At 41.8% G+C, this 72,089-nt stretch overlaps 1 protein-coding gene across 1 annotated transcript; it reads right to left on the bottom strand.

Moving 5' to 3' along the window:
• Window positions 1-19,733: 19,733 nt before the first annotated feature.
• Window positions 19,734-46,305, bottom strand: EGLN3 (egl-9 family hypoxia inducible factor 3). The gene is made up of 5 exons (XM_004055066.5): window positions 45,895-46,305; window positions 26,579-26,698; window positions 24,556-24,692; window positions 22,463-22,536; window positions 19,734-21,425 (listed from the first exon to the last, which is right to left on the bottom strand). The coding sequence occupies exons 1-5, from the start codon at window positions 46,249-46,251 to the stop codon at window positions 21,394-21,396; spliced, it is 720 nt and encodes a 239-aa protein (XP_004055114.1). The 5' UTR covers window positions 46,252-46,305; the 3' UTR covers window positions 19,734-21,393.
• Between the last annotated feature and the right edge of the window lie 25,784 nt (window positions 46,306-72,089).

Below are 72,089 nucleotides of genomic sequence, written 5' to 3'. Positions count from 1 at the left end.
CTTTTGAACCACGTTAATGTTTTACGTATTTTAAAAAAATACATTGAAAACAAGAATGGGGAAACGCTAAAATCAAATGCAAACAGAAACTAAAGAACATAGCTACATATCACATTGATACATAATTACACAGAAGGAAAAATTAATCCAAATAACTTCTGAACATAGTACTCTGACAATACACCCTCAGTGAAATACAGTTTAGTCTAAGGACAAAAAGAAAACTGCAAAGAAATCTTAAATTTGACGAGTGAGTTTGTTGTTGATGAAGCAATTATGAAATATTTTGAATTTCTTGCAGGACTGATCAAATGTATTCTTGAGAACCCAGGTTTTCATTGTGGGAGAAGAGAGGTAGAAATGTCAAATGTGAGGATGAAAGAAAAGAAACACTGTAGTTTTAGAATGGAATTGAGGCATCATTAGTATGAATCAAGATTATTATTTCTTAGTTCTTGCCACAGAAAAGACCTAGAAGCAATTAAATCTCTGTACAAACAGCACAACTACTACACCTACTATCCAGATTTCAGTTTCTGAATACCATTCTCCACTACTCAAGAGAAGTGAACTGATTACAGGGCAGAGACAGGCAAGATAAAAAGGAAGATCTTATACCAGAGAGTAAAGAAGTGTTCAAAAACTGGTGGGTACTATCAAAAGGACACAAGATCCCTTGACACAGGAGCTTCAAAGAGCTCTCATGGCCAAGTATAGTATCATTTAAATCTTAAAATGAATTATGATCGGAATAGATTATAACACTGGATAAACAAAATCATTCATGAACCCATGCTGATACTAGACATTTATTTTTAAAAAGATGAGGCAAAGGAGAAAGAAGGGGAAAGCTCTTTCTTAGAGTAGGCTGCCAACTAACAAGCATAGAAGCAATGATAGCAACAGATTCCTTTACAGCCAGAAAAAAAAAATCACCAATGGATGATAAAATATTGGGTAAGTGACTGTTGGGAAGCAGAATGTGGAGAAATCTTACAGACACCCACCATAACCAATTGACCAAACTTAATATTACTACCAGTAAGGCCAACTGTGTCACACACACCCCTATTATACCACACTGATAAGGACAGAACATTACCTATCTGTGTAGTACTCCTGCCAATAATATACACCTAGACCTAATCATGAAAGGGGAAAGCATCAGACAAATCCAAATAGAAGGATATCTATAAAACTGAGATGGATTTTAAAACACACACACACACACACACACACACACACACACACACACACAGAGAGACAGAGACAGAGAGAGAAACAGAAAAAGAGTGAATGCCATGAAAAACTTTAAAAAAAGAATAACAAATGAAAAGGGGCTGGGGACCTGTCCCACATTACAGGAGACTAAAAGTAAATGAAATGTAGTTCATGACCTTTGGTTGGAGCCTGGGTAGCACGGATATTGATAAAAATCCTTAATGGGACAATTGGGGAAATCTGAATATGGACTGTATATTAGATGATAATATCATGTCAATATTAAAATGTTGGAGTGGACAGTTCTATTGTTGTAAGAAAAATGTTCCTGATAGTCAACCCTCATATAATTCATAAAACTACATATATATATATATTTATGAATTTTATGTATATCTAAATATGCATTTATGTACACACATATTTATATAGAGAGAATGGGGTAAAATGTTAATAACTGGCAAATCTAATTGGTGCTTACTATACTTGCAAATTTTCTGTAGATTTAAATTTTTCAAAATATAACTTTTATAAAAAATAAAATTTAACTGAAAAGTAATTTAACTGAAACATTTATCCATTTAAAAAACAAAGTTTATTATTTGAAAAAATCCAACTATATGCAGTTAAGAGCCACTTTTAAGCCTAAGGATGCTAAAAGATTGACAATAAAGATGATTTTTTTAAAAAGAATGCTGAAGTGGCTCTATCAATGTCAAACGAGAGATTTTTAAACAAAAAGCATCACCAGAGAAAGAGGATCATCTCAATGATTTTCCAAAAACTTCAAATCACCAAGAAGATATAAAAAGCTCTATAATTATATAGGTTTAATAAAATGTTTGTTTTTCAATAGATAAAGCAAAATTAACACAACTACATGAAGAAATAGAAAAACCTACATTCGTAGTAAGAGATTTCAGCCTAAATCTCAGTTAATGATAGACCAAGCAGCCAAAGGAGCATTCAGAGGAGAGGAGGAAAATCCAGACATGCAAAGACCTGAAGTTTAGCATCCATGGATACTTTCTGAAATACTGTTATAGGGTGTTTTCTTGCTAAAGAAAAAGAATGAATACAAAAGGAATACATGGAATATAAAAACAATGGCAATCTAGAAGGTAGTAAAAATTCTCTAGAAATTCTTTATTACAGAAAAAAAAACCAGAACTAATATCTAAGATTATCTTAACATGAGGTGGATGAAATACAGAAACAAAACATGCAAAACATTTTATGCAAGAGGAAGCTATACATTCTGATTAGAAGATAGAAAAATGTGAAATACATGTCAAAAATTTAAGGTTAACTACTAGAAAAAATGTCATGTATTGTTTCTGAACCACTAGAGTAAAAAACAGGAACAACAATAAAAGTAAGCAAACAAAAAACTGATCAAAGACAAAAAGGAACAAAACAAACAGGCAAACAAACAGGGTAAAATGCAGCATGTCAATCTAACACGCAGTGCCTGTAACAGTTGGCTCATGTGAGGGGAAGTAAAGCTATGGACTATTTATAAGAGATACCCCTAAAATAAAATATTACCTAAAAGTTCAAAATAGATTGACGAAACAAAACAGAAAAAAATTCTACCCAGAAGATGAGCATAATAATATTAATAGTTGCTTGAACTCTATTTTGTCTGCTATCACCAAAGGAAAAAAGAGGGGATTTTTAAAACTTATAATCCACAAAAATCGTAATAGTCACAAAGATTGTGCTTTTTCTCCAGGACTTCAAAGAACGTAAAGCAAAAAGCCTTGTAAAAATATAAGGAGGAGAAAATCCATAACCACAGTAGGTAACACCTTCAGAATCCACTCCCATACTTATTCTCCAGGTTTCTTTTGATAGATAATATTAGCAAAGTCTTGCAATTCACTTAGGGTCTGAGTTTCTTCTCCCCCAATCCTAGTATATACCTGTCTTTGGAGCATGCTGAGAATTTACCTTAGTTATAGGGCTAATGGAACAAGGGATGGTCCCGGTGGGTCTTAAGAATGAACATCCCCTTCCAAGGCATCTGCCCCAAATGAGGTTATAAAGGTTTTCAAGCTAAAGAAGGCTAGTCTATTCAGACAATGAAGGGCAAGGGACTTTCACTGGCCAAGGAAGCTCAGCATGACTTGGGGTTTCAGGATTGTCAGTTTTATCTGAATCCAATCAGATATTCCAGGTTTCAGAATCCCATTCTTTCCCAGTCAATGCCGTAAATTTTAACACAAGAAATTTTGCAACACTGTGAATTTATCCTAATTCAACAACCCATGGAATTAAATTTTATGTCTTATTTTCAGAAGTAGCAGCTCTGTGGTAATAAGAAACAGCAATTATTTTAGGGCTAAAATAGAAGCTCTCTGGTTCTCAGACTGTCACTTGAGCTGAAAGACATTAAAGGACCTGATTCCATCACTTTCTCTCTGTAAATATTCTAGTAAAGTCAGGAAAATCCACTCCACATCACAGCCCATGTAGTCATCACTACTGCTGGAACAGTCAGGTCAAGCAATTGCTTGGGATTCCAAGGAAATTGCTTCCTTTGACATTTTCATTGCAATTAAACACAAGGGCTTAATTGTATTGCCACTGCATGCAATAGATTATTCATGTCTCATTTCCAATTGGCAAGTAGCTGAGCACTGCACTTAGGCCCAAAGAAAGCCTTCAAAAACCGCGTACGGACGTATGTGCGCGCGCGCACTTTCAGAAGGAATAGGAGGGATCTCCCGATACCAATTCTGTATCAGTCAGGGTCCAGGCAGGAGACAGAAACTAAGTAATTTGAACAGAGAAAGTTTAACATGAGGAAGTATGTATAGGGAGTATATGTTGATACATAAAACATGTCCTAGGGCTGAAGAGGAGCAGCTGAGGGAGGAACACACTTGGAAGGGCAGCCCCTTCACAAGGCTGGGCTGCAGCCCACTGAATGGTGGGCTGGAGCTGATCCAAACTCTGGGAGCTGAGGCTGGGTGGTGGTCAGGAAGCCTCCCACTGGGTGCCACGAGCCGAGCACGCGGGCTGGGGACTAGCGCTAAAACTTGCTAAAGGGAAGTGCCACCTGGTGTCCTGCAGTATATGCTACCGCAAACCATGGAGCAAACCGAACTAAGCACACTGAGAACAGGAAGAGAGGTCCCTTCCTCCTGCGACATCCCTCCAGCACCCTCTACTGACAAAGTTTAACATTGCGCGAGAAGGCAAGGGAGAAATTTTTCCAGGGCCTAGCTTCATCATCGAGGTAATGAAGGGTGGATATGGAGTCCACTGGTAACTGTTTAACTGTTGCACTTTTCAATGGTTAAACATTTGTTTAACTATTACACTTCCCCTTCAACCAGCTCCACAGCTGTTCAGGGCTCTTTTCTTGGAAGAGTAACCCAAACCCTCGTTCTCAATGGGGCTGAACTCCGTGAAGTGCTGCCTGAGGAATGTTGCTAGATCTGTCTCTTAACCTTTACGGGGCACGTTAGTCCAGGGAGGGAACCCAGGGTAAGCTTTGATATCTTCCATCCCGTTTCTCTGAATCTTCTTTGGGCAACAGTGACTTTTGCTTGCCCTTAGTAGTTTCATCGAATACTCCAGCCAACACTGGTTTTTGTTGTTCATGTTTGCCTACTTACCTAGTAGTAATTCCTGAAGCCGTAAACGGCCAGGTGGTGCTTTTAATATCCAAATTCAACAGAAGTATCACTGTACCTCCTGGTGGAAGTGTACGTCCTTTGGGCACTAAAGCCTCTAAGCCAGCAGAGCCCAGATTCTTGGGGACAATAAACATTTTGTAAGTTATTATGTAACCATTGAGAGTGGAGGCAAGGTGACAGAGGAGGAAGCTGAGGGATCTAGAGGTTAAATAACATACACAGCTTGCACAATTATAAACAGCTGAACTGGAGTTTAAAACCAAGTTTGACTCCAAAGTCCATGTTGTTTCCAATACATGTTTCTGACTCTCTGCCAAGCTACTATGAAGTATTGGTAATTAATTAACACAATTTCATACCCCAGACATCCAGTACTGTCTCTCAACGCCTAAGAGGACCACCTACATGTCACACACACAACGCTGATGGTTGTGCTTAGCTTCCTGCAGCATTCCCTGCCCTTTTGTGTGTTTATCATCCAAAAAGCAGCACCGTATACCCAAAGATGTCAAAATTGAGTGTCCTTACCTTATCCCAGAGCTGAGACTTTTCCAGGCTCGAACATACTGTAGCAAGGACTACTTCACGGGTCCAGAACTTTGGTAGTTGTGTGACCACACACTTCCAACCATGTGGGCAGTGGACCCTGCACTAGTCTGGCTTAAGTATGGTTTTGCAGAAGGAAGTCACAGCTGGTAATAAGAAGGGGCAGTCAGGCATCTGATGGAGGAACGAGCTGACCTCTAAAGACCCCTCCAGTCTCGGGCTCAGCAGTTTGTTCAGTAAAGCAGCAGCAGCTGTGGAGGAGCTCAGACCTTATATAGGATTAAAGGTCATCAATGCCCCTTCTTCACAATCTTGGGATATCTTTGTTCTACAATGATCTCTACCTCCGTAGAAACACATGGCTGGGGTTTGGGGAAAACATTATGCATCTGATAGCAATAATTTAAGCATACCCTTAGAATGACCCTGTATGGCAGATGCACCTGAATGTGTGTTTCGAGCTAGGGAATCCAGGCACCCAACCCGGAGATTTGTTCCTTGCCTATGGTAAGACCATTAACATTTAACTACAGTAAATGCAGAGTCCTTCTTTTTATTTTTTATTAAGAGGCAGCTGGCCATAATTTAATAGGGAAAGAAATGGCCATGATGTAATTATTCTCCTTGAAGACAAAACTTCATAATAACATTACTTTCATTTGTACAGGTCATCGCGAAGACCAGGCTCCTACGTGGGTTTCAGAGACGTGATTGAATTTGTGTAGCTATAAGTGCTCGCACAGGGTCAAGTATTACTCATCTACTCATTCCATTTTACCAATGAGTCAAGTGAAGTATAGAGGCAGAACGCACCTTGGGAAATGCGAAATGAGAAAAAGTGCCTTCAGCTGCTGCCCCACGGCAAGGTGCCTCCCATTCCTCCACCCTTCCATCCAAGCTCCCTAAGCCAAGGTCTTATTCGGCTCTGCTTGGCACTGTCTGAAACCCCTATTTCCTGCTTCTCTTGCTCTCCGAGTCCAGGTGTCAAATGGCGAATCTGTTTTGCAAGTCAGTGCGCATACAAGAAGGCAAATAGGTAGCTTTCCATTATTTAAATCTTCAGAGATAAGACACTAACTTCTTCTACCAGGGCAGTAGTTATCACAGTGTCTGTATTTATTAAACAAGCATGAATATGCTGGTCATCGTGTGGCAGTCACTGTTGTAACCACTTCACAAATATTCACTCATTAAGCCTCATAAAAGCCAACAGGAAATATGTTCTATTATGAGCCCCATTTTATAGACAAGGAAGCTGAGGCACAGAGAGGGTAAGGAATTTACCTAAGGTCACACAGCTAGTAAGCTTAAGGCCAGTTTCAAAGTTTCAATACTTTCACCTATACATGGTAGGGTTAACACACCTGATAGTAATAATTTAAGCATACTCTTAGAATGGACCCTGTATGGCAGATGCCACCTGAATGTGTGTTTTGAGCTAGGGAATCCAGGCATGCCCAACCTGGAGATTTATTATTTGCCTATGGTAAATATCTGAGCCCTGGGTCCATCCCATGGAATATGGGCTGTAAAGGGCATTGAGGCCCTTAGTGTTGGGTTAAATGAAGGTTGCTAGGTAGAGGTTGTTGAGGGGAGGGTGTTAAGTGAAAATGCTACATAAACAGCACGATGTTTGCAGGTGGTAACAGTTCTCCTGGCCAGCCCACTGCCACTGGACTCTCTCTCCTGTAAATAAGCACCTAATAAAACCCCATGTCTCATTTATTGGTGCTGGGGTTCTTCTTTGGCCTCTTAAACTTGGTGCCTTCTCTTATTGAGGTTCATGGGGGTTCGAAACAACTTACCCACAAATACAAGTTTGGCTTTTACCATTCTAAATCCTCAGAACGGCAAGTCCACTCTCCACTTAAAATTAGAGGAGAGGTCCCTATTGCAGTCTCAAGAGATATGAAAGAGGTGTTTGGGCAGAACCCAAATAAGGATGTATCGTTTCCTTAGAAGCTAGGTCAGTCTTAGGCCTTTCTGTTCTGTTTGTTCCAAACAAGCAGTGACAGCAATCTCAAACTTCCCCTGTCATCTGAAGTCAGCCAGTATGCCATGTCACCATCTCCCCTTGCTTGCTAGTAATAACCAACATGGAACTGATAATAACTAAGACTGTTACCTTTCCAGTTTAACATAAACTAGAAACCTGGCCCTGCTGGGGATTGGCAGATACAGTCCATGGGATGAGACTGGTAAGAGCTGTAGGGTCAGGGAGTGTGCATCTGCCCTGGTCCCTCAGTCAGAACCCCAGTCCCCGGCTCCTTTCCTCTGTGTGTTCTGCAGCCACAGTCCAGGCAGCTGTGGAGGCAGCAGAGCCCAGTGAGAAGAACGGAGGGAAATTCAGGGACACTGACCCTCAGCTGAGACCTCCACAAGCTAATGTAACAGACCTGTCTTCACCAAAATGTTTAACACTCCTGGAAGGATGAAAAAGTATACTTTTAGCAAATTGTAACTGTTCACCTCTTAAGTGACAAGTGATTTGAATTGCTTCACTTCTGGTTTTTTTAATATAGTCAAATTTATTAATTATGTTTCTGAATTTTCAGTTATATTTAGAAAGCCTTTATGTACATCAAGGTTAATGAGGAAATCACCCATTGCTTACATGCTATCACTTTTTACATTAAAATTTCAAACTCATTTGGAGATTTTTCTTGCATGTGGTGCGAAATATGGGTCTGATTTTATTTTATTTTCCTTTTATTTTTAGTCAGCATGTAATAATTGTGCCTATTTATGGGATACAGAGTGATTTTCCATACATGTATACAATGTGTAATAATGAAATCAGGGTAATTAGTATATTCATCACCTCGAACATTTATCACTTTTTTTGTGTGCTATGAACATTCAAAATCCTCTCTTCTAGCTTTCTGAAAATATACACTGAATTGTTGCTAGCTATATTCACCCACAGTGCTACAAAACACTGGAACTTGTTCTCCCATCAGCTGTCACTTTGTGTCTGTTGACCAGTCTCTCCTCCCCTCCCCTCCTCTCCCCTCCCCACCAGCCTTCCTAGTCTCTAATAACCACAGTTCTCCCCTTTACTTCTATGAGCTCAATGGTTTTCTTAGCGCTACGTATGAAAATGAACATTTGGTATTTTTCTGAGCCTAATTTCACTTAAAATGAGGTCCTCCAGGCTCATTCATGTTGCCACGAATGACAGGATTTCATTCTTTTTTGAGGCTGAGTAGTATTCCATTGTTTCTGTATACACCACATTTTCTTTATCAGTTCTTCCACTGATGGACATAGGTTGCCTCCATATTTCTGCTATTGTGAATAGAGCTGCAATAAACATGGGGGTGCAGGTATCTCTTTCATAAACTGATTTACTTTCCTTTGGATAAACCCACCCAGTATTCATTTCTGTTTTTTTGTTTTGTTTTGTTTTGTTTTGAGATGGAGTCTCGCTCTGTCACCCAGGCTGGAGTGCAGTGGCGGGATCTCGGCTCACTGCAACCTCCACCTCCCAGATTCAAGCGATTCTCCTGCCTCAGCCTCCCAAGTAAGTGGGACTACAGGCACCCGCCACCATGCCTGGCTAATTTTTGTATTTTTAGTAGAGACGGGGTTTCACTGTGTTGGCCAGGCTGGTCTCGAACTCCTGACCTTGTGATCTGCCCGCCTTGGCCTCCCAAAGTGCTGGGATTACAGGTGTGAGCCACTGCACCCAGCCTCATTTCTGTTTTTGACAGACCAAAAGAGGGAAAGGGCTCCTATGTGATCTGGAGGGGATGGAATAGGTTCCTATACCTGAACCTAACCCCGGTGCTGAATGACTCTAGAGTCGATGAATAAATATACTAGCCCTTCAGTGAATAATAACAGAAATTCAAGTCAGGTACTGCCTTCAGGTCCTGCAGGATACTTTAGGGGCAGACAGGATTCTTGAAACTTCTTATACTATGCCAGGCAAAGCACATCGGCTCTACTGCTTATATTCCTAGAAAAGGAATGCCTGCCATTGCCTGCTCTGCCCACATCCCCTTCTGAGAGAAACAGCTCTAAACAGCCATATAGGATAGGATACCCCATGATTTTACCCCATCCCCTCCATCTACAGCACTTGTGAACATGTGGCCAGAGGTCAGGCAGTCCATCCAGACTTCTGGTCTGGCTCATAAAGATGAACTTTGTATGGCTGGGTGCAGTGGCTCACACCTGTAATCCCAGCACGTTGGGAGGCCGAAGCAGGTGGATCATGAGGTCAGGAGTTCAAGACCAGCCTGGCCAACATGGTGAAACCCCGTCTCTACATAAATACAAAAAAAAAGTTAGCTGGGCATGGTGGCACGTGCCTGTAATCCCAGCTACTCAGGAGGCTGAGGCAGGAGAATTGCTTGAACTGGGACCCGGGACGCAGAGGTTGCAGTGAGCCAAGATCACGCCACTGCACTCCAGCCTGGGCTACAGAGCGAGACTCTGTCTCAAAAAAAAAAGATGAACTTTGTAAATCATATTTTTTTCTTGAGAATTGGAAAACTGAAGGCAGCTGGAATAGCTAGAAAGTCACATGGGGCCCCAGGGTCCAAAAGAAACTGAGCAGCTGAGAAGAGGGGGGCAGCAGAGAGAGGCAGATGGCTGCCCTGAGAGTTTCCTCAGTCCTAACTGTTCTCTTGGCTTCCAGTTCTAGTCCAGTGTGGCTTTGGTCCCTGTTCTAGATGTCCATGACATTTCCTCTTGAACCCAGACACTAGGAGAGCACCACCAGAGGACAAGCATGGTGGCCCACCAAGTAACAGCAGAACATGGAATAAAACTTTGACCTCCAAACCAAAACTGATGTGTCTGTCCCAAAAACCAGGTGTGATCATGAATATACTTAACAACTAGGTGGCACAGGCCCCACTGATCAGAATGGAGGTCTGCCCTGTTGCAGGCCGGTAGTGAAAGTGCAGGTGCATCCTGGCTGCCTGCTCAAGTCAGGAACATCATGGCACTTGGAGGAAGGCCATTGAGAACAGCTTCATGTCCATCTCTGAATGAGACAATGCTGCAAACACTCACCATAAATTATCAAGTGCAATACAATCTTCAAATTGTTCCCACCCAGGCTTGGCTCCTCAAACCTCACTCCTGGTGGATGATGCCTGAAAGGAACACGACAGAGCCTTCTGAAAGACAAGGAAATGACCCTGGTCAGCCACACAAACCAAATCCTTAGGTGGAACCAAAGTAGTCACTTCAAATTGTGGTTCCTTTATATCCACCTGAGTTAGAATGGGCCAGGGTGTGGCCATCAGAGGGAGGTGGGATCTTTCTGAAGCCCTTGGAGGAGACTTTATAGGTCTTTGTAGAGAAGGAAATGCAGTGCAGATCACCATGGTGAAAAGCCCAGACATTCCCTTCTATGACTCATTCCTTCCAGCAGGCCCTGTTGAGCGGTTATGCCCTGCCAGTGATGTCCACACGTCTTAGTTTGCACATTCCCAGTGAGGTTCATACAAGCAGGTACCCACTGCATAATGTTAAGGTTGACATCTAGATTTTTCACTTTAAGCTTGAATAGCTACAAGGAATACGACTTCCAGTATATAGTAAACATCAACATTTTAAAATAAAACTGTTTCATTACTCTCTTAAATGTAAAACCTGGATAGTGAGATAGACCATGGGCGGGTGAGATGGAAGGAACATTAGGACGGAAATCCTTTTTAAGGAGCTGAGATCTAAATGGCCCATCATCATCCATGGAAAGTAGAAAAGGGAGGAACGCTTTAGGCAGAGGGAAGAAGTGCAAGCCCTGAGGCAGAAACAACCTTGACTTGTTTGAAGAAGAGGAAAATGGCAGTGTCAGGAACATAGCAAATAGGGGAAAGCCTAGTAGGAGAAAGGCTGTGAGGAGCAGGCAGGGCTGGATCATGTGAACTCTGGAGGCCATCTGTGTCGACTGTTTTCCCTTTGCCTCTCCACATTCTCTATCCTTATGGCCCTACTCTGAGCCACGGGAGCTCGACCTGCACGGGCTATGTCAACAGACTCCATTGACTGCTAACTTCTAGATGTGTTTAGCCCAGGATGTGCTCCTGCAGGTCTGAAGTGGGAAAAGGGGAAGGCCGCGGTGTTTATTCCCCTCATTCTCTTCTTGCGGGCCTCTCTGTTTCTGGTTACTGATTTCTTCCCATACCCCGCACCCTTTCCTGCCTCTGAGTGGTGGTACCACCTGCTGTCGCAGCCTAGGGCACGGCACTAGGGTTTCCCTAGACCCTCCCCACCTTGTGGTTTTCCTATACCCTCCCTACTGTGGTAAAATGTGCCTGTATTTAACTGTCCTCCAATTATCCTAACTCGTGTGTGTCTCCTGGGATCTGTTGCTACACCATGATGAGGTGTGTAATTTTGCTAGTAGTATTCTTAAGTCATTTGGTAATAATCTTTCATCCTGTGAAGCTACAACATGGATTTTTTTAAACTCTTGTTTCCAAGTGCCTAATACAATGTTATAGGAAATGCTTAGTGACTGCATACACCATGCACAACAGAGCCAAGTGTACTTGAGAGACAACTGGTCCGTTGAGAACAAAATGCATTTGGAGGCCATGAAGTTCAAGTTGAGAGCAGCATTCCCATGCACACCCCTCTCTGGGGAATGCAGCCAGTCCCTGCAAACCCCATTCCCCTCTCCAGGTTAAAAAGTTCCTCTTCACCCTGATGGTAGTTTGAAAAGTTTCAGCCATAACCATATTTAGTTATATTTAGGGAGAGGGGAGTGGTGGGCCAAACGCTTAAAAAAAACCCCAAGAATGTATATATACTTAAGTAGCTAACAGTTTACTCCTAACATACTTGTCTGGGAAAGCCTCTACTGGAGATCACGTGACAACAAAACAAAACACCCTTTCTCTTCATTTGGGTGGACAACTGGTTAGTTTGATTAAATCTCAAACCAAGAATCATCATGTAAACTCATGGCTTAGTTGTCACACCGTGGAAGCCTTAAGTAGCTACAAAACTGCTGCTGATGGGAGACTAGTCCACACTCATCACTGCAAGTCACAGCTGTCTTGTTGTTTTTTAAGCGGGTTTCCTTCATCAAGATAATATAAATTTATGATAAAATGAAATTTACAGACAGCCCAGAGGGGAAGCAGGAGGTAAGAGTGAATTGCCTGGTTAAAAACAGGAACATGTGCAGAGGAGAAAGTTTCCCTGCTCTTGGAAGCTGAGCCAGGTTCCCAGTACCCTGACCAGCTGCTCCCATTTGGAAAAACCCTGGCACAAGATACCATACCAGACGTTCTGCACATGCCTCCTGAGAAAGCCAGAGAAGGCTGAGAAGTATATGGGCCCATGAAAATAAGAAGCAAAGAGGAAAGGGTGTAGAAGTTGGTTAAAAATAAAACTTATCAGATGAGAATTAGGTCCTGAGAATGTTATCTCTCCCCACAGGAGGGTGAAAAAAAAATAGGCATGTCAAGGAGAACACAGGCCACAGGATGAATAAGCATAAAAATAGGAGGAAATGATCAAGCAAACGTGCCAAACAGCCAGAGGACGCCTCTCATCCTAGAAGTGCTGACTTTCCAGGATTGCTCGCCTTCCCTCACCTACTCCCCCAAGAGAATGAGTCAAGGCCAAAAACCCTGGCCAAGGAACTGTTTCCCGGGAAGAGAGACTTTTTTTCCTCTATACCTTTTTGGACTATTTCCATTTTTCCCCCATGTGCCTAGATTACCTTTAAAAAAAAAAAAGTAAATGTTTATGGAAATAGTTATTGGAATACTCCTACTCCCAGCATTTTATGACAAGTAGGCTAGTCCCCTAGAGAATCTGGAAACTCCAGATAGTTGGTGAACACTTAAACCCTCCCCCAGCTGCTCCCTACTGCTCCCCTTGTCCACACCCAGCCCTGGCTGCAGCCCTGAAGTGAAGAGGCTTGCTGGGAACCCCCATGCTCCATCCCTGTAGCTTTTCAGAGATCTGTGAACTTGATCTACTCCCTAAGCTCACTTCAAAACATGCACCCAGTCATAAGGGATATGCGGTTTCCCTCAAATAAAAGGCACAAAACAAAGACTACAAGCACACCTCATTTCACTGTGCTCCACTTTCTTCTGCTTCATAGATATTTTTACAAATTGAGGTTTCTAGCAACCTTGCATTAAGAAGACTATTGGAACCATTTTTCCACAGCACATGCTCACTTCGTGTCTCTGTCACATTTTTGGTAATTCTTGCAGTATTTCAAACTTTTTCATTATTATATTATCTGTTATGGTGATCTGTGACCAGTGATCTTTGATGTTACTATTGTAATTATTTCAGGGTCCCAAAAACTGTGCCCATATAAGATGATGAACTTAATTGATAAATTTGGTTTGTGTTCCAACTGCTCCACCAACTGGCTGTTGCCCTCTCTTGGCCTCCCTATTCCCTAAGACACAACAATCTTGCAATTAGGCCAATTAATAATCCTACAATGACCTCTAAGAGTTCAAGTGAAAGGAACAGTCACACATCTCCAACTTTAGGTCAAAAGTTAGTTGGTGAGGAAGGTATGTCGAAAGTTGGTGAGGAAGGTATGTCGAAAATTGGTGAGGAAAGTATGTCGAAAGCTAAGATAAGCCAAAAGCTAGGCCTCTTGCACCAGTTAGCCAACTCGTGAATGCAAAGGAAAAAGTCCTGGAAGAAAACTAAAAGTGCTACTCCTGTGAACAAATAAGCAAGTGAAAACAGCCTATGGTTGATATGGAGAAAGTTTGAGTGGGCTGGATAGAAGATCAAGCCAGCTACAACATTCCCTTTAGCCAAAGCCTAATCCAGAGCAAGCCTCTTTCAATTCTATAAAGGCAGAGAGAGGTGAGGAAGCTATAGAAGAAAAGTTGGAAGCTAATAGAGGTTGGTTCATGGGGTTTAAGGTAAGAAGCCATCTCTATAACATAAAAGTGCAAAGTGGAGCAGCAAGTGCTGATGTTGAACCTGCAGCAAGTTCTCCAGAAGATCTATCTAAGATCATTGATAAAGGTGACTACACTAAACAACAGTGTAGATCAAACAGCCTTCTGTTGGAAGAAGATGCCATGTAGGACTTTCACAGCTAGAGAAAAGTAGTCCATGCCCGATTTCAAAGCTTCAAGGGACAGGCTGACTCTCTTGTTAGGAGCTAATGCAGCTGCTGACTTTAAGTTGAAGCCAATGCTCATTTGCCATTCTGACAATCCTAATGCCTTTAAGAATGATGCTAAATCTACTCTGCCTGTGTTCTATAAATGGAACAAAGCCTGGATGACAGCACATATGTTTATATCATGGTTTATTAAATATGTTAAGCCTACAGTTGAAACCTATTTCTCAGAAAAAAAGATTTCTTTCAAAATATTACTCCTCATTGACAATGCACCTGGTCACCTAAGAGCTCTGACGGAGGTGCACAGAGATTAATGTTGTCTTCACGCCTGCTAACACAACTTCCATTCTACAGTACATGGATCAAGGAATAATTTTGACTTTCAAGTCATATTTAAGAAATACATCTCATAAGGCCATAGCCGCCATAGTGATTCTTCTGATGAATGTGAGCCAAGTAAATTGAAAACCTTCTGGAAAGAATTCACCATTCAAGATGCCATTAAAAACACTGATTTGTGGAAGGAGGTCAAAATATCAACATTAACAGGAGTTTGGAAGAAGTTGATTGCAATACTCATGGACATCGTTGAGAGGTTTAAGACTCCAGTGGAGAAGGAAGTGCAGATGCAGTGGAAACAGCAAGAGAACTCGAATCAGAAGTGGAGAATGAAGTTGAGACTGAATTGCTGCAATCTCATGATAAAACTTGAACAGATAAGTTGCTTTTCATGGATGAGCAAAGAAAGTGGTTTCTTGAGATAGAATCTGCTTCTGGTGAAGATTCTTTGCATTAGCTGCATTAGCTCCTAACAAGAGAGCCAGCCTGTCCCTTGAAGTCTTGAAATTGGGCATGGACTACTTTTCTCTAGCTGTGAAATGACAAATAAGAACTCAGAATATTATGTAAATTTATTTTATTTCTTGTAGAGACGAGGTCTTATCATCTTGCCTAGGCTAATCTTGAACCCCCGGGCTCAAGCAATCCCTCTGCTTTGGCTTACCAAAGTGCTGGGATTACAGGTGTGAACCACTGCACCCAGTCTATTATGTAATTTAGTTGATAAAGCAGCAGCAGATTTGAGAGGATTGACTCCAGTTTTGAAAGAAGTTCTACCATAAGTAAAAGGCTATCAAGGCCAGGCGCAGTGGCTCACACCTGTAATCCCAGCACTTTGGGAGGCCGAGGCGGACAGATCACGAAGTCAGGAGTTAGTGACCAGCTTGGCCAACATGGTGAAACCCCATCTCTACTAAAAATACAAAAATTAGCTAGGTGTAGTGGCACACGCCTGTAATCCCAGCTACTCAGGAGGCTGAGGCAGGAGAATTGCTTGAGCCCGGGAGACGGAGGTTGCAATGAGCTGAGATTGTGCCACTGCACTCCAGCCTGGCCAATAGACTGAGACTCTGTCTCCAAAAAAAAAAAAAAAAGGGCTATCAAATAGCATTGCATGCCACAGAGAAATCTTTCATGAGAAGACGAGTCAATTAATATGGCAAATTTCACTGTTGTCTTCTTATTTTTTAAATTGCCACAACCACCACAATCTTTAGCAACCACCACCCTGATCAGTCAGCAGCTATCCACATGGAGGAAAGACCCTCTACCAGCAAAAAGATTATGACTTGCCGAAGGCTCAGATGATCATTAGCATTTTTTAGCAATAAGGTGTTTTTAATTGAGGTATGTACATTGTTTTTTCAGGCATAATGCTATTGCATATAGATCCCATTGCATGCTGAATACACACCGTATAGTATAAACGTAACTTTTATATGTACTGGGAAACCCAAAAAAATTTTGTGACTCACTTTAGTAATTTTCGCTTTACTGTGGTGGTCTGGAACCAAACCTACAATACCTCTGGGGTATGTACCTGTTAAATTAATTTTTAATGACCCAGTGTTTAGCCACTCTTAAAATAGTGAATTTCACTCAACTGCTCTTAAATCTTCTTGCAAAATTATGACAATAAAATACAACAGCCATTGTCTGTTTCTCTCACTTTTAAAAAAGAATCACGGCTGGGCGCAGTGGCTCACGACTGTAATCCTAGCACTTAGGGAGGCTGAGGCGGGTGGATCACGAGGTCAAGAGTTTGAGACCAGCCTGATCAACATGGTGAAACCCTGTCTCTACTAAAAATACAAAAATTAGCCAGGCGTGGTAGTGCGCACCTGTAATCCTAGCTACTCAGGAGGCTGAATCGGGAAAATTGCTTGAACATGAGAAACGGAGGTTGCAGTGAGCCAAGATCGCACCACTGCATTCCAGCCTGGGCAACAGAGCGAGACTCCATCTCAAAAATAGAAAAAAAGAATCACAAAATGGCCTTTATTTTCTGAAAAATTTCAGCCCTCAGGAGCATAAGTACTTCCGGAAAAGCTGACTTTTCTATATGCTGTTTTTCAAATAAGCAAGATCCAAGAAAAAAAATGTGGTTTTTCAATACTCAGTTTTTCATGGTATTTAAGTAAGGCAAAGAGCTGTGTTTTAAAGAAATTAAAATAGCATCTTTCTACAGGCTACCATAAAAAAATAGGTAGACATGGCTCAAATGGCTTTAAGAATTAGAAATGTTTATCTCCACTTAATGTCCCTCAGAGGTGACAAAAGTAGGCCATTTAATTTATTGGATGGAGAATTGTAACAGAACTCCACTGACATCTCAGCTGTACCTTAAGTCCAAGCTGGGAAGTTATGTGTATCAAAAAGAAAGGAAATCTGTTTCCTTTCCTCCCCCCAAGTGCATCTGACACAAGGACATGAGGGCTGCGGCTTGCATATTGTCTAACTGTCCCAGTGTGCTGTGGCCTAATGGAAGGCCTCCAAATTGCACCCAGGAAATCTCAAGTTTGTTTTCTCTTCCAGATGGCCTACACTGCTTAACTCTGATACGTGAGTGAGGGCACGCTTTATACAACTCATGCTCAGCATTAGCCCAAGAGGCCAATGCTGGATGTAAAAACAAAGTTCCTCCATGATCTCTGAGGCATATGGGAAAGATCCCATTGCAAAGTCAGGAGAGAATCCAACTGATGTTTTCTGCTTGTGTAGTTTTTATGGAATAACTGACTCTTTCAGGATGGCCTGACACCCTTGTTCATAACCACAACATTCAATAAAAATATCAAGCAGCAAGCATTTAAAACTCCCCCTCTCCCAACTCCACTCATTCTTGCTCTTTTGGCAGGAAGGAGATTCCAAAGACAACAAATGCTGAGGAGCTGGAAGTCTTGTGTCAAATCCTGGTGTACTACTCCATCACTGTGTAACCTTGGACAAGCCACCTAACCATTCTGAGTACGTTTCCTCAGCTGTGAAAGAGGAAGAGCTGACTCACAGTGGTAGCAAAGAATAAATATGTGGCAGCACGTAGCACAGGGCCTGGCATATAGGTATTCTCCGAGTATTTCGAGTCATCTTACCCATTGTTCTCAGCTTCTTTACATCACAACTCTTTAACCTGTCTAGCCATGGCCTTGCAAATGTAAAGGTGGTAAACCATGGTAAATCCTGACCTATCAACACAACAAGAAAACAGCATACTAAAAACCGTATTGGGATGAGAGTAGATTGGGTCTGAAAGTAGACTGGGTCTTTAACATAAACCAGCATATATTATCCAACAGAATTCAGCTATAGACAGCTTCATTTGAAAAGTTTATTTCCTCTGGGCACGGTGGCTCACGCCTGTAATTCCAACACTTTGGGAGGCCGAGGCGGGTGGATCACGAGGTCAGGAGTTTGAGACCAGCCTGGCCAAGATAGTGAAACCCCGTCTCTACTAAAAATACAAAAATTAGCCGGGTGTGGTGGCGGGCATCTGTAATCCCAGCTACTCGGTAGGACGACGCAAAGAACTGCTTGAACTCGGGAATCAGAGGTTGCGGTGAGCAAAGATGGCGCCACTGCACTCCAGCCTGCGTGACAGAGCAAGACTCTGTCTCAAAAAAGAAAAGTTTATTTCTATTCTGTTCTAACAATAGTTTCTAACCACCTTACTAACCAACTCTTCATGCCATTCAAAAGATTCAAGACTGAAGCTAAGTCAATGTTGTATCATTTTAAAAATAACTTTACTAAGAATATCCCTTCTGCTTGTCCTCGTAGTCGATCAAATATATAAGTACCTGACATATCCAAACTCCTATCTTATATAAACTGCTGGCCCAGCATGGCATTTCCCATCATTGCTTTCTAAAACACAGGAAATTTCAGTACTGAATGGCCAAAAGAAATTAGGACGACCCAGCCTCTAAAAAACCTGAGTTAAAGAAAAACAAAATCATGTCTGAATGGATAATTCATGATTCTGACAGTCCAGCATTTAATGGTATTAACTACTCTACTAAGGATCTATCTAATGCACTTAGGTAAGACTTTTTATTTCCATGAAATTGGATCTTTGGTTCAAAATTTAATCTCCTACCAAGAACTCTGGACTATATAAGTGACATAATGGTGAGGTAGGCTCTTAATATTTCATTGCCGGGAATATAAATGAAATTGATCAGATTATTTGCCAAATAATGTTTCTTTAGCAGGGCTAACTCCTCCCCTAAATGGGCTGTCAAAGAGAGGAGCAAAAAACAGACTCTTAGCATTAAAGTTGTATTTTCCAGCTTAATTTTCCAGGACTCAAATTGAGTCATTAAAAAAAAAAAAAAAAAAATCAGTGCACATAAAAAAAGTGGTTTGTTAGCTTATAGGACCTTTGTCTGGAAGGAATAAGCAAAGCCTTGGAGGTCAGATCTTTTGGCATATTGACTAAAATGAAAAATACAAGACATGCTTTTGGAACTATATGATCCTCCTTCAGAATATTGTCACTATCATTCTTATGACATTAGAAATCATGAAAAATATATAACTACAATTTTACAGAATACAAAATTCCTAATAAACTTCGTCCTTTCTTTCCTATTGAAATTTTTCAAAATTGTTCGAAAAGGGGAATTTACTCTGTCCTATCTGAGACTAATGTTATTTTACTAATGTTGTTTCTAGGATATGGAAGGGCAAAATATAATTTGTTCAATTTTCAGATTCATAGTGGTCAGTGAATGACCTATTCATGGGTATACAAATATGAAGCAACACTATGACCAAAGCTTTCTAAAACTCTTAGCGTAAATGTGTAAGTCAACAATGTTAAAAAGATGTATGTAAAAATTCTAGCAAGCCCTTCCTGCCAAAGATGGAATATATTAATCAAACCATTAGAATGCTAATGTAGGAGATTGAGTTTATTCAACAAGTATTTAATGAGCCCTTACTATGTTCCCGGCACTATTTTAGGTGCTGAGAGTATGTTGCATTGGCTAAAAATATACAAAATTCCTGTCTTCATTGTGCTTACACTCCAGAGAAAAGATACAAGACAATAAACATAATAAGTAAGTAAATTACATAGTAATTTAGAAGGTGATAACTATTACCATACAACAAAATAGAGCAGTCGTTGAGAATTAATGGTGACATGTCTTATCTGGAAATTTTCCAAAACCAGAAGAGGAAAAAGTAAACTTCTATCTTGGAAGACTATATATATATATCCGTACATAACAAAGGAAAATATTTCTGGCTCTTTAATGTTCATGGGATTTTCAAGCAAGAAATTAAAGGGATTTTTAAAACATGAAAGTAATACTGAAAACTAGGAAAAGTAGCTTTTGCAAAATACGTGCTCAATACCAAGTTATTGAGGCAGTGCGATCTGTGCTTACTGCAGGAGTAGAAGCTTCCACAGTTCTAGCAAATTCCATGATTCTGGTCATACTGCCAACCACAGTGGATCTAGAGAGCCAAGTGGGCTGAAGAAAGGCTGCTAGGGACAGACGAGAACTCAAATAGCTTTGAGATTTTTTTATTTCCATTTCCTTTTTTAAAATACATCACCCTGCTTTTTTTGTGTTAAAGGGTGAGCTCATTAAAAAGGAAAACTGAAAAAAAAAAAAAAAACAGGAACACCCACATTTCCAACTCCACCTCCCCTCTCAAATTGTTCAAGATGCACACATGTTTATTGTATATCAGTAGACCTAGCTCTTTCCACAGTTATCAGTGGTTAACACAAAACTACCAGGGATATATTTTTCCTTTCATTTAAATTCAAATTCCATTCCAACAAAGCAACCAAAACAACTAATGTCTAGTTTTTTAGCTTCTGGGGAATTAGGTTCCCAGGTAAGAACTGAAAATGGAGAAAAAATTGTGTTGCCATCTTTATTCAGAAAGTCATTATTTTCAGCAAAATGGGGCTGAGGCAGAAAATCCAGATTGCAGGACTGGGAAAAAAGGAGTGTCTGCCCCATGGGACACTTATAAATTGTTCACAATGACAGCAGCCCTTTCTAGAGGTATTAATGTCATTAGGTTGTGATAATTCTCCAGAAACCCCAACAGCCCTGGATTAAGAACATCTGGAAATTGTTCAAATGACACAAATTTCTCTGTTTCCTGCTGTTAAGGCTTCCATGATGCCTCTCTGTGGCATCTACCACCTCCATTATTTTCTTTTCAAACCTCCTCCTTTCAAATCAGGAAGTATACATAAAGTGCAAGTAAGGTTCATTCCCTCGCTGTGCTCCTAGGCTCTTCTCTTGATAGTATTACCGAATCTATCAGGTAAACCGCTGGCCGAGTAGGATGTCTGCAGGAATTTCTGGAGTTAGCAAATGACTTCATCTGGCAAAGAGAGTATCTGAAGATCAACACAGTCTTGGCAAGAAAACATGAAGTACCACACACAAGACAGGGATGTGAAGGATGCAAGAAGTAGCAGGGAGATTGTTGTCACTGAAGAGGCCATCTTTGGATCTCAAAGAATTTAAGAGAATTCAGGAACCGTTACTAAAATGAACAAGGCCAGCAGATTTCAGAGCACGGTCAGTCTTCAGTGAGGGCAGATTCAGTTTTCCCTGGGTTGGGGACAGAAAGGAGAATAAAGAGGGTATGGAGTCAGCTCTGGTGAGTTTTATGTCACAAATGTCACCAAAAAGCCTCCAGTAAACACTTCCCATCCTATATAAGCCTCCTAATAGAGCTGTGCCAAAGGATTCTCTCTTGACTTTGCAATGGGATCTTTCCCATATGCCTCACAGACTGTGGAGGAGCTTTGGGTTTACATCTAGCATTGGCACCTCTTGGGCTAATGCTGAGCATGAGTTGTATGAAGTGTAGCCTCACTCACATATCAGAGTTAAGCAGTGTAGGCCATCTGGAAGAGAAAACAAACTGAGATTTCCTGGGTGCAATTTGGAGACCACTTTGGTATTTGAGAGGTATACAGTCCAAATGGGTTATGGGCTAGGCAATATTATATATGTTTCTTTACTACAGGATCTCTTAGGGCCTTAATTTAATATGCTAGTGAGCAATGTGACTCTTTTTAAGACAGGCATACAGCATGCAACATTTCCCACATTTTTGGGACCAGGAATTTACCAACTTGGCAGGATTTGTGTTTTAATGCAACGTATTTTGGGAAATGCTGCCTTCTAATACTGGTTGGAAGGGATAGGAATAGTGCTGCTACATTCAGTTTATATTACATGAGCCCTGCTGTTATACTGAGAGTCACAGTCTCACCCAATATAATAAATTTTGCCATCATAACTGGGTTCCATTATATTTCCTTTGCAATATGCCAAAAATCATGGGCAAAATTTAATGTTACATTTGACTGGTTAACATTAATAGGAAAAAGTTAACTATTTCCCATCTATCATAAACCATCATACATTCAGTGGGCATTCTCAGGGGAAGCCCCTTGCATTGTTTCTGATTTTTCTAAGAGCCCTAAGGCCAAGGTTTCAGGATAAAACCCATCAAGATGTCATTATATATAAAGCTAAGCCGTAACAGATTGAACAGAGCATGTTTAAAACTATATAAAATTGAATAAAAGTCAAGGATTAACTTGATCAAAAGTCACAGAAAATTATCAAACACATACTAGTTAAATTCCTGAATTTCTTTTTGGCTTCTGCCCTTTCTTCAGCATCAAAGTACCAGACAGTCATAGCATATCTGTGAAAGATAAGCAGATATAAGGAAAGAGGTTTAATGGTACTACTAGAAACACAAATGTCCTATAAATCTCACATTAAAAGTTTTAAAGTTTTCCCTATTATTAGAAGTCTACCCTGATTTATTTATTTATTTATTTATTTATTTTTTGAGACGGAGTCTTGCTCTGTTGCCAGGCAGAGGCGCGATCTCGGCTCACTGCAACCTCCACTTCCCAGGTTCAAGCGATTCTCCTGCCTCAGCTTCCCAAGTAGCTGGGACTACAGGTGCACGCTACCACACCCAGCTAATTTTTAAATTTTTAGTAGAGATGGGGTTTCACCATGTTGGCCAGGATGGTCTCGATCTCTTGACCTGCCCACCTTGGCCTCCCAAAGTGCTGGGATTGCAGGTGTGAGCCACCATGCCCGGCCTGTCTACCCTGATTTTAATTTAAAATTAACTTCTCTGGTTTTAATTCTATTTCAATGTAATAAAATGCATAAGGAATTCCAGGTATGTGCCAGAAATTATCCTGGGCATTAGGAATTCAAATGACCCTGTGATCAGATCTTCCTCTGCGATCTCAGGCTCCAAGTAGGGGAGACAGGTGATTTTGCAATAATGCAACAGGTAAACATGGCCTCTACAGAAAGGACTAGAAGGGAGTCATTCTGCTAAAGACTGGGAGACCCAAGTTGGTGGCGAGAACATAGAGAAGAGATGACATTTGAGTGAAGCTTTGAAAAACGACTTATGTAAATCACAGTATGTTTAAAACTCTTGGCTTGCTTTCTTTAGTTTTGGACATTGAGGCAAAATTGCAATTGAATAATAATAATGCCCCAGAGCTTTCTACTGCATCCCCACTAATTTGCTTTATCCCATTCATTGGATAGACTGTAATGGGACCCATTTCATGCTTGGTTTTTTTTTTAAGTTTCATTTTGTAATGATTGTTAGCTACTGAGATTTCTATAGCACTTGAGTTTTTTTCAAGGGACTTCTTATCAACATTTGCTAATGTTTTCCGTGTAAGGCCAGTCATCATGAGATTGGGGAATAACCAAAGACTTCTGCCACAAACAACAGGGTTTAGTTACATACCCCATAAAACACAAAAGCTGACTTCAGTGGTAGAATTCGTTCCCTGCTCGTCTAGAAGACATTCCAATTTGGCAGTTAATATATAACTGGGTTTGGGGCTAAGCTGTGTGACTTCCAGAGGAGGACACATCTGATCTTAACTTAATTAGGCTTGTTAGGGTTTAATCATCATCCTACCAAAACTCTCTCCTCCTGCCCCTGAATGCTAGTCTCAGTATAAGCTGCACTCCATAGCCCTCCAATGCTGCCCGGATTATTGCTTTAGACACAGACAAAGGTAAATGAGAGGCAGAACTGAGAATGAAGATTTTTGTCAAGATTGTCTAGATTGGTCCTAAACAATACTAAGGTGTTCAGTTACTCTGAGAATCTTCATGTGCACATGATAAAGAAAAGATTAATAAAACATCCAACTGTTGGACCATGGATACAGCAAGCCCAAGCCAATTTCAAACCAAGGAAAAGACAAAAAGAGAAAGTCAAGACAAATTACTCTTTCTTTTCTCAAGGCTCTTTCTCTGCTTGCAATTAGCGGCTTGTAAACTCATCCAAAGTAACCAGACAGAATTCCTGATATGTGACAGCCAACATTCTCTAGGCATAGTTCAACATTAGGTTTTTTAAAAAAAGGGAAAGAGAGATAAGAGAAGGGAGGAAAGGAGAGAAGAGAAAAATACTTTTGAGAAATTGGAATCCAATATGCTCACCTAATAGAAAACAACTTGTTAATAGTACTTTCAAACTGAGGTTAGCTTTGATATGCTAAAGAATGCAAAGTTTCCCCTTTAATTTTTGTAGACTCCAAACAAGTTTGCTATCAGCTATGGGGTGTGGTCAATCCCCTACATGCACAGGACACAGGTTTAGAGAGTTCTCTGGAACTAGGGTTTGTACACCAAGCTCCGGAAGAGGAATCATGGCTCCGGCTATTACCTGGTTGCGTAAGAAGGCTGCACTTCGTGTGGGTTCCTACGATCTGACCAGAAGAACAGGAGTCTGTCAAAAATGGGCTCCACATCTGCTATGAATGACTTCCCCTCTGGAAATATCCGCAAGATCCCACCATGTAGCTGAAAGACACAAAGAAGGGGGATTATTTCTTATCTCTCATGTAGTTTATCAACAACCATATTTCAGCCCCATTTAGAAACATGCCATCTGCTAACCACCACTCCAAATGCATGGTACCCCAGATTTTTACTTCAACCTCATAGTTTGTACCAATTTGAGATGGAGTTTCACTCTTGTTGCCCAGGCTGGAGTGCAATGGCATGATCTCGTTTCACTGCAACCTCCACCTCCCTGGTTCAAGTGATTCTCTTGCCTCAGCCTCCCGAGTAGCTGGGATTACAGGCATGCACCACCATGCCCAGTTAATTTTGTATTTTTAGTAGAGACGGGGTTTCCCCATGTTGGTCAGGCTGGTCTCGAACTCCCGACCTCAGGTGATCCGCCCACTAGGGCCTCCTGAAGTGCTGGGATTATAGGCATGAGCCACCACGCCCAGCCACTTCGTACCAAATTTTATATCAAACTTAGCTAGAGATATCTCCTTATTCACCTTAAACCAAAAAAAGCACTCCCACCCCCCACAGTCATAAAGCCCATGGACAAAAAATAGAGTACTATTAGAATGAATCATACAGATTTGCCAATATTTGAGTGTTTTTGACTTAAAAAAAAATATCCAGCAATCTCACATGGTTCCGTCTAACCATTAACAACTTTCTAAGAAAATCATCACATGTAACTTCCCCTTCAATTAGAATTTACAGCTCTTCTGAACTCCCTTAGCTCCTGTCTGACCTCATTAGTTGGAAGTTACATGCTGTTTTTACTGAACTCTCAGACCACCTAATCTGCACCTTTTATGACATACACCACTCTCTTCCTTGAATTATTTTTTTTTTACATGTCAACCTATTTCATCCTACTAGAATAACCATATTCAGAGTAAAGTTCAGGCCTCACACATCAATGTTTCTTCATAATACAATGCCTGACACTAGCAGAAACTCAAATATTTGTTGAATGATTCCAGACCTTGCAATTTATTATTACCAATCTGATAACTTTATTCTCTTGTCTCTATCAGCACCTCTCAAGATTTTAAAGGAGACCTAATGGATGTATTCCAGTCATGTTACCAAACAGGGAGAAGAGATAGGCCTTTTCACTGATTCAATGGTTTCCCAAGTTTTGTTTTTCTGACTCTGGATAAATATTATTGCTTTATGACAGCCACTATTTGCCTAATGAACAGGAAATTGAGATGCAGAAGGTTCAAAAGCCAAATAAGCTTGAAAAGTTATCTGACTTCCCAGACTCCTAAATCATTCTTAACTTTCGGAAAGCATACAGAGTCCAGATGAATGTCTGTAAGCATGGAACCAGGCTTCATATCTCCATCTATCTATAAGTTCCATAATACAAAAATAAGCCACAAAGCCTTTGGCATTCACAAACCATAGTAAGCCATGGCAAGCAGCCATCAATGAGACATACCACCCCGAGGGAGAGGACTGTGTGGGAAATCTCTCTTGGGGATGGTTTTATAGCCTACAGTTCTATTTTTGTGGAACTTTCTCAATGCTACTGCTGGGAGGGAAAAGTGTATATCCTATTCTGCATTGACAGTCAGAACAACTCTGAATTAAACTGAAAAAAATTAATCCTTAATCCTAATATCAAATTACCTTCCCTTCATCAACCACCCTTCCCAGAGGTAGGGTTAATAATCACCCTACCTACCCCCTCCAAATTAACTTCATTGTTTTCTTCTTAACAACTTCAGGACTAATTCCATTGTCGCAGGAGGTTATGAAATGGAAATAGAAATGTTTCATCAGTGGGAGATACGGCAACTATGAACTCAATATAAACTCTCCTCTAGGTTATCTGAATCATTTTCCTGTAGTTTCTAACCCCACACTCCACTCCCATTATTCAAAAGTACCTTGGCATCCCAATTCTTGTTCAGATAGTAGATGCAGGTGATGCAGCGACCATCACCGTTGGGGTTGTCCACGTGGCGAACATAACCTGTTCCATTTCCCGGATAGCAAGCCACCATTGCCTATGGAGAAATCCCAAGAAAGCTGGTTAACAAAGCTGAGACAGACAGTCTTCTCCTCCCACTGGTGAGCAGATAAGTATCACAGTCTCCTTGGGTGTTATGTGACATTTACAGCTAGTTGCTGGCTTCTTAATTTCATGTATGGTACATAAATTTGGATTCTTCTGTGCACAATGGCCAGGTCATACTATGGCTCTGCCCAGTGGAAAGTAGTTCAACAATATTCTCATAGTTCTAGAACATTTTACACAGTCTTTCTTAAAGTAACCTATCTACATGCCCTATTTGCATAACCTATTTGTATGTCCTGCCTTTCTTCAATACTCCTTTTTGGAAAAGCAGTTTCTAGTTTCCCATGCTACAAAATCAGTCACTAGGTGTGGAGTTTAGGGATTATGACTGTTTAGCAAGTGCCCCTGAATCACTCACACTGTTTCAGAACAATGGCTAAAGGTACTCGCATACACAAAGTGACAGAACCAATCACCAAAGGAGGAAAAGGTCAGGCTTACTCAATAAAATGCTTAGGATAGAAAGAATAGAGGAAGATCAATAGGAAGCCGCACCCTAACTTGTTAACATAGACAACACAGGGAGATTCCTTTCAGGAAAAAAGCCATGCATGTATCTTAATATGTGTCTTCTTCCTGATAATTATCAAATCAGGTGATAATCTGAAGTTCTCTAAGTGCTACCTGTATCAACCAGGTGGAAGAATAAACTAAAAAACCGTACCAAAAATCCTACTGAAAATTACTATTAGAGTAAACAGACCTCTAATTGTTCCACGGGAAAAATTATAACACAGAGTGGGGAGGGGGAAGAAAGCAAAGTATAGAAAGCCAGTTCTTTTCTTCACAGGATACCGCCATGTTTTAAAAATCTTTTTTATAGGGATGCAGTAGGTGCAAGGAAAATATTAGAACCAGCAACATAAGATGAGGACAGGGATTTTTTTTCCTGTTCTACTCACTGATATATTCTTAGCACCTAGGACAGTGCCTGACATACAGAAGGTGTCCATCTAAACTGTGATAAATAAATCAATGAACTAGTGAATGGCTCTTTCTCTAAAGAGTAAGTTCACATTTTACCTAGATCAATAGCTATTTCTGTCATTTTAAAAGACCTATCTTCAAACATACATGTAAAGATCCAGGCCATATATTTCCTGATAAATGGCAGTGTTGCTTCATTGGTAAAATGACCGTTTGAGTAGAGCCCCAAGCTAATGGGCTAGTGGTTCAATGAATCAACTTCAACGTGGCTGCCGAGTCACTCTCAATAGTAGCATGAAAACACGGAACTAGGCAAAACACACCTTGCATACCAGATCGATAATAAGGCTGAATAGTAACTTGACTTTACAACAGTTTTAAAGCTTAAATCACCATCTCTCTCAAACTTCATATCCTCATGCAGCAAACAATCCCCATATCCTGCCTTTGAACATCCAAATGTCAATGTGATGTCATCCTTAGAGCTCAAGTTAGGCTGTTAGCTTGAACATCTTTCAGAAGGTGAAACTCTGAGGCGACGTCAGCAATAAAGATTTAACAAATGATGGTACCACTAAGCAAAGCATGGCTTGAGGAAGGGTGATTGGTAGCAAACAGAATTGATGGGCCTAGCAAGAGAAGAAGAGACAAATAAAGTCACCTATAATGACTAAAGAATTACCCACCCCTGGAAGCAGCTATTAGGATTATAAGAGCCACCGCAGAGCCAATAATGAAAGTCGCTTAAGCCACAAACAATTACAGGCTGGATTCCCTATTATCTCAGGCTCCCCCCACTGAGTGTGTCTGAAAAGAAAAAGTATGACATCAATGCTATAATCTTATATGCTTAAACAGCTCTTCTCTAAGGAAAAGGTCAGTGGTCTAGATGCCTGCCATAGTTCACTCTGCAACTAACTGTGATCCCAGGCTGTCTCTTTCCTATAAAGAGGGGATTGGGTTACACAGCTGTCAAAGGCCCAAGATCTAAGCATCAACCCTTGAAAAAGCAACATAGTTCTTCAGGTCATTAAGGAGTGTTTCTCTGCCTCAGAACTCAGCTCAGATTAAAATATTGAAGAAAAAAAAAGATGGATACAAACTCACAAAAGTAAATCCTCTACCAAATGCCGCATCTATAAAACACACAGAGACAAAGCCAATTCCAGAGGACTTACTATTAGGACAAAACCCCTACATGTCAGCAAAGTATCCGACTGCTTAAGGGGGAGGCAAAGAGATAATTTTTCTGGCCAGAGTGAACATTCACCCCTCTCTCCTGGTTCCAGAAACCACATGCATCAAGTTGGAAACAATGGAAGGAAATCATTTCGAGCATCAGTGGGCCAGTTGAGGCTACATTTGGCCAATTTTATCAGTGTGTTTTCTGGATGAGTGCCATAGGAGATGGGTCTTTGCTTGGGCACATTCCCAACTATTTGCTCGTCTTTGACAGGGTCTAAAACCATGAGGCTAAGGATGCACCGAGAAGCAAGCCTGACTTCAATAACTAGCCATTCACTTCTGTGCCAATTTGTGCACGGGGCAGTAACAAACTCCGGAAACAGATCAGTCCAACTGAGTTGCTATCTAAACCTCATCAAGCTGGGGAAGGGATTTAGTGTTTAACAGAAGAGAAGTCTTCAATGCTTTATTGTTAAAAGAACGGGCCAGAGTAATTTAATGATCATATAACAAACATATGCCAAGCAATAAACTGACACATATCAAGAGGATGCCTACTTTAGTACAGGCTTTTTATTTTCTAAAACTTCCTGACTAGATTAATATTTGAAGTTTACGCAAGTTTAACACATTAGTGTCATCTACAGCAGTACATACAGTATAGTCCTATAGTTCTATTCTTGGATATACTGATAAATCCACATGTCCCCTTACACATTTACCGCTCTGTCCACTGACATTATATAGTGTACCCACCCCACCTCCCACCATCCCCATTCCCAGAGGCCTCTCCTTAGCTCTGTAGCAATAGGAAATGAGTGGAGAGGTGAATCAGGCGGGCCCAGGCTGGCTCTAGACCAGAATATGTGCTCTAGACACGTATGCAGCCATGTCCAGACAACAAACGTATATGTATTCTTTGAAGATATACACAGATATATAGAACCGTAACAGTCAAAACCCAGTATAAAAAAGTGGTCCCCAAATGCCACAGGTGGAAAAGAAAACAGTGGTTCTGTTAAGAGTTACCAGCGAGCTGACTTCATAAAAAAAAAAAAAAAAAAAAAAAAACCTATCTCATCAAGTCCAAAGGTAAAGTTGAAAAATAAACGTCCAAGATTTCCATTCCAATGCCTAAACAGAATGCTCTTGAATGCCATCAACCGCAGCTTGACTGCATGTAAAAACCATTTCAAAAACTTGGCATCAGTGACCTCCACCATCCACTCAGCAATGATGATCATTTTTCAGACCCACAGGTGAGAAGGGGGTACACCCACCCTGCAGTTAGACTTACCACTTCTCTGCTAACAGTTGCAACATGTATTTTCATAGAAATGTATTTTACATTGCTCATGATTTGAGACAGATTCGCTAGTATGACTCGATCTTGAACAAGTTATAATCAAGTGGCATTTTATACAAAATTTAACTCACCAAATTAAAGTACTAATTAGATCTCATTTTATTTGCAAAATTTCCAATAAATGAAAATCCATTGTTTAAGATTTGTTGAGAAAAGCGTGATTTCAAAACTATCTGGTTGAAGGAGCTTTAAACTAGTATTCTGATCTACCGACAAATGCTAGATCCCCTCCAGCTGCTAAGTAGAAATACCAGCCAACCTTTGTAAGGATTCATTTTGAATTAAGCATGGTCTTGAGCAAAGCGTACTTTGAATAAAATGCAACCTAAGTACGGAATAATCTGCATTTAGCTTATTTACACCTTGGTTTCTTCATCTGTAAAATGGGTTTATGAAGACTCAGGGAGATAATCCATTTAAAATGCTTAATGCACGGCCTGGCACACACTAAGTGCTTAATAAATGTTAGCTATTTTTAAAGATGGTGTGTTATGTTTGTCTTCCCCTCAACTGAAGCTGTAGAATGTCTCTTCTTCAGACCCAATTCTACTTAAGTGTTTTGTAGTTTTGAACCGAGGACTGGCAAACTAAAATAGCTTTCGATGTTTGCGAGTAACAAATGATTGAAGCCAATCAGGTATACATGAGTCAGAACTCTGGTGTGTGTTATGCCACCTACACTGAGGGGACTTGCTGTTATTTTCAATGAGAGCAAATCTTCAGATTTTATGAGAGTAGCAGGCAATCAGATTTTTATGTAAACTCTCCTGAATATTGTTGATCCCAACTTTTTAATCAGAGCTATAAATAAATACACACACACACACACACACACACACACACACATATATATACACACATATATCAGGCTATATTTTGAGATCACTGTGTGAGGACTTCCAAGAAGTAAAGCTACTTTGAGACAGCTGCTGAGTGGGCACCTTCCCCATCTCTCTCCACCAGACTCAAACACATCCTATCCAAAGACAATGCCTCATCCTGAATGCCATCCACATTCCAATTGCATCCTGACACCTCGCTCCATCAAGTCCTTCCCCCATGTCCACCCAGTACAGAGCAACAGAGACCCAGGATCCTTCCCTTCTCCACCATAAGGCACAACGACACAGGCACAACAACACAGACAACTAGAAGTGTAAAAAGTTGGGGGCTGGGCGCGATGGCTCACGCCTGTAATCCCAGCACTTTGGGAGACCGAGGTGGGTGGATCACAATGTCAGGAGTTCAAGACCAGCCTAACCAACATGGTGAAACCCTGTCTCTACTAAAAATACAAAAATTAGTTGGGCATGGTGGCGCACGCCTGTAATCCCAGCTACTCAGGAGGCTGACACAGGAGAATTGCTTGAACCTGGGAAGTGGAGGTTGCAGTGAGCCGAGATCGCACCACTGCACTCCAGCCTGGGCAACAGAGCGAGACGCTGTCTCAAAAAATATAAATAAATAAATAAATAAGAGTTGGGAGGAAATACATGAGACCATGCACCTTCTTTTGTTTGGAAAAACAGCCAAGCAACTCATCACAATGTAGACTGCGATAGCTGAAGTTTTCTGGCCAGAAATGGGTCTCATTTATATTCGGGTGACAACAGCCTAGGTGACAAACTTGCCAATGTTTTCAGTCAGCTGTGGGTAGAGGAGCTGAAGGCTACAATTCCAGGGCTATTTTTCTAGGTGGTTTATGTTCAGCACATATTTTACCACACACCTTGACTGTGGCCAGTGAGCAGGGCATCCCCATGATCACATACTTTAGGTCCTGCCTTCATCAAGGCACCCTGCTGATGTAGGGGCCCCATTTGGTAATTCATCTGAGGGAGGGGAAAGGGGATTAGTAACTGGAACAAAGGCACTATATGTGCTAGCAGCAGCTCTAAATCTGAAATTCTCCTATTTAAAAAGAAAGAAAAACCAAAAAAACTTTTAGGTATTCAAACTGCTATATGCAGGCATACTGGAGGAAAGGCTGGAGAAAAAACAACAAAACCTGAAAGAGACATGCTCTTTACAAGTTTTATTAAAAAAAAAAAAATCTAAAGACAAATTAAGCCAAAATGTCCAATTCCATTATTTTCCACTTGGCTCTGACAAGGAGCGAGAGAAAAGAACTCAAAAAATCATTTGCAACTTAAATCTGGAGGACATGAAAAGCAAACTGGAATTACTACTTTAGCCTTCTATCATCTCCCTTGTTCAGGGATATGTGATCTTCAAGGACATTTTGTGGGATCTACTGTTGTCAAGTAAATTAAATTCCTACAGAACAATGTTCACAGGGCCTCTTTACAAGACGATGGCAACTATGCAAAGCTTTCTCCAAGTTTTAAGAAAATGTCACTGCAAAAGTTCACATTTGCTGCCAGCTGGTCTTATCCTTTATACAGAATTGAACAAAAAAGGTCTCAATGTGATGATGAAGCAGTGCTAACTTGTAAGTATTAAAAGTGCTTTAGAATTTTTAGACATTCAAACTTCACCTAGACAGGCATGAAGAAAATAGTTGTAAGCAAACGTGAGCTCTTAGAAAAGTAAGAAATTTTGTGTAAACTGTCATCAGTTATGTTGGCATCTTGCTGGTCATCTTTGTTGTTGGTTAAGAGCAAGCCTAGCTATTCTATTTCCTGACTTCTAGTGCCTCTAGTTACAGACTGATGTAACAAAATGAGGGGGAAAGAGAAAATACACTTTTGGTGGGCCATAACACAAGCTGTGTCCAGCCACCGTGTTCACCTTCCCAAAGCTTCAGCATCTCACCAGACCATTTGGAAGATTCAGAATACCAGACAAATACCTGTCAGGTAGGTAATCCTTTCAATAAACCCCAAATTATTCATGAAAATGTTCTTTAGTACTCTACTTCCACAATGCAGACTACTTCTGCCCTCCTCATTTGTCCTAAATCCACACTAAAAATAATTCCTCTCGCAGAACCTACTTACCCAGAACACTGCTACACGTGACCTTTCTCCCAAGGTAGAACAACGGTCATCACATACCTACACCTGAATTTTCTAATATTGTAGAAACTTCAGAACTTCTGAAAATAAAAAATAAGAAGTAATAACCGACTCTCGGTTGCTTTAGTGAAGTGGGTCTGCCCACACCCTCCTGGCCAGGTGAGAGCACCGTGCCTGAATAGCAGACAATTTACCATTTTCACTTTAAAACCTGTCCTCAGATGAACTTGGTCCTAGCTTCAGGATCATTAACTACCCAGAGTGTGGAAGCATCCATCTAGTTCTCCTGGGTCAGTGATGATAGTTCTACCAGGCACAACAGCCCTTTGAGATTCTTACATTAAAAGGATGTAAGAAATATGCACGCACACACAGAAGTCTGCACAAAATTCCAGGGGGTTCAAAGGCCTCTAAAGTTGAACTGTGCGGGATCAAGATTCTATTCCAGGAGATCCCACATTTCGTGCACGACCTTCTGAGTGAATCGCCCTCCCCCAAGAAGCCACTGAAAGGCTCAGAGGCCAGGAATTTAAGAGACTATTGTCATTCCTTTCTGCATTGTGGTTAATTCTTCTCCTTGGAGGGGATTCAGCCAGAGCCCATGCAATTAGGCACAGTAAACAGGCCCGGCAACATCGCCATATTAATACAGGGTGTTTGGGTTTGGGCAGGCCGCCCTTCCCGTGGAGGACTGGCTCTAAGCCAGCAGGGTGATGGCTGAGTGACAGGGCTACGTGCGCTGCGTGAGGGTGGCAGCCAGCCCACACCCGAGCACACCGCCAGGCAGCCTGAGCTGGGAACGGACACTGGGAACCATCCCCCTCCCCCATCGCTACCCCAGTCACCAGAGAAATGTTTTCAACCGGGCTTCCTCACAATTATAAAATCAGCAAAGGTCAGTCCAGCCCAGGGATAAGGACATCAAGACGCATTTAACCATTTCCTTTCTGATGCCTTTCCCCAAATATTAACAGCTGCTGTTTCCTGAGAATTCATGTAGCCCGGTGGCATTTTGCACATATCTTGTTTAATTTCCTGGTTACTGGGAAGGTGAGCAGCAGTGTGTGCCCTGAGTCACACCGCTCCAAGTCCTTGGTAGAAGTCATTAACCCTAGAAGTTACCCTATGGACCTAGAAGTTATCACAGGTATTTCTATAGAGAAACATAATATTCGACTTCCTTTGATATGAGAAAACAGCCTTATCAGAATAATAAAACATCACCTATGGCTCTCTAAAGGCTTTGAGCATAACAGAGACAAGGAATACCTGTGACTGCAGGCTCATCAGAGAATGGAATATTTGAAATTTTCATCTGAACTTAATCCTAAAGTACTTAAAGAATCCATAACTCAAAATAATTGGTAAGACAAGACTTTAATAATGGATAATATATGAAAAAACGAAGTTACCAATCAAAATGTCATGAAAAATGCCTTGAAACAATCATCTTTTTTTCTTTTCTTTTCTTTTTTGAGACGGAGTCTCGCTCTGTCACCCGGGCTGGAGTGCACTGGCGCGATCTCGGCTCACTGCAAGCTCTGCCTCCCGGGTTCACGCCATTCTCCTGCCTCAGCCTCCCGAGTAGCTGGGACTACAGGCGCCTGCCACCACGCCCGGCTAATTTTTTGTAGTTTTAGTAGAGACTGGGTTTCACTTTGTTAGCCAGGATGGTCTCGATCTCCTGACCTCGTGATCCGCCCGCCTCGGCCTCCCAAAGTGCTGGGATTGCAGGCGTGAGCCACCGCGCCCGGCCGAAACAATCATCTTAAAACAGGAGAAACCTACATATGCATTTCAGCACTTGGAAAAACAGATCTGCTGAATGAAAGAAATGACACACAGCAAGTTAGCGTAGATTAGAACTCATGAAATTCAGTGGCTATATTTATTTACTAAACAAACATTTGTAAAGCATTTACTATGTGCCCAACACTGTTCTGTGTGCTTCACAAATCGGACCTCCTTCACACTTCCTAACAACCACATGAAGTAGGAACATTATCTCCATTTTACAGATGAGGAAATGGAGGCACAGAGAGCTTAGGTAACTTGCCTTTTTGAACCCAGTTGGTCTGGCTGCAGAGTGTGAGGTCTTAAGATATGCTTTACCAACTCAGTTTATCTAATGTCTGACATTAGCAAATTCACCCCCACCTCATTTTTGAGGGAACTAAGATCTTTGGTTCTACTTGAAATATTTGACTCCACCTACCTCATCCTTGCCTATCACCCTTCCAGAGTGATAGAAAAATCACAAAATACAAACAATTGCAAGAATTTTTTTAAAAGAGTGTGCTTGGTATTCAGTCTGTAAACTGAATCCAAAGGGGGAATTTTAACAAAGGCAAGAGGCCAAGAAAATTGACCCTACTTGTCCAAGTCATCTTGTCTTTGCTTTGGTTATTCCCAGTGCAAGTCAACCTCAAGCCCACCAGAAAATCTCTGTAGCCCCTGCAGGGCCCACATAGGCCTCAAATGCAGTTGTCTTGCCAAAGGCCAGACATTCACCTCCATTCACCAGAACAGAAGGGAATTGGTTCCAAAATTTGCTTCAATTCTAGTTCTGGAAAATTAAATATGCTGGTACAAATAATAGGCTATAAATGTGAACTAAAAATCGTTTTGTTTTTTTTTGGTTTTTTTTTTTTTGTTTTAGCAATAAATAATCTAATGTCTGATCAACTGACCTCTGACTTTCTTGTTAACAGGGAAACTGTAGGAAGATATGCCACCATCCCTATCTAATCTCTTCTTAATGCATTAACTTTACTCAATGGTTCTCAAACTTTAGCATGTATGAGATCACCTGGAGAACTTGTGAATTTCTAACTCAGGAGGTCTGGGGAGAAGATGAAGAATTTGCATTTACTGCATGTTTCCAGATAATGGTGATGCTTCTTATCCAGGGACCACAGAGAACCACAGCCCTTATATGGCAAAGTCGAGAGTTTTTGTGCAATGCCTCACCCTAAATGATAAAGGTAAACAGGAATTAGTCAACTGCACTAGTTAATTTGGGGAGCTGAAAGTGGGTGGGTAGAGCAGTAATGAGGAGAATTACTCTGGCAGTTTCTGGCATCAGCTTTGCAGTGTCATTTCCGAAGCTGGCAGTAAACTTTCCAGTTGTAACTTTCTAGCATTGCTGTTTTGTGCTGGGCTCTGCCTCTGAGGATTACTGTCATATCAGTGCTGGGGTTGAATGTTGGTGCGAGTCTGCTCTCTCCAGGAATCAAATAAAAGGCACTGAAAGCAACTATTTTCCTTCTCAAATGGAAATGTCATCTCAATGTTAATTCCTTATAATCCTAGAAGTAGACATACAGTATTATTGTGCCTATGTTATAGATAATGAAAGTGGGCTCAGAGAACTGACTTGCCCAAGATCATAGGAAGATGAAATAAAATCTGAAGTGTCCATCCTAGTGTCAAGTGGTAGGTGCTGACCAAATTTAAGTTCAAAAATGAAAACAAGTATCTAACTCATCCATAAAGAAGTGGAAATGGAGGACCATGAAACTTGCCAGGGGCTGAGCTAGGACCAGAACCTGGGGCCCTAAGCCTCGTGGCCCTGGCATCTCTGAGCCAGACCTGTAGGTATGAGCTGCCAGGATCCAGGTGTGACTCAGGTATTTCTAGGGTGAAACCTAGGATTTCGAAACTGAGAGGAAAAAAAAAAACTTACAAAGCTAAGGTCCTCCTTTGAGATGGTCTCACATAACATATCACTCTAATAAAATATTTAAATACTTAGGCATCAAATTAGAGACTAAGCTGCAGCCACCCATCTTCCCCCGTCATTCCCCCCTACCCCCTCAAAAAAAAAATTCTAGCTTTTTTTTTTAACACTCAAATATCCATCAAAATCAAAGTTCCTTTTGAAGATGAAATTAAGCCAACAAGCACCTATGAAGTATAAGGGACTGTTCCAGGCACTAAAAGTATATACAAAGCTTAACAGTCTCTGCATTCAAGGTGCAGAGCACAAGGTGGGCAGCATAAACAGCCCAATAAATCCATGTACTGGGCAGCCTGGATTGAGCCACGACAGAGTTCTGGGGAGCAGAAGGGAAGACTTCAGGGAACGGGCACTAGAAGGCGGTAGAGATGGATTTTTGATGAGTGGAAGACAATGGGGAAGCTCATTATGCCTGGCAAATTAGTTTCTAGCATTTCAGGGACTGGGAGGAAAGGAAGGCAGTGGTGGGAAATTAAGTGTAGAAAGGTCAGATGTGGTCAGATGTAGAGAGCTGTCAAAGCTGGCTAAGTTTACAGTCTTTACAGTGTTGTATAGTAGATAATGAAGAAAGAGCATGGTTAGATTTTTGGATTATTTTGTTTTAAGCACGGAGACTACATGATTAGAATTGGGATTGGGACTACTACACTCTAGCAAAAGTACATAAAATGGATTACAGGGAGAACAAGAACCAACGACAAGTGATTTATGGTTACAGTAAGTTACTTTAAAAAACTTCCCCCCTCAAGGATTTTTCTACTAAGAAAGGGCCCCTCAAGGATTTTTCTACTAAGAAAGGGAAGAACGTTTAGTTAAAAAAAAAAAAAAAAGACAACTTAAGGTTCTATAGTGAACCTAAAAAGTAAAACTAAACAAAGAAAGCACAATAGGCCCTTCTCTAGCAATACTGCATGTTCTTGCCTGAATCTTCAATATTTTGTGTTTAAAATTTTGTGTTTAATATTTTGTTGGCCTGGCCTGGTGGCTCACACCTGTAGTTTCAGTACTTTGGGAGGCCTGGGCAACATGGCAGAACCCCATCTCTATAAAAATAAATAAAAGGGTCCCAAACAGTATATCCTTACAGCTTCCAAGCAATGCTCAAATGAAATTATCCTGACAACTTCAAAAAGATGGAACTTCAGGGTCTCATATTAGAATAAAAAATAGATGTTATTGACACCTGGAATTGAGTTTTTCATTTTGTTTTCTTCCCACTGACAAAGAATTGAGGTTACTATCATATTATTTGATTCTTTGTATTCTGGAATTATTTTTGTATGGCAACAATAAGTATTTTGGCCTCATTTTGTAAAGAAAAACTAATGTTTAATATGAGATAGGCACATGTACTCCAGAACTTGAGAATCATTGTACCTTCTAAAGAATCAAAAATTAGCTTGATTTAATAAGGAGGTATTGACACTGTACTGAACACGGAGAACACTAAGTAACAAGGTACCAAATGAATCCAATACGAGATGTGAAAGCCTGCATTATACGCCAGCAAACCCAGGGTCTGTAAGGCTGGGATTGTGTTAGGACTGGGGCAGGAAAACATGTAGTCACTACAGACTCACCAAAAACAGGGACAGAAACTCACCCACAAATCAATATCAAAACAAGATGCAAAATTAAAGTAAATGTCATACTGGTTTAAGATGGAAATAATTGAGAGAAAGGGGGTACAAATTCTATGTATAATTAACCAAGACAACTAATCTTGCTTGGCAAACAGACACATAGCACTGAATCTGAGCCCAATCAACAGCTCCTGGCAATCTGCCAAAGCTGAACTCCTTAGTCTGGCACTATGAAATGATTTGTCTGTTGTATTTACAATTCCAGTGCCTCTGGATTCAGCTACCCACTGGGCACCCCTGGCAGATGCCCAGCAAAATAGATCTGAACTATCATTACTGTCAGAACATGTGCATTTGACAAACACTAGAGAAAAGCGACACCCGTTTCTTAGAGCAATATTAGTTAACAACTACAAAGTGCTGCTACCAAGGAATTGTGGAGTCTGTTGCCGTAATAATTAACAAAAAATTAATAACCTCCTCCATAGTGTTAACCTGCAAGCTACTCCTTGGTCTTCAGTGGGCACGGATCAAAATGTAATTTAATTTACCTAGGGCTGCAAAGCTGGGTCAAAAGCAGAGGCCTTGCCAAACCAAACATGGCCCACAGGTGAGCAGCCTTCCAAGCTTTATCCGGAAGTACACAAGATGCTGGCAGTGCTTAAACTCTGCTCATTAAAGGTTGGGTAGAACTCCACCCTGACCTTTAAGCTTCCTCAGAGAAATCTTTCATACATGGTGTGTTCTTGGGATAGGGTCATAAAATGGAGGGCTGTTTGTTACTTATGAAATTACAAGTTTTTCCAGGAGATTCAGGAATCAGGAAAAATTTTACCAATTTTGCTTGAGCTGAAGCAGAAAGGTTAGAAAGGGAAATCATTCATGATACTCCAAAACCTTATGCAGGACAGGCTTGCATAACTCCTCTTAAGGGTGTTTATCAATTTTCAGTCAGAATTATATTTAAAATTCCCAAATAAAATGGTGATGCCACTGAATTAACCTACTGACCCTGGTCCCAGTCTGTCTGACTCATGGACCAACCCCAGCCAGCGTAGCCCCTTCTCTATTTTCTTTTTAATTATTATTATTATTTTTCTTGAGATGGAGTCTTGGTCTGTTGCCCAGGCTGGAGTGCAATGGTGCAATCTCGGCTCACTGCAACCTCCACCTCCCGGGTTCAAGCAATTCTCCTGCCTCAGCCTCCTGAGTACCTGGGACTACAGGCGCAAACCACCATGCCCGGCTAGATTTTGTATTTTTAGTAGAGACGGGGTTTCACCATGTTGGCCAGGCTGGTCTCAAACTCCTGACCTTGTGATCTGCCCACCTCGGCCTCCCAAAGTGCTGGGATTACAGGTGTGAGCCACTGCACCCAGCCACCCCTTCTCTATTAAAGTACCTTTTATCCATCCCTTCCCAAGGATCTGCTCAAGATATCATCTCTCCAAATATGAAAACAACTGCTGAATGACTGAGACATTGGATGGATGTGATTTCTAATATCTCTCTAGCCCTAAAAACCCATATTATTAACATCCTGTATAGTTTTGATCACTTGTTCTGGTTGCTTCATTTTAAGTTAACAGAGAAATTGGAGAAAACCCAAAGAGAAACAATGACTAATGAGCGTAAACGTGCACTTTTTAACCAGAAAAAGAGAAAGAGTTGGTGACAACCACTGCACACTACACTCAACTCTCAGCTTAGTTCTTCAGGTGGTTTTATAATCACTGGGCACTTCCCTTCCCCATCCACGGACAGGTCTCCCACAGTGTGCAGCACTGAGTGATCTGTGAATGAATTAAATCGATATCCCTTTATTATCCACTTCACTGAAGCAGATAAGGTTATAGTGAAGTGGCCAGTGGCCCAAAATTGAGCAAAAGAAATTACAAATTAAACACACACACCCTCCTGCCTTCTTTGTTTCCAAGTGTCATTCACAAAATAGACAAAAAACCCCATGAAAACTTGCCCATTGGAGAGACTTGTTTCACTGTCACTGGGACTGTATTCTGTAAATTATTACTGTGGAGTAATTTCCTTCCTCCAGGAGCTAAGTTATTTTTAATACAAAAGCTTTTATAGGAATCCCTTACATCCTTACAGAAAGATGATCCAGAGCTTCAAACTCAGCACTCCTTCTCCCCAAAATACCTTATTCACAGTGTTCCAGAGCTTCAAACTCAGCACTCCTCCCCAAAATACCTTATTCACAGGTAGATTTTTAAGATTCTAATTGCAGAGATACCATTTATGGTATCCAGCTCTCAAACTCTGTGCTCTAAGAGCTATAACTCTCCTGGGCCCTGGCAACCATATTTGTGATGCATGGTTTCCACATGCCTCCCACTGTGCCAGACTACGGCTGATAGATCCCTTGAGCCAAGGTGAGACAATCAGACTTTCTCCCAGGCGATGAAAACAGGGATCCAGGAACGTTACTGAAGTCTCTGCTCATCTGCAACTAAAGGCTGAGGTGGCCATTGTGGGGCAGCCATCTTGAGCCATGTGCATGGGAAGGCAGCAAAAGCTGGATTGAAAAGAGGATAAGAAATGAAGAGCAAAAGCAGGGAAGCAAAGATGGAGGTCATGAGGCTCCTGAGAAAAGAACACACCAGCTGTCCTGGATGTTAAGGACTTTCTGCTTCCTAGTTCATACCTCTAAGCTTCTGAGAACCCTGACTGCATTTCTTCACTTGGATCCTGCGAGATCAGTTCATAGTACATTACTTCATTTTTCCCTTAAAGTAGTTTGCAACCATGATAAGCTCCATTAAATAATGTATATTCCTGACCTCACATGAGAAGGGTGGGCCAAAACTGTTATTGCTCAACAGCAAGGAATAAACACACCACCTTGCAACACATCTTTTATTCATAAACGTTTTGCTGTTTCATCATTCCTCCTTATTGTTTCCAGGGGAGGACCAATCGGTCTGTTCACAATGCAGTCCTCACAATGCCACCTTCCAGAGCTAGCCTGGTCAGGAATCCTACGAACAAACCCTATCAATAAATGTTTTCCTAAAAATAAAAGTAGAAGCCGGGCGCAGTGGCTCACACCTGTAATCCCAGCACTTTGGGAGGCACCAAGGCAGGCGAATCACTTGAGGTCGGGAGTTAGAGATCAGCCTGACCAACAAGGAGAAACCCCGTCTCTACTAAAACTACAAAATTAGCCGGGCGTGGTGGCGCACGCCTGTAATCCCAGCTACTCAGGAGGCTGAGGCAGGAGAATCGCTTGAACCCAGGAGGCGGAGGCTGTGGTGGGCCAAGATTGCGCCATTGAACTCCAACCTGCACAACAGGAGCAAAACTCTGTCTTGATAAATAAATAAATAAATAAATAAATAAATAAATATAACAGTAGGAAAACATCAGCACAGTACTCTATTTTTTTCTTCAAATGTACTCAACTGACCCACTTCAATGTTTGAGGGTTTTCTTAAGCCTAAGAATTAGTCAAGTGTGAATGAGACCATCCTACAATTCAAAGTATACGAAAGTACAAATTCGTTCATCATCACACCACCACCCCTGCACAGTATCCCACACAGGCTGAACACTCCATAACATTTGCTGAATAAATGAAAGGTCGGAAGTAGGAGAGAATAAAAGGAAATAACACAGTCTCTGGAGTTAGACAAATCTAGGTTAGGATCCCAAATTTCCCCTCTGGAGACTTAAAACACTGATGAAGGCTCGGAATTCTGCTAAATATTTCATAAACATCATCTTATTTAATGCTTCTTCCTCCAACAGCTTTACGGCATTATTTCCTTTCATTTTGCACCTGGTGTAAACCAAGCAACTTGCCTAAAGCCACGAAGTTAGTAACACTGAGCCTGAGCTCCTAGCCCCCATTTAAACTGTTTCTTACCACTGACTTTGAAACTTTAGGCACAGTATTTAATCACTCAATATGTTTAAGACTGTGTTTCTGAAGATTAAGCAAGATAGTATTTGTAAAGTGCATAGCACAGTGCCAGACAATACAAACTGCTCAATAAAAGGTAGTTCTTCTTATTAGAGTCACTAACTAGTGAGTCTACAGTGAGCTGTTAGAAGCAGAGGGACTTTTGGTTCTAAAAATTATACATTCTCTGGAAAACAGCCATTTTCAAGATCTAGGCAGCCAAAGAAAAAGGAGCAAATTATGACCAATATTTATCTTGGATATGGTCTAAAATCTCCAAAAGGGAGTAGCGGATAAATCCTTTGCTAGCCTGAAAGCAATGATCATGCTTGAAGTTAGGGGGCGCCATACCGCAGTACATTACAGGAACCACTTCCCAAGGGGTCTTCAACACCCTTGGATTTTTCTCCAGCAAAGATGAGGTAGATAAATTCTGACCATTAACAACTTTCTTGGCAGGAAGCAGAACCATCTAATATTTCTGTCTATATTCTTCCACAATTTCAATTTTAGGTCCAGTGTATCTTTCTGTTTTACTCCCAATATCTTTGCTATTGTTTCATTGAGATAAAGGGCAATATTATTCAATGATCTTTCAAAGTCTAGCAAAGAACAAAAAAAAAATGAAATTTGGGTAAGTGCATGAATAAGCATAACCTCAAGAAATTTAAAGTAGCTAAAAAAAATTGTCTAAAACAATTGGCAATTGTTGAAATTGGGTGATGGGAGCTCATTATATTAGCCTCTTATGTTTATGTATGTTTGAAAATTTCCTTAATTAAAACTTAAAAATAAATTTAAGGGCTGGGCGCAGTGGCTCACGCCTGTAATCCCAGAACTTTGGGAGGCCGAGGCGGGTGTATCATGAGGTCAAGAGATCGAGACCAGCCTGGCCAACATGGTGAAACCCCGTCTCTACTAAAAATACAAAAATTAGCTGGGCATGGTGGCGTGCCTGTGGTCCCAGCTATGCAGCAGGCTGAGGCAGGAGAATCACTTGAACCCAGGAGGCGGAGATTGCAGTGAGCCGCTACAGCCTGGCGACAGAGCAAGACTCCATCTCAAAAAAACGATAATAATAAATTTAAAACTTTAGTTTTTCTTGAAAACATGCGTGAAGGATGAACCGGTAAACTGGGTCTCTATCACTGCTCTGGAAAGCAGCACAAAATGAGGAGCTCAGCTGAGGGATAAGAAGTGAGTGAAGAAAAAGAAGGATAAATTAATGTGAAACCAATATAAATCATGTAGAAATGGAAAGTGTTTCTACCATGACCTTAATAATGAACTTCAAACAAGAAACCCAAGACCACAAGACATCACTAAGGAGACTTCTGTATACAAGCAAAGCACACTTAAAAAAAATTTAACTACACTAGTTGTTTGCTCAAGCCTGGTTTGCATTTGGTTCTAATTGGCCAGGGAATATTCCAATCGAAAGGTGATTTATCTAAAGGGCAGGGAGCTTTGTGACAAACCAGCCAAGGTAAACCTGGAAATCTGGGGGTGGGACAGGATAAATTTTCTTTTCAACTCACGATCACCTTCTGACAGGGTCACCTGAAAAAGTTTTTCATTCCACCCAAAAGATAACCTAAAATTGATGAATCATATCTACAGGATCTTTCTTTCCCTTACCCTAACTTACACAGTGTTTTTCCTTCCATTTGAGTTAAATTCTAGTCTGAAACCCTATCCCTATCCATTAAGTCAAAGCTAAATAAAAATATTTACCTTTCAATGTTAGTGGCCTCTTTCCATACCAATTAATCCTGGCCTCCCTCAGAGCAAATTCTGCTCCTAGAATGATGAAGAAAAACTCCTAACACCTAAATTTACAAAAAACATTAAAAAACCCAATAAGAAGCCGTCTGCTCTTCCAGGTAGAAACTACCAGCATCTCAGCAACACTGAGGCTGACCCTTCCCCTCCCCGACACACCTCCACCGCAGAAGACAGCAAGGTCATTTAATGCAAAAATCAAACTAGTCAAAGACGAATGACTAATCCACCACCAACATGATGGAAGAAGAATAAAGAAACACTTTAACATCAATCTCCTACAGAGTTCAGCTAACACGGAATTTTTTCCCCCAAAGTAAAATTTAGAAAGCAGTATCTTCTAAGATTTACTTTACTTGGGTGCATTAATAACGATGCTTTCAGATATTCTCTTCATGGCCTCTTGGCTTGGAAGTTGTACAGCAAACTATGACTCCCCACTGCACTCATCCACCTCCACCCCTTCATTCCCACACGTTTCCAATCCTCACCACTTAGCCTTTATTCAGAGTGTTCCTCTCAGCGTATTCGAGAAATGAGAGAACAATGGTCTGTTTTGAGACAGGCTCAGTCTTGAGACTGATTTGAGAAATACTATATTTATTGTCAAAGAGTGGTACATAGGTGAGTGTTCATCTTCCCTCTCATGCCGGTATACTCTGCTTCGCTGCTTCAGTAAAAGTTTTCCGTAGTTCTGAACGTCCCTTGACCACACCATAAGACAAGCGCAAGTCACTCAGAATTGCCACTGGAAAACTGGCTCAACTATCATTTGAGGAAAGACTGAGAAAGCCTATCCCAAAGTAATGGACATGCACCAACATCGCGGTACCTACATGTTCCCGTTTTTCTGCCAATCTACCTGTGTTTCCAAGATAAATTACCACCCAGGGAGTCACTTCCTGCTATGTGAACAAAAACCCGGTTTCTTTCCGGAGGTGCTTGACTACTCTCTCGTGAGCACTTAACTGGTTGTTTTGAGTGGACTTTGCCATCAATTCATAGTTAGGAAAAGGCAGGTGGTGGTGTAGGGCTCAGCATCAGGAGAGAATTTTCAGTCAAGAAGATGGTCTAACAATGTGCTGGGTCCCAGGGGGCAGAAGCAGCATTCAGAAGTGGAGTTTTACCCTTTCACACCTACCCAACTCCACAAACCAACTGCCACAGGGCAAAATCACAACTGCCTCCAGAATTCTGAGTGCTTTTGTAGAAATCTCTTCTGACCACAATGAAGGGCAGTATTAGGTGGCTTTAAAGTAGGCATTTAAGATCATGAGGACACGTGTGTCTCAGATGATACACAGTGTTTCTAATACCCTTTCCCTCCTTTGGATCTTTGAGAACCTCGTCTTAAAATCGGACCACAGCCACAGCTTGTCTGGCTTTTGTCACCCACAAGAGCCAATATTTCAAAGTCAACAGAAGGTCATCATCATGGTTCACCTGAGCCCCTTAACGTTGACTTTCGCTCAGAGGAGCTGGGGCGAGGGGTGGGGGGAAGCAGCGAGTAGAGACAAACCAGGCTGACTTCTTGGTTAAAAAACAAAGTTCGCTTACGGCCCTGGGAAGTCGACATACAACGGACTCCGAGTGCCTCCCGTCCCCGCGGGAGCAGCTGCGGCAGGGCGCCGAGCGCGTCCTACCTTAGACCTCTCCTTGACGTAGTATTTGCCCAGCCGGCTCCCGCAGTAGAGGACCAGCCTGTCAATGAGGGACAGGAGGAAGCTGATGGCCTCGCAGCCCTCCTCGTTGCCCCCGATCCACGTGATCTGGTCGCCCCGCAGGTGTCGCTTGGAGACGCCGGCGCGCGGCCCCGCCAGCTGGCCGTCCCGCAGGGCCCCGGTGCAGTGCAGCTGCTTGACGCGCTCCAGGACGCAGTCGCCCACCACCTCGCCCAGGAAGTTGTCCAGGTAGCAGAAGCCCACCTCGTGCAGACAGGGCACGATGTACTCCAGGGCAATTTTCTCCAGGTCCAGCCTCATGATGTGTCCCAGGGGCATCTCGCCCGCAGAATCGAGGTCCGGGATCCCCAGCGTGCAACCAGAGAGGGAACGATCTACACGAGCGCGAAGCCGAGGCGCGGGGAGCGTGGCCCGGGGTTCAGAAACCTGCGGCTGCCACGGTACCCGAGCCGCTGCAGCGTCGGGGACAAGGGAAAGTTTCTCGCAACTCTCGGGAGAAGGGATCTGCCTTCGGGAACCAGCGGGAGTGGTGCGGAGCTCCACGACCCGTTTCCGGACTGGCCCGGCGAGCAGTGCGGCGCAAGGAGTCGGAGGGCGCCTTTTGGGGATAGGAAGCCACCACTGCCGCGACTGCGGCCAGACTCCGGGAGACGCTGAGGTCCTGCCCTTAAGCCGGCCGACTCCGCGCGTCACGGGCTCCGCCCCGGGACCGCCTCCGGGACCGCCCTTTCCCCCGCCCCGCTGCCAGTCACCCCCGCCTGCTCTGCCCCTCCGCGAAGGATCCCAGAGAGCCCGGCGCCAACCTTAGTTGTTTGTGACCAGGGGAGCGGCTGGAAAGCAGACTGAATTTTTAGAATGCGCTGGATTTGCATATTGTTTTGCATAAAATCACATAACAAACTTGAAAACCTGGATCCCACATTGAAAATGTAAATAGAATTAACTGCCACATTCTGGGCGTGTCACCTCATAGACTTTTGAGCAAAATAATAACCCCAAAAACGAATATATTTATTAAGCAGTGGTCTTGTTCTACCTTTACCTGGTGTCTTTCCTTATTTACCCCATTCCTCTGCTGTTTGACCCAGTTCAAGCCACTGAGAGATTAGGAGGTATCTAGTTTTAACTAAAATTAATGCATTAACGAATATTTCCCTCAGCCCCTACTGTGTGCAAGGCACTATGTGCTTGAGGAGCTGGGGATGAGCACAGTGAAGAAATGCTGAGTCATATCTGATTGAACTCTGCAAATGGTGTATTTTGCTTTGCTTGATGTTTTCCTCTACTTACCTTACAAACTTCCTATTAAAATATGATGTTCCGAAATTCTACCTTCAAAATTAATCACATGCTTCTGTAACAGTCAGAGGTATGTCCCCCAAAAGATACACTGTATTCTAGGTCTCTCACTTTTCCCACAAGCAGCTGTACTTTCACAAGAGGGACAGACACCACTGAGAAGTCTTTGGTTATCTACAGATAAGCCGATTTGCTTTATGGAGTTTTGATTCCCTTTCCTACTGAACACCAGCGATCAGAATCAGGAAAAAAATAATTCATAAATTGCATGCAAAGCTATTTGTACTTTTTAAAAAAAAAAAGGAACTGTATTTTTTTTTATTTATTTATTCTGAGACGGAGTTTTGCTCTTGTTGCCTGGGCTGGAGTGCAGTGGTGTGATCTCTGCTCACCACAACCTCCGCATCCCAGGTTCAAGCAATTCTCCTGCCTCGGGCTCCCAAGTAGCTGGGATTACAGGCGCCCGCCACCATGCCTGGCTAATTTTGTATTTTTAGTAGAGATGAGGTTTCTCCATATGGTCAGACTGGTCTCGAACTCCCGACCTCAGGTGATCCGCCCGCCTCGCCCTCTCAAAGTGCTCGGATTACAGGCGTGAGCCACCGTGCCCGGCCTATTTGCACCTTTTTTACTTCATATTAGTGCACACTCGGGTTCTTCATTTAAATTGAAGAAAAGAATGTACAGGTTTTTCGGGTATTGTTTATTGTGGACGCAAATTTCTACAGCTTTTTCACTTTTCTTCTTCCTCCAGCAGCCCTCTCCTCTCTGCCTCTGAGGGGAGAAAGGGAATGACATCCAGGACAAGAACAAAGAATAGAAGAGGAAAGGTGCTGCTACAAGTTGGAAAGAAGCAGACAGAGGCACGTGGTTGAGTAAGAACCTGGGGGATGGTGAAGGAGAGCAGTCAATGGTGGAGTGCTTAAGAAACTTTGATGAAACTTCTAGTTATATTGAGAGAGGTTCTCTGCCAAGTCAGCGATTAGTTGGCACCTTTGGTATTACCTTTGAGCAGGAGGTACCCCTCCTTGGGGTAAAGGCCATCACTGCTCAAAGAGCTCTTGTCTAAATTCCCAAGGCAGCTCCATGATGAGAGGAGACCATCATCCTCGGAACCCCAGGGTTTAGCACATAGTGAATGGCTAATAAATAGTTACTGGGAACTCAATGTCTGACCCTGAGCCATAGCAGCCTCCACTTGGGATTCAGTATGTCTGGGCTTATCTGGAAGGATCTATTTGCAAAAGGGGCTGGAGAGCCTCCCCAAAAAGAAGTCACTGGAAAAGAGTCAGGCAAATTAGCCTGACCCAGCACAAAACCTTAGAGGCCAGTGGAGGGAGAAGTTAGGAGTTCTACAGGGCATTTGTGTCTCAGCTTTGTCTATCTGAGCAGTGGACATTTGAGTGGTGGGAGCCAGAGACATAAAGTGAAAACTGGAGGACTGTTAAATTGCAGCAAGGGGCCAGGCGCAGTGGCTCACGCCTGTAATCCCAGCACTTTGGGAGGCCGAGGTGGGCAGATCACCTGAGGTCAGGAGTTTGAGACCAGCCTGGCCAACATGGTGAAACCCCGCCTCTACTAAAAATACAAAAATTAGCCACACATGGTGGCGGGCATCTGTAATCCCAGCTACTCGGGAGGCTGAGGCAAGAGAATCACTTGAACCCAGCAGGTGGAGGTTGCAGTGAGCTGAGATTACGCCACCGCACTCTTGCCTGGGTGACAAAAGTGAAATTTAGCCTTAAAAAAAAAAAATTGCAGCAAGGAGTGAAATGGAGTGCAGTACCAAAAAGGAGGAAAGCCCTCCTCTCCACTTCTGCTTGAACCCTGCACAGAAGGAACTGCTTTGCCTCCTGCAGTGATCTCCTCCAGGGGCACTATGGATAATGGGGTGACCAGGAGAAACCTGGTCTAAGACAGCCTGAATGTAGACCCTGGTTGGCACTGGGTCATGCATTTTGCAGCTTTGGGGACTGTGTAAATCTCAGAAGTAGATATCCCTGAAGAGGGACAGAATCAAAAAGGGGGAAGGTGACAGATAATCCTTAGTAACTAGCCGAAATGTTTCTAGCTGGAGGCTTTTTGTAGATACACCTTATATTCCTAGGAATGATAAGGAGGGAATTTACAAAGGAATGGAAACCTGCAATCACTGGTAGAGGGGTGGTGGTCAGTAAAATAGAGAAAATTACACACCCACCTTCCAGAATGAACATGTTGACCCAAGACTTCAAATCCCAGGACTGGGTAAATTTAGTTTACTGTTCAAATAATATTTGAATAATTTCACAGTAAAATTGTAACTCGTTATAACTAGAGCAATAGTCTAAGTGAGTTCTAGTGACAACTGTTCTAGATTATGTTGGTTGTAAAGCATGGGCAGTTTAGAAAGGAGTTCAATCCCTTGGCACCATCCCTGCTTGGCAAGGGCACTCATTAATCAATCAAGGACCTCCCGATCAGCTTAGGGCTGCCAGCACTGCATTTGGCAGAGGAATCAGAGATACCGTGACTGGCAAAAATCAGAGTGTGTGATTGCACGGAGGAACACAGACAGGCTGGAGCCAGGCACAGGCTGTGGGTCTGAGCATCAGAGAGGGAAAACCCAAGCTAATTGTTAAAGCGCATTTGCTTTAGTTATTTGTCCACTAATTTGTGTCATAATAATGAATATTAAAATACCTTTCCATAATAACTAAAACAAATTAATTTCCCTGTAATTTAATTACAGCAACATTGTCTTCCAGTGTGCATCTGCAGTATAGATGCAGTCATTTTCAAGCATGTGGAGGAGTAGGGGAGAAAGAAAAATGTTGAGTTTTCTTACCTTTGAATTTGAACTGGAAGAGATATTAGTGGTCACCTAGTTCAACTTCATTTTCCTACAGATGACGAAACCAAAGAGTCTCAGTTGAGTGGAAGAGGAAGCATGGGATGCTTCTGCCTTCTCAACTGTAACACTGTCCTATTTATATATGTATGCATTTTTACTTTAACGAGGTAAAATTCACAAAGCATAAAATTTACGATTTTATAATGAACAATTCAGTGGCATTTACTACATTCGCAATGTTATGAAACCACCACCTCTCTCTAGTTCCAAAACATTTTCACCACCCCAAAAGAAAACTGTACCTATTAAGCAGTTATTCCCCATTGCCTCCTCTCCCAAGCCCCTAGCAACCACCAATCTGCCTTCTCTATGGATTTGCCCATTCTAGATATTTCCTAATAATGGAATCATATAATCTGTGACCTTTTGTGACTGGCTTCTTTCACTTAGCATGATGTTTTGTACCATTTACCAAGATTTTATTTCTTTTTATGGCTGAATGATAATTCCACTGTGTAGATATACCACAATTTGTTTATCCAGTCATCCACTGATGAGTATTTGGGTTGTTTCCACTTTTTGGCTATTAAAATAGTGCTGTTATTAACATGCATGCATAAGTATGTTGAGTACCTGTTTTCAATTCTTTGGAGAATAGACCTAGGCATACAGTTTTGGGGGCATATGGTAATTTTATAACTTTTTCTTTTTTTTTTTTTTTTTTTGAGATGGAGTTTTGCCCTTGTCGCCTAGGCTACAGTGCAATGGCACAATCTCGGCTCACTGCAACCTCGACCTCCCGGATTCAAGTGATTCTCCTGCCTCAGCCTCCCAAGTAACTGGGATTACAGGCACCTACCACCACACCCAGCCAATTGTTTGTTTGTTTGTTTGTTTGTTTGTTTGTTTGTTTTGAGACAGAGTTTCGCTCTTGTTGCCCAGGCTAGAGTGCAATGGCACCATCTCGGCTCACCGCAACCTCCGCCTCCTGCGTTCAAGCGATTCTTCTGCCTCAGCCTCCCAAGTAGCTGGGATTACAGGTGCCTGCCACCATGCCCACCTAATTTTTGTATTTTTAGTAGAGATGGGGTATCACCACGTTGGCTAGGCTGGTCTCAAACTCCTGACCTCAAGTGATCCACCCGCCTTGGCCTCTCAAAGTGCTGGGATTACAGGCATGAGCTACTGCGCCCGGCCTATGTTTAACTTTTTGGGAACCACCAAACTGTTTTCCACAATAGGTGTACCATTTTACATTTCCAACAGAAATATGGGAAGGTTCCATCGTGTCCTTTTTTATTTCTGATGAAAAATGTCTACATGTCTTCTTTTCCATCAAAGTACTGCCATACCTGAGGTTCTCTTCCCCCTAGCTGGTATCTGAATATTTTGTGTGTGTGTTTTTGCCATCCTATATCATCAGAAGGTTTATCATTATTTTGCATGACTTCACTGTGAGCAAAGGCAATCTTATTTATTGATCCATTAAACATTTTTGCAACATTTGGTACTGTGCTAGAAGTTTACAAACATTACTTCAATTAATTCTTATAACACCACCAGGAAATCGGTACTATTCTTCTTCTCCATTATGAAGATGACAAAAGTGAGAAATAAAGAGGCTAAGGAACTTGCCCAAGGTCACCCTGCAAGAGAATAACAATGTAGGACAAAATTTGAGAGATTCAAATGTAGTAACATGGGGGTGCGGAGGGAGAATCATTTTGAGCCACGTGTCTGGCATGAAACTGTTTCTGCCCTTAAGTACTCTTTTTCTTGTTGTAACTCTAGTTAGAACACTTTCACCTGTAATGACTATTTTAATTATTGGTTTCTTTACTGATATTTGGTGCAGAAGGGAGATAAGCAAAACTTCCCGTAAATTATTAAGTACACTACATTAAGAGTCATTTTCCAAACTACAAATTAGGTTTTGCTCTTTGCTCCATTCCAATTATGGCCAAGGATTTCCAGGGATCAACATAAATTCAGTGATGCACAGGTCTGTGGAGAACAGTTGGGAATAAGCTGCCCCTCAATTGCTGGAGTGTGTGTTCCACCCCTCAGGATGCAGGAATGAATTTATTTTAGTGGAGCTGATGAAGTAAGAAGAAGCTTATGAAGTAAATTTATGGTCTGGAGCTCACTGGTATAAAGTGGGTTTAGAAAAGGAAGGATCTGATTGTGTCCCTCTCTCTCTGAGGAGTTGAGCTATCCTACCCCTTCTCAGCTCTAAAAGGATGGCAAAGAAAGTTACTTTCTCTATCAGTTCTTGTTTCTCAGCACGTAGACAAGTCTCAGCCTCTCTCATCTGCTCTTTGATCATTCTGGCCATGTTCAGATTCTGGGAAGTGTGACATTATCAGGAATGTTCTTTAATATTTTCCAACTCAGCTCTCATTTAAGCCGAAAATGTCTAAAAAGCCTTTGCATAGATCATAGAAAGTGTCAAATTGTGTCTTTGAACAGTGTTCATTGCATCTTTTTTGGAGTAAACTTTTTATTTTAGAATACTTTTAGACTTACTGGCAAGTCGGGAAGGTGGATACACAGAGTGCCTGTATACCCCACACCCAGTTTCACCTGTTGTTACCATCTGACATTAGTATAGTACATGTGTCCTAATTTATGAACCAATACTGATACATTATTAACTAAAGCCCTGATTTTGTTCAGATTTGTTTTTTACCTAGTGGCCTTTTTCTTTTCCTGGATCCTGTTGAAGTTTGCAGAGGTAGAAGTAAGTTTGTAGGGTTTTTAGGGAAGTTTATACCAAATCAGTCTTCTTAGCCCTTTAGGCCTACAGAAACGGTTCTGGAGATCCCCAGGGTCCAAATGAATGGTTACCTACAGAATGAGCCTTCTTCCCTTCCTAAACAGTATATATCAGTGGCTGAAGGTCGGTGGCACCGTTGCTGTGAGGCCCTCTTTCTACAGCCAGGGGTCTCTGGGGTTCAGGTAGCTGATCCCAATCTTTCCTGCTCCTGGCCTGGAAGTGGGAGCAGGTAGTGCTAGGCTCCACTGGCCCTAGACTTTCCAGTTCCGACAGACCTCTCTGCTTCTGTTCATACATTTACCTTCTCCCTCCCTCCAGAGAAAGAACCTGATTGCTCTAAGGCAGTGGGTCTCAAACTCTACTGGCCATTAGAATCGCCTGGCAAGCTTGTTAAAACACAAAGTGCTATGCCTTACCCCTAGAGTTTCTGATTCAGTAGGTCTGGGATGGGGCCTGATAATTTGCATTTCTGACAAGTTTCCAGGAGCTGCTTCTGCTGGCCTCAGACCACATTTTGAGAACCACCATTCCAAGCCAATCAGTTTATGGCATTACCCTGGTAACTGTTAGTGGTCTAGAGGTGGGCAGGTGACCTGCACCAGCCAAATCTGGTGGTTGAAAGCCCTGGTTGTACCGTAGAATCACTTGTGAGCTTCTGAAAAATGACTCTCAGCTGGGCCCCACCCCAGATTAATAAATTAATATTTTTGAAGATAAAGCCTTAGGTATCTGCAGTTTGAAAAGAAAAAATAATGCTACATAATACGTTATTAAATAAACAAAATAAAAATAATAGCAATAAACAAATACAGTCATGCCTTACTTAACAAAGGGGATACATATGGAGAAATGCATCACTAAGCAATTTCCTTGTTGAGAACATCATAGAGTGCACTTACACAAACCAAGATGACATAGCCCACTATACCCCAGGCTCTGTGGTATGGCCTATAGCTCCTAGCCTACCAACCTGTACAACATATTACTGTAATGAATACTGTAGGCAACTGTAACACGATAGTATTTGTGTATCTAAACATATCTAAACAGAGAAAAGGTACAGTTACAATACAGTACTGTATTATAATCTTATGGGACCACCATCCTACATGTGGTTCGTTGTTGACCAAAATGTCATTATGCAGAGCATGACTGTAATGAATACAGCTCTAGCACTTTGGTGACTTCAATGTGCAACAGTACTGAGAACTACTGGCCTGCTTGAACTGAAGAGAACTGATATTAAAGGGAGAGGTCTCTCTCTTTCTTTCTCTTTCTTGCTGCACATGAAGAAAGGAAACAGGCAGCCCAGTGGCCTCTGGCAGCCGTCACATCCCCATGAAGGGAGCCAGTCTCAGGATGCAGCCGACATGGAGGAAGGCAGAGCAGAGTACTGAAAGAACTTGGGACCGTGGTGACATCACTGAGCTGCCTTATCTTACTGTCCCTGGAGCCTGTCCTACCTCTGGACTTCCAGTTATGTGAGATAATACATTTCCTTATTTGTAAAGTCAAATTAAGTCGTGGCTTTCAGCTACTAGCAATCAAAAGCATTCTAACAGATAACACCAAAGAAATCTGTGGTCATCCCATAGCCATAATAAACAGTCCCTACCCTTAAAGACACTTTGCCTGGGTGTCTTGCGTTCTGCACATTCCGGAAGACCAGCTTCCCCATCAGAAGTCTGACTCCATGGAAACCAGCTGGGGCAACGGGGTGGTTCTAGTGCAGACTGTAGCTGCAGCTCCTCTCCACCTCTAGCCTGCTCATTTCCAGCTCAGAAATTCTACTATTGGCGTTTTTTCTTCCTGAAAAAGGAAACAAACAGGATAAGACTTGACATTTTACCTTATAGTTAAAATAAATAGTTTTCTTCTTTTACCTAAGCAAACAATCACATAATAGTCAAATTGGAGGTTACAATTGTATTATTCACAAATGGTTTCCTTAAATTGCAAATTTGTTTTCAGACAATTCCTTTCTTAATATTTATAATAGAAAAATGTTGGTAGAACATAAATAACACTGGAAGCTAGTTGGAACAAAGTAAATGTCCAGCCAATGTTTTATTGTATGCATCTAGTATAATGGGTTATGAGATGGAATATAAAGTAAGAGTCCGTGTGTGTGAGACAGAGAGAGAGAGGTACCAAGATGTTATTAATGATTGTTTCTGAGTAAGTGGGAATATGGACCTTCTTATGTTCTGTTGTTGTGTTTCTAATATTTCTCTAATGGGCACATATTGCTTTTGTAGAAAGAAAGAAAAAGAACTTTTTTAAGGATATGAGATTGTTTTGCTACTTAAAAACAATCTTTCATTCCTCCATGGGCTGGCCATTGGCTTGTTTGAGCTAAGTACCATTCCCAGCATCCTGCGCACTGCTTTGCTTGAGGTGGCTGAAATCCTGTGAACTACATTTCCCAGATTCCCTTGCCAGCTGGCCCAGTTAGATGCTCCAATGGGAAGCACTGGTGGGAAGCTGCATGAAATGAGAGACCCATTTTTCTTGTTGTTGTTGTTTTGTTTTGTTCTTTGTTTTTAGGCTCTGGCAAGGGGTGCCGCAGTGACTTGCAGCCGCAGTGACTTGCAGCTGCAGGGGCTCCAGTAGCCTTTAGCAGTTCCAGCAACCGCATCGGTGTCAGGCAGTGGCCAGCTCCAGCAGCATCAGCAGCTTCCTGCACTGTCAGATGCCAGACACTCCTGGGCTCTGATAACATCACCCCCTCCCTGGTATTCCTCCTGCCTTTCAAGCGGCAGTGATTTCCTGCAGATACTTATCTCTAGGTTAGCACATCTTCCCCTTTTGGTTCCTCCAAACTTCCCAACACTTCTAAGACTGATTTCTTATGTTAAATTCCTTCTATTTAAAAATACTAGAATGAGGCCGGGCGTGGTGGCTCATGCCTGTAATCTCAGCACTTTGGGAGGCCGAGGCGGGCAGATCACGTGAGGTCAGGAGTTTGAGACCAGCCTGGCCTACATGGTGAAACCCTGTCTCGGCCGGGCGCGGTGGCTCATGCCTGTAATCCCAGCACTTTGGGAGGCTGAGGCGGGCGGATCACGAGGTCATGAGATCGAGACCATCCTGGCTAACACGGTGAAACTCCGTCTCCACTAAAAATACAAAAAAAAAAAAAAAATTCTCTGGGCGTGGTGGGGGGCGCCTGTAGTCCCAGCTACTCCAGAGGCTGAGGCAGGAGAATGGCGTGAGCCCAGGAGGCGGAGCTTGCAGTGAGCCGAGATCGCCCCACTGCACTGCAGCCTGGGCAACAGAGCAAGACTCCGTCTCAAAAAACAAACAAACAAAAAAGAAACCCTGTCTCTACTAAAAATACAAAAATTAGCCGGGCATGGTGGCCCATGCCTGTAATCCCAGCTACTCGAGAGGCTGAGGTAGGAGAATCTCTTGAACCCAGAAGGCAGAGGTTGCAGTGAGCTGAGATCGTGCCATTGCACTCCAGCCTGGGCAACAAGAGCAAAACTCCATCTCAAAACAAAGCAAAAAACATACTAGAATGATGTCTGTTTTCCCAACTGGACACTAACTGATATGCTCTCATATCCTCAATTTCTACATCAAATTCACGAGCAAATCTTATCAGTTCTACTGCCAAATTTAACTCCAGCCTCTCCTCTTCCTCTTCTGTCCACAGCTATCACCAGCTCAGACCACCATCATTTCTCACTGCAACAGCCTTCTCTCAGGTATCCCTACTTCTGCAATTGCACCACGTCAATCCATTCTCTACATGGAAGCCACAGCCTTCTTCCTACAGGTTAGTGCAAAAGTAATTGCTGTTTTTGCCATTGAAAGTAATGGCGGCTGGGCGCGGTGGCTCACGCCTGTAATCCCAGCACTTTGGGAGGCCGAGGCAGGCGGATCATGAGGTCAGGAGATCGAAACCATCCTGGCTAACACGGTGAAACCCTGTCTCTACTAAAAATACAAAAAAAATTAGCTGAGCGTGGTGGCGGGTGCCTATAGTCCCAGCTACTCAGGAGGCTGAGACAGGAGAATGGTGTGAACCCGGGAGGCGGAGGTTGCAGTGAGCCAAGATCGCACCACTGCACTCCAGCCTGGGCGACAGAGCGAGACTCCCTCTCAAAAAAAAAAAAAAAAGAAAAAAAAGAAAAAGAAAAGAAAAAAAGTAATGGCAAAAACAGCAACTACTTTTGCACCAACCTAATAGGATGTCAGCATTGTCCATCTCAGCTCCTTGTTTATTTCCTACATAGTCCCTACTAAAACTTGACATTTTTGTTTCTCTGTTTGTTTAAATGGGTCTGTTTTATGTCTCTCTCCCATAGGAGTATGAGGGCAGGGACCTGTTCACCACAGTATTTCCAGTGCCCAGCACAGTGCCTGACACAAATCAGCTGTTCACTATATGCTGAATGAATACTCTGCATATTTAACTCTTTCCATATTCATGCATAGAAATGAAGAAAATTTGATTTAATTTCAGTAAAGTCTGTACTGTTAGATGCTTCGATTGCTGTGTTTCTCTAGAGAATAAGCCACAAGTTAATTAAAATCTTAAAAAGCAGGAATAAAAAAATGAATATTTTTGGAAAATAGACCAAGTGGATAAAAGATAAATAAAAAGCTGAAAACATTTTCTGAAGATGTCATAGCAAAATTTTCTACCAAGTCTAATTTGGCATAAATCCAAATTCTTCTGTTGACAAATTTGCTTTGACCTAAATTGATTTAACTCTATTAGCTAAAGTTGATGCAGTTCTCTAAACTGGTTTCTAAGTCACTTTTAAGGCTCTATGAAGGACAACCAGAGATTTTCACTTATAATCAGATCAAGTTCTAGAAGCAGTTTTAGCTGTTGCTTTCTTCAGTTAGGCATCTGTTCCATTCATTCAGACAACAAATGTTTTCTTTTTCTTTCCGTGTGCCAGGCACCGTACTCAGTGCCAGATGCACACACAAAGAAGACAGACAAGATCCCTGTGCTTCTGAGGACCACATGCAAAAGAAAGATAATAAACAAGGAAGTACATGAATGAGCACAACAATTTCAAGTTGTGATTGAATGCTGTGAGAAAGTGAAACAGCTAAATGCAATAGGTGTGGAGGGGTACCACCAAGTCTGTAGTGGGAGAAACTTTGCCTGAGAAGGCAACACTTGCCATGAGGCCAGAGTTACCAGAAGGAGCCAGCAGGGCCACGTTGAGACTTTAAAGGTCTTACATGCACATGAATGTTCATTGCAACACTATTCACAACAGCAAGGACATGGAATCAACCTAATTGCCCATCAGTGACAGATTGGATAAAGAAAATGTGGTACCTATATACCATGGAATACTATGCAGCCATAAAAAAGAACAAGATCATGTATTTTGTGGGAACGTGGTTGGAGCTGAAGGCTATTATCCTTAGCAAACTAATGCAGCAACAGAAAACGAAATACCGCATGTTCTCACTTATAAGTGGGAGCTAAATGATAAGAACTTACGAACACAAGAAGGAAACAACAGACACGGGTCTACTTGATGGGGGAGTGTGGGAGAAGGGAGAGGAGGAGAAAAGATAACTATTGGGTACTGGGCTTAATACCCAGGTGAGGACATAATATGTACAACAAATTCCTGTGACATGTGTTTACCTATGTAAAAAAACTTTCACATGTACCTCTAAACCTAAAATAAGTTTAAAACAATTATTTTTAAAGAGAGACTTTAGAGGTCTTAAACATGGTGATATTATAGTGTCTTCTCTCTCTTCTACCCCAAGTAATTCAAAATAAATATAATCAACCAAGCCTTAAAATAAATGCAAACAGCCATGCGTGGTGGCTCACACCTGTAATCCCAGCACTTTGGGAGGCCGAGGCTGGTGGATCATTTGAGTTCAGGAGTTTAAGACCAGCCTGGCCAACATGGTGAAACCCCATCTCTACTAAAAATACAAAAATTAGCCAGGCATAGTGGTGTAGCAGGACAAGCCGCAGACAAAACTCCTCAGACACCAAGTTAAAGAAGGAAGGGGTTTATTGGGCCGGGGGCATTGGCAAGACTCCTGTCTCAAGAGCCCAGCTCTCCGAGTGAGCAATTCCTGTCCCTTTTAAGGGCTCACAACTCTAAGGGGGTGCGCGTGAGAGGGTGGTGATCAATTGAGCAAGCAGGGAGTACGTGACTGGGGGATGCATGCACTGGTAATTGGATCAGAACAAAACAAGATAGGGATTTTCACAGTGCTTTTCTATACAATGTCTGTAATCTATAGATAACCAATTAGGTCAGGGGTCGATCTTTAACTACCAGGCCCAGGGTGTGGCACCGGGCTGTCTGCTTGCGGATTTCATTTCTGCCTTTTAGTTTTTACTTTTTCTTTCTTTGGAGGCAGAAATTGGGCATAAGACAAAATGAGGGGTGGTCTCCTCCTTTAGTGGTGTGCCCCTGTAATCCCAATTACTCAGGAGGCTGAGGTAGGAGAATCGCTTGAGCCTGGGAGGCAGAGGTTGTGGTGAGCCAAGATCGCGCCACTGCACTCCAGTCTGGGTGACAGAGTGAGACCCTATTTCAAAAAAAGAAAAAAAAAATTTTTCAAACAAGGTCAACACAATTCTGCTTTCTTCCCAATGGCAACTAGAATACTTTTATGATAATATCTAAAAACTCTTTTAAAATTATTTTCTTGTTTTAGGTCCCTGCTGATTCTCCAAATATGTGTCTAATCTGTTTATTGAGTTACATAGCACTTGGAGCCATCCATGCAAAAATCTGTAGAAGAGCATTCCAGGAAGAGGGAAGAGCAAATGCAAAGACGGGCGTGAGAGCTTGGTGCATACAGCCATGGGCCAAATAAAGTTTCCTTGGAACAGCCATGCCTATTCTTTCACATGTCATCTGTGGCTACTTTCACACTTGCATGACCCTGAGAGTGATTGATTGCCTCAAACTTTGTTTCTTTTATGGCCTCACTAGTGAAGCCAATCGCTGCAGCACAACAGTACAGCAGACACGGTATCAGGCAAAACCTAAAATATGTGGTCCATTACAGAAAAAATTTGCTGACCCCTGGCCTTGCTTATTTGTTTATTTATGAAGTGAGATTAGGAGCTGTTGGAGACTTTTTAGCTGTGGAGGATGCAGGAGTTCATTTTTATTGTTTAAAAGGTGGCGTTGGCCGTGGCGTAGAGAATGGATTTGGGGGTAAGGCACCACAGAGGCAAACAGAACAGGATGATGCTTTGGTGCTAGCTGCTGGGGCTTGGAGTTGGGTGAGAGCTGTAAGCATCAAATCTTCTGAAGGGATCAACCCTCATGTAGTTACAACACGGGCTCATTTTTCTCTTGAAAGGGCTCTAAGAGTCCTTCACACAGTGTCCAGCTCTTCTCAGTAGAGGGCTCACTCCCACAGGACTGCTGCCACTTTGCAAGCAATTGGTTGTCACCTATACTTCTGATCAACTGGCTATAAACCGGGGTTCCCACCACCCACTCTCCAGTTTGATTAATTTGCTAGGATGGCTCACAGAACTCAATGAAGCACATTTCGTGAATAGCCAGATGAAGAGGTGGATGGGGCAGGGTATGGGGGAGGTGCTACCGAGCTCCCAAGTGCTCTCCAGGAACACCACTCTCCCAGCACCTATGCATGTTCAGTGACCCGGAAGCTCACTGAGGATTGTTCAAGAGTTTTTACAGAGCTTAATCGCCATCGCCCCTCTCCCTTTCCTGGAAGCTGGAGGGTGGGGCTGAAATATCCTACTCTCTAATCCCCTCCACACTTGGTCTTTCTGGTGACTGGCCCCACCCTGACTTATCTCATCAGCATAAACTCAGGTATGATCAAAAGGGGCTCATTATGAATAACAAAAGATGCTCTTATCACTCAAGAAATTCCAAGGGTTTTAGGAGCCTATAACAGGTACTGGGGACAAGGATCAAATATATATACTTTTTCTTTTTACTTGGTATAATTAAGCAACTTTTATTTGGTGTTCTATAAGAATTTATTTCTTATTATGCCACAAATACCTTTTGAGTCTTCCCATTGATTAGCCCTCTTATTTTAGAGGCCTTTGACAGTGTTTCTGCCAACTTTAGGCCTTAGGAAAAGCCTCTGAAACTTAAACTTTGGTATCCCATTCAGGTACCAGATGTCTTGAAAAGCCCCCTAGAGCCTCTGTAAGCCATCAGAGCCACAAGGAACACACCATGGCTGCTGGTACTCGTTCTTCAGCTTCTCATGGTGACAAGCTGGTGAAAACCCTGGGGAGCTAAGAGCGGGGGTCTGGTGCTGAGACTACTCCTTGCCACCCCAACCTCACCCCAACCCACACTATGCCCCTGTTCCAAGGTCCTCATGGCAGGGCACACAGCCTTCTGGGCTTGGCAGATGCACCTACCTGTGTGGGCTTCCCTGCTCGAGCGCTGAGTCCTGACGTGAGGCAGGCATGTGCCCCTTTAGTGTGATCCCCAGCAATGCAGCCTCTTTTCTCTAACTTGAGTCGGCCGCCTTTCTGGTAGCTGGCAACTCATTCTGCCTCTACATTTTTCTGCCAGTACAGTTGGCCCTCCATACCTGCGGGTTCCACATCCTCAGATTAGGCTGATCACAGATCAAAAATGTAGTTATACCTGCAATGGTTGCTTCTCTCCTGAACATATGCAGGCTTTTTTCTTGTCATCATTCCCAAAACAATACAACAACTATATACATAGCATTCACTTTGTATTAGGTGTTAATTAGTAATCTACAGGTGACTTAAAGTACACAGGAGGATGTACTTAGGTTATGTGAACCCACAAGTATCTGAGACAGGTCTCAATCAATTTAGAAAATTTACTTTGCCAAGGTTAAAGACACGCCCGTGACAGCCTCAGGAGGTCCTGAAGTCATGTGCCCAAGGTGGTTGGGGCACAGTTTGGTTGTATACATTTTAGGAAGACATGAGCCATCAATCGATATGTGTAAGGTGTACATTGGTCCAGTCTAAAAAGATGGGACATCTCAAAGTGAGGACTTCTAGGTCATAAGTAGATTAGGGACAAAAGGTTGCACTCTTTTGAGTTTTTGATCAGCTTTTCACTGAATACGCAATTTACATGTGAGAGTGGGGTGGCGGAATAGTCACTTATGGCTTAGTCTGGCTCAGTGAATCTGCATTTTTACATAAACAATAGGGAGGAGGAAGCAATCAGATATGCAGATATCGGGTGAGCAGAGAAATGACTTTTTAGTTCTGTCGGTTGTCTGTACCTGTTAAGATAAGTTATCAGTTTACATTGCCAGGGCAAAATTCAACAGAACCATTTTAGGGAAAAGAACTTGACGTCCACAAGGAATTTCCTTGTGAAGAAATTGTGAGGGAGGTATGTAGCTTTTTTATCTTTGTAGCTATCTTATTTAGGAATAAAATGAGAGGCAGGTTTGCCTGACTTCATTTGGCTTAGTGATTCTGGAGTCCTGAGATATGTTTTCCTTTCACAGTTATATGGAAATCCTACATGATTTTATATCAGGGTGTATTAGTCCATTCTCAAGCTGCTATAAAGAAACACCCGAGGCTGCGCAATTTGTAAAGAAAAGAAGTTTAGGCAGGCATGATGGCTCACACCTGTGATCCCAGCACTTTGGGAGGCCAAGGATGGCAGATCACCTGAGGTCAGGAGTTCAAGACAAGCCTGGCCAACATAGTGAAACCCCGTCTCTACCAAAAATACAAAAATTAGCCAGGTGTGGTGGCACATGCCTGTAGTCCCAGCTGCTAGGGAGGCTGAGGTAGGAGACTTGCTTGAACGGTGCGGGAAGAGGTTGCAGTGAGCTGAGATCGCTCCGCAGCACTCTGGCCTGGGCGACAGACTGAGATTCCATCTCAAAAAAAAAAAAAAGAAAAAAGAAAGAAAGAAAAAGAAAAGAGGTTTAATTGACTCACAGTTCCACATGCCTGGGGAGGGATCAAGAAATTTAAAATCATGGCAGAAGACACCCCTTCACAGGGCGGCAGGAGACAAAATGAGTGCCAGCAGGGGAAATGCCAGACCTTTCTAAAACCGTCAGATCTCATGAGAAATCACTCACTATCACAAGAAAACGGCATGGGGAAAACCACCCCATGAATCACTTACCTCCCACTGGGTCCCTCTTACATTATGTGAAGACAATGGGGATTACAATTCAAGATGAAATTTGGGTGGGGACACAGCCATACCATATCACAGGGACTTGCGGATCCTCAGAGTTTGGTATCTGTAGGGGTCCTGGAACCAATACCCCACAGATGCAGAGGGAAAAACGATTGGGAAAAAAGTGGAGGGGGCTGCAGAGGGTAATGGAGGTTGCAGGGTCTGACAAAATTCCTTGACTGATCAGGAGTGGCTGGTTTCTGCCATATTTCTTTTGTTTATGCTCAATATAACTATATTCAAGGTTGAATTCAATTTTAAAGAAATAAGCCGCTTTCTCCCAAATCATTGTGGATTTGAATTGGAATCTTTAATGTGGGCACCCCCTGAAGGTGCCTTCACTTTATAAGTCTGAAGGCAAATCAGATGAAGGCAGAGCCTCAGAGGCACCACAAAATCATATTAATAACAAAACTTATATAAAATATTTTTAGCTATTTTTCCTTATTAAAGAGAAGTCAGGAAGGGGAAGGAAGGAAGGAAGGGAAGCAAGCAGGCAGGAAGGAAAGAAGGAAGGGAGGGGAAAGAAGGAAGGGAGGGGGAAGAAGGAAGGAAGGACTAAGACAAGGGTAGCCTAAAGCTGTCTCCTTACATATTTAAGTTCAGCCTAAAGGTTTTCCTGTATGTCATAAACTATACCAAGAAGAGGTGTAAACAGACTGTAGCCTACACTTGGGCCAATCACCGAGTTTTGGCCAATCAAATGTAACCAACTGCTCTGACTGTGTTCAAAAAAGGCAAACACTGAGCTGTAACCAATTCAGCTGTTTCTGTTCTGTACCTCACCTCCATTTTCTGTATGTCACTTTCCTTTTTTTGTCCACAAATCTTCTTCCACCACGTGGCTGTGCTGGAGTCTCTGAGCCTGTTCTGGCTCAGAAGGCTTCCCGATTTGTAAATCATTCATTGCTCAATTAAACTCCTTTAAATTTCATTTGGCTGAAGTTTGTTTTGTCTTGTTTTGTTTTGAGATGGAGTCTTGCTCTGTTGCCCAGGCTGGAGTGCAGTAGCGTGATCTTGGCTCACCGCAACCTCCACCTCCCAGGTTCAAGCAATTCTCCTGCCTCAGACTCCTGAGTAGCTGGGATTACAGGCACATGCCACCACACCCAACTAATTCTTGTATTTTTAGTAGAAATGGGGTTTCACCATGTCGGCCAGGCTAGTCTGGAACTCCTGGCTTCGGGTGATCCACCCGCCTTGGCCCCAGAAACTGCTGGGATTACAGGAGTGAGCCGTTGCACCTGGGCGAACTCAGCTGAAGTTTTTCTTTCATCAGAAGGAAGGAAAGAAGGAAGGAAGGAAAATTAGAAAAGTAAATGGAATCATGTCTTACTAAACACAGTGGCACTACTCTTAAGCCTGCCTCTCCATTTTCCAAATGTTCCATGGCTCGCCTCCCTTGCTTTAAAAAAAAAAAAAAAAAGTGGCCCAAAAAAACCCGCATAACTTCACTTCTTGATTTATGTGACTGTGATGCTTCCTGCTAGCCTGGTTTACTCCCCATTTGGCCTCCTCAAAATTTCTCCAAACCTTCCCAGCAGCAGCATCAATTTTGTCTGACAACTGGCAAAAAGGAAACACATAAAAAGTGAATACTCACGCAATTTTTAAAAGATGAGAACTGTTTAGAGGCTGCTTGCCTCCAAGAAGACTGAGGAGCTTAGAGAATGATCTGGGAATGTCTTCAGTGTATTGCTATCTTCTTGATAAACGTGAGATGAAGAAGGGTAGCTGCATTTCAAATCAGAGATCAGAAAACCCAGGAAGAGGAAACGACTCTGGAGTTAGGATCCACCAGTCTGAGCTCCTTAGGGGCACTTCAAGGGCTGGACGAACTAGGCTAATAAAGGCAGGCAGTTGTGATTAAATGGATGAAGGACACCTGAACTTTGCCTGCAGCATTTAGTCTTCATGTGAAAGTGAGAGTGGTTTTGGAGCCTTAAGGAGAACGGGGTGGAGGGCTATGCAGGATTGGGGACTCATGCATTGAACAGAGAAGTAGTGGATTTCAAAGTGGTGGAGCACATCATAATCACCTGTGGCACGTTTTTCAAACTCTCAGTTTTGTTCCATCCCTGTTCTCTATTGCACCCCACTGCCCATGTTCTCTTTTTTAGTTTTAGGTAAACAGTTTAGTTTTCCTCAGAAAACTAAAAATAGTACTACCATATCCCCCTCCTATCACTGTGCAATGGAGCCTGTGTTACTTATAGGAGATTATCTATCTCCCAGTTGTGTTAAGGCTAGGAGTGTATCCAAGCTTTGTGGGTCCTGAAACTGATACAATTTTAGGGAGCCTCTTTAAGAAAATAAATACAATTTCTATAAAAATTACAAAACATTGATGTGAGAAATTAAACAGGACAGACAGAAATGAAGAAATTTCATGTTCATGGATTGGAAGAATCAATATAATTAAAATGTTCATACTACCCAAAGCAATCTAGACATTACAATCGCTATCTAAATACAAATGGCATTCTTCACAGAAATAGAAAAAAAAAATCCTGAACTTGATATAGAACCACAAAAGATCCAGAATAGCCAAAGCTATCCTAAGCAAAAAGAACAAAACTGTTGAAATCACATTATCTGACTTCAAATTATATTACAGAACTATAGTAACCAAAACAGCATAGTACTGGCATAAAAACAGACACATAGACCAATGGAACGGAATAAAGAACACAGAAACAAATTCACACATCTACCATGAACTCATTTTCAACCAAGTTGCCAAGAACATATATTAGGGAAAAGACAGTCTCTTCAGTCAGCAGTGCTGAAAAACTGGATATCCATATGCTGAAGAATGAAGCTAGCCCCCATCTCTCACCATATACAAAATCAAATCAAAATGGATTAAATAATTAAATCTAAGACTTTAAACTATGGAACTATTCAAAACAACATTGAAACTCTCCAAGACATTGGACCGAGTGAAGATTTCTTAAGTAATACCCCACAAGCACAGGCAAACAAAGCAAAACTGGACAAATGGGATTACCCAAGTTAAAAAACTTCTGCACAGCAAAGGAAACAATCAAAAAAGCAGAGAGACAACCCATAGAATGGGAGAAAATATTTGCAAACTATCCATCTGACAAGGGATTAATAACCAGAATCTATAAGGCACTCAAATAACTCTACAGGGAAAAATCAAATAATCAGATTTAAAAATGGGAAAAAGATCTGAATAGACATTTCTCAAAAGAAGACATACAAATGGCAAACAGGTATACGAAAAGGTGCTCAACATCACTGATCATCAGAGAAATGCAAATCCAAACTACAATGTGATATTATCTCACCCCAGTTAGAATGGCTTCCATGCAAAAGATAGACAATGATGAATGCTGGTGAAGATGTGGAGTAAAAGGAAACCTCATACACTGTTGGTGGGAATGTAAATTACAATAACCTCTATGGAGAACAGTTTGGAACCGTTTGGTTTTTTTTTTAGTTTTAGTTAAACAGTTTATTTTTCCTCAGAAAACTAAAAATAGAACTACCATAGGCTCCAGCAATCCCATTGCTAGGTATATACCCAAAAGAAAGGAAATCAGTATATTGAAGGGATATCTACACCCCAAAATTTATTGAAGCACTATTCACAATAGCCAGGTTTGGAAGCAACCTAAGTGTCGCCAACGGATGAATGGATAAAGCAAATGTGGTACATATACACAATGGAGTACTATTCAGCCATAAAGAATGAGAGCCCATCATTTGCAACAACATGTATGGAACTGGAACTCCTTATGTTAAGTGAAATAAGCCAGGCACAGAATGACAAACTTTTTATGTTCTCACTCACTCGTGGGAGCTAAAAAAAAAAAAGTTAAAAAACAATTGAACTCATAGAGATAGAGAGTAGAGTGGGGTAGGCAGAGTCAGAATGGTTAGTGAGTACAAAAACATAGTTAGATGAGTGAACAAGAGCTAGTAATTTCATAGCACAACATGGTGACTGCAGTCAACAATAGCTTATTGTAGATTTAAAAATAGCTAAAAGACTATAATTGTTCGTAACACAAAGAAAGTATAAATGCTTGGGGTGATGGATACCCCATTTGCCCTGATGTTATTATTATACATTGTATGACTATATCAAAATATCTTATGTACCCTGTAAATATATACACCTACATACTTAATGACTTCCAGTTCCATCCATGTTGTTGCAAATGATAGGATCTCATTCTTCTTTATGGCTGAATAGTACTCCATTGCGTACTATTTACCCACAAAAGTTAAAAATTAAAAAAAACTTTAAAAATTAAAATTTAAAGAGAAGATAAATCCAAAATAGAGAATATAAATGCCTATAGTCAACATAAAACTCATTCAGAGCACTCCGGGGCCACATACAGATCTGCATCATTCATTTCAGTAATGGCGTGATGTTTCATTGTGTAAATACACTATAATTTACTTGCCCACCCCCATTGATAGATCTGTATATTGTTTCCAGTCTCTTGCTATTACTCTCTATCCAAGGTTGCCATGAGTACTTTTGTACATATATCAATTCCCATACTTAGGAGCATATCTGAAAGGCAAATTGTAGAAGTGAAATCACTGGGTTAAAGGGTTTGCGCATTTCTAATTTTGGTAAATATTACTAAATCACTCTCTATAGAAATTGTTCCAGGTTATAGTCCCACCAGTATAATATGAGGGAATCTGTTTTCCACACCCTTGCTGATACAACGTTATTATCAATATTGTTTTATCTTTGTCACTTTGACAAGTTAAAAAAAATTATTTCTCTCTCCTTTTTTTTCACCATCAGTGAGTCTGAGCACTTTTTCACATATCTGAGCCGCATACGTAAGGTTCTTCTTGTTGTTATTGTTTTGATGATCCGTTCATATCCTTTGCCAGTTTTTTTTCTATTGGGTTATTGAATTTTTTCTTACTGATTTGTAGAAATCCTTTATATTTTAGGGAATTTAGTCCTTTGCCTATTATGTGAGTTTCAAGTATTTTCCCCAGTCTTTTGTTGGTCTTTTGAGCTGGCTTATATGGCCTTTGCCATAAATATATTTTTTAAGTGTCATTAAATTTAGCATTCCAGGAATGGGCTATTTTAGCTTTGGTGGTCAGTGAAGGCTCCTCTGAAAAGGTAGCATTTGAGTGAAAACCTAAATTTCATGCCACAGGCAGGAGACAAGTGCTGTAGTCAGGAGGCTCTGGGGCAAGAATGTGCTCGGTGTCTTTGGGGAACTGAAAGAAGCCCTGGAGAACACAATATACAATGGCACACCAGGAAGCAGCGAGTCACACCAGGCCCAGGTAGGGAGGTTTGGAAGCCAGGGACAGACATGGGCTAGCTTTTGGGCCCCAGAGAGAAACCAAAATCAATGGGGAAAAAAAATGATGTGAAGGCAATTTTAGGTTCTATTTAACTATTAGACGAACATTCCAATAATTATCACAGTCCAGTGTGCAGCGGGCTCCAGGGGTATTTGTCAGCTGCTTTCCTGTCCCTGAAACTTCTCAGGCAGAAGTGTAAAACACAGCTGGGTGGAAACACTGTAGAGGAACTCAAGCGTTAGACGGGGGTTTGACTAGTTGACATTTATCTCCAGTCTAAGCTTAACAAGATTCTGAGATTTTCTGCGGTGTGTATGCCCCTGCATTTGTCTTTCCTTATGGTTTCTCTCGTTTTCTCTTCTTTTTTTTTTTTGAGACAGAGTCTCGTTCTGTCGCGCAGGCTGGAGTGCAGTGGCGCGATCTCCGCTCACTGCAAGCTCCACCTCCTGGGTTCACGCCATTCTCCTGCCTCAGCCTCCGAGGTAGCTGGGACTACAGGCGCCCGCCACCACGCCCGGCTACATTTTTGTTATTTTTAGTAGAGACGGGGTTTCACCGTGTTAGCCGGGATGGTCTCGATCTCCCGACCTCGTGATCCGCCTGCCTCGGCCTCCCGAAGTGTTGGGATTACAGGCGTGAGCCACCGCACCCGGCCCTCATTTTCTCGTCTTAAATATACTTTCTTTCTTTCTATTATCCTCCCCCGTGTGATAATACTGCCAATGGTTTATTCTTGGCTCCACCGATACTTCTAAAGGCCAAGTTTATATACTGTTTACATGGAAATATCTTTCTATTTTCATAGATATAAACATGACACCTGTTTATATCTATGGCTTTCACATCTTGCACATACCTGACACAGGAACCTTCTTTGACCAGGAGTTTCTGAGGACAGCAACCACATCATTTCCCTCCTGTGTTGTATCCGGGTACAGAGAGATGGAGCCTCTAGGCCTCAGTAATCAGGTGATGCTAATATGCATTCACAGGCTGTTTTTGCAAAATTGCTAATGACAGACAGTATGGTTTCCTCTTAACAGTTGAGATCTAGGAAAAGTGAGGGTAAAGAATGCCCTGAGGAATCAGGATAGGAAACTGAGTTGGAAGCCTTCCCTACAGATAAGTGAAAGCCACAATTATGGATGGAATCACTGATGCAATACAGAGGGTACAAGAAGGCATGAAAATAAAGAAAACATCCATGAGATCTCTAGCATAGGAACACCTTAAAAACTGGGAGATGCCCAATAAGAAAACAAGTCCTAAAATGCTTTTTTAAAATCCACCCTGGATTTTGTGGGAGATGGAAGTTGTCCTGCCTCAAACACATTTAGTACAATTAGATACACAAACATAAAGAATCCTACATTTTATGATTTGCTCACTGTTTATGTTTTACAATTTTTTGCATACACAAGCAAAGGAAAACATTAGCAAATGGGGAGGAGGGGTAAGCAGCCCAAAACAGCAACGAACAGGAGTTGATTTTCTGCTTTTTAAAAAAATCTGAAAATCCATTCCACATGACAGCTAATTCATTTTACTCCTTGCTTGCCATATATTCTTCTTATCAATGGGTACATTAAAAAACAACTACAAAATTGTTATTATAGAACAAGGTCAAACAAAAAGAAAAAAATACAGAGCATAGTGAATATTTCCTATGTAAATCCTGAATTCAGAGTACCAAAAGCCAGTAGAGATCTGACTTATGCTAGGCCCTTGAAAAAGTTTCTACTTTCTTTCTCTTTTCTTTTCTTTTCTTTTTTTTTTTTTTTGAGACAGAGTTTTGCTCTTGTTGCCCAGGCTGGAGTGCAATGGCACAATCTCGGCTCACTGCAACCTCTGCCTCCTGGGTTCAAGTGATTCTCCTGCCTCAGCCTCCCAAGTAGCTGGGATTACAGGGATGTGCCACCACACCTGGCTAAATTTTTTTTGTATTTTTAGTAGAGACAGGGTTACTCCATGTTGGTCAGGCTGGTCTCGAACTCCTGACCTTAGGTGATCCACACGCCTCAGCCTCCCAAAGTGCAGGGATTACAGGTGTGAGCCACTGCACCCAGCCAAAACTTTCTACTTTTTTGCTTTCTGAGGCTTTGAATTTAAAACTTTTTTTATTCACTATTTGCCAACAGGACCCCAGTTCTGACTGTCCGTTGGTGAGTGTGTGAGACTTGGGGCAAATCACTTCCCCTCTCTGGGTCTCGGGATCCTCTCCTACTGAAGGACACAGGATTTTACAGATTCTCCCAGACACTGTCTCCTATGATTCTATGAAAACTTTACTTTCCACTGCCTTTTCCCATTCATTTTACGGTCTAGGAAAGAGCTGCTGAATTTTCAAGCAATGCTAGGATTCTGTAGAAGGAGATACATCTGGTCTGCTGGTGCTTTTCTTAAAGTAATATACGTATGTTCTGTCCATAAAACATCCCAGCAGTGTCTTTCTGCACCTTCTCCTAGAAGTAGGCACAACTGCTGTCTCTGTGATAAGATCACACAACTCCAGAAGCATAAAAGTCATTTATGTTGTGAACCGAAAGGCCGTGGCTTGATTTTATCTTCAATCTAATCTAGCCTGATCATAAACGAATCATTTGGAGCAACTAGATTTTGAGTTGCTCCAAATGTTTTTTAGTTTACAATTATTTTTATTTGTTCTTTGACACTAATGGTAATAATAAACAGTAAACCATTCACAGAACCTACATTTGTGTAACTTATGTGGTGCATGTCCATTTGATGAACCTTGATACTTAGTTAGGAAATGTGGAATCCCATAAGAGCAGGTTTCCTCAAGGCAAACCACTCATGAAAAGAGTCAGAAGTTTGTGTCTAATTCCTGTTTTAGAAATGTTATAAACTTGCAAATTTATTTTCCAGTTGATTCAATCTGCCATCTCTAAATCTTTAGGGAGAATTACAGAAACGGAGATAAAATCTTGGTAATTTATTCAATTTTATCACTTCTACTGATCCCATAAAAAGACTCCATCTGTCAAATTATCTTTTCTTAAAAAAAAAAAAAACCTTTTCATAATTTTCTTCATATGGGTATGTTGAAATGAGTAGTTTAAGTATCTGTGTCATGAAAACTATTGACGTTCCAATAAAATCTGTTCTTTCTAAATTATCTGTTCTTTAGCCTCTTTTGAGAGGAAAACTTCAGCTTCTATCATTTGTTTATAATTTGCTTGTGCAGCATGGGATTTATTGCTTTGGGTGAATATATTACGGCATATTTGAATAGTGTAGAATAAAATATTCTTATGTTAACATATTCTGTGATTTGGATCCCAATCCATAATCAGTACATCTTTCTTTTTAAAATTTCTGCCTTGGTTTTCTTGAAAGTCAAATTGTAAGAATAAATGGTAAGAATAAAAAGAAGAGAAACCGAGTTGAATCATATCTTCGATCATATATTTTATTTGTTTTCTTTTTTTTGAGACGGAGTCTCTCACTCTGTCGCCCAGATGACTGGAGTGCAGTGGCACGATCTCAGCTCACTGCAAGCTCCATCTCCTGGGTTCACACCATTTTCTCCAGCCTCAGCCTCCCAAGTAGCTGGGACTACAGGCTCCCGCCACCACACCCAGCTAATTTTGTTTTTGTATTTTTAGAAGAGACGGGGTTTCACCGTGTTAGCCAGGATGGTCTCGATCTCCTGACCTCGTGATCCACCCGCCTCGGCCTCCCAAAGTGCTGGGATTCCAGGCGTGAGCCACTGCGCCCGGCAATATAATGTTTTTAAGTAAATTACAAGATT

Source organism: Gorilla gorilla, chromosome 15, assembly GCF_029281585.2.
Source record: "Gorilla gorilla gorilla isolate KB3781 chromosome 15, NHGRI_mGorGor1-v2.1_pri, whole genome shotgun sequence".
In the NCBI taxonomy this organism is placed as follows: domain Eukaryota; kingdom Metazoa; phylum Chordata; class Mammalia; order Primates; family Hominidae; genus Gorilla; species Gorilla gorilla.
This window is presented reverse-complemented; position numbering and strand designations above follow the sequence as displayed.

What these genes read in the sequence shown, in the direction of transcription:
- EGLN3 (XM_004055066.5), bottom strand. Translation starts at nt 46,251, where the DNA reads ATGCCCCTGGGACACATCATGAGGCTGGACCTGGAGAAAATTGCCCTG. An exon ending in ACGTCAAGGAGAGGTCTAAG is followed by an intron (nt 26,699 to 45,894) that starts GTAGGACGCGCT and finishes ATTTCTCCATAG; the next exon opens with GCAATGGTGGCTTGCTATCC. An exon ending in GAAATTCAGGAATTTAACTA is followed by an intron (nt 21,426 to 22,462) that starts GTATGTGTTTGA and finishes TCCCCAACCCAG; the next exon opens with GGAAAACTGAATCTGCCCTC.